Genomic DNA, 72,089 nt, shown 5'->3' on the forward strand with positions numbered 1-72,089 from the left:
CTGTACATAAGGACAGTCAGTTTTGGTTTGCTTTTACCAATAAGGCTACTTTCACACTAGCGTTCGATCGGATCCGTTCTGAACGGATCCGATCATAATAATGCAGACGGAGGCTCCGTTCAGAAGGGATCCGTCTGCATTATTTTAGCATATAACAGCTAAGTGTGAAAATAGCCTCGTACGGATCCGTCCAGACTTTCAATGTAAAGTCAATGGGGGACGGATCCGCCTGAAGATTGAGCCATATTGTGGCATCTTCAAACGGATCCGTCCCCATTGACTTACATTGTAAGTCTGGACGGATCTGCACGCCTCCGCCCGGCCAGGCGGACACCCGAACGCTGCAAGCAGCGTTCAGCTGTCCGCCTGTCCGTGCGGAGGCGAGCGGAGCGGAGGCTGAACGCCGCCAGACTGATGCAGTCTGAGCGGATCCGCTCCATTCAGACTGCATCAGGGCTGGACGGCTGCGTTCGGGTCCGCTCGTGAGCCCCTTCAAACGGAGCTCACGAGCGGACCGACGAACGCTAGTGTGAAAGTAGCCTAAGGGAAAAAAGTATACATTCACCAGGATACCTCAGGGGTACTGTGAGTCACCAACTATATTTTCTCAGACTATTAAAATAATAAAATGTATGTGGTGGCTCACCTGTCGTGATATCTGGATTAAGATGCTCTGTTATAAAAAGCTACACCCAAAAGCTGTAAAAATATATATTTATATGTGGTTAACAGGCACTCTAAACATTTGGAGCTGCATTGAAAACTAAATATTTTTAATTAAATGTAAACTTGGATGTAAACAATACCATTAATAAAATAATTCATCACCCCTGATAATTCATCAAAGATAGCATCAATCCTAATACATAATAAATAATATTAAAAAAGAGGAAAAGGAGAAGAATATAATATAAATGACAGTTCAGTTCCCTGATTAATATCTTTTCTGTTGTCCGATGATTTTGTCCAAATAGAAGCAAAAGTTCATAATTCACATGATTAATCCAACAATATAATTTGTTAGAACACAAACGGAAAGTCCAAAATGATAAAAAAAAGTGGTGTTAGCGATAAATAATAAAAATAAGAAAAAAATAGAAAAAAAAAAGATGAACAAAAAGTGACTTGATAAGTTGTGATTTCAATTCATCCTTAAAAATCCATCATTTATATGTCTGATCAATTGTGTTTATCTCATATAGTGTCCTTGTTGATATGTAAAACGTGCCAGTAAGTAACAATAGGTCCTTAGACTTTTGCTTAATAGTTGCGCCTCTTTGTTTAAATAAAATGTCCATTCAGACTTCAGAAATGAAATAGTATTTCTACTATGTCGACTGTAGCAGGAGCAGTTGGTATGGGAACTGCTTCTCCTATATCGAGTGCTGTAGCCGCAGGGGTTCTTCCTCGGACTTGGCGTCTGATGTGTTGTTGGTTACGCCTGTCTCTTGAGTTACCGAGTCGCTGCTGTATCTTAGGTCACTGATCTTTCACTTCAAACGAGTGTTATCGATGTTTTTTTTTATCTTTAGTTTAGCAGTCTCCTCTTTTGTGGCTATATATATATATGTGATCTCATAACTGACGCTTAATGCTTAATATAGCAATGTGGTAATAACCATCAGTGCCAGCGAGATGGTATAAGATGTATTCTATCTACATGACAGACTTCACATTGATGACACCTTCATCTATGATCAGTGATGGCCAGTTCGCAGTGTTCGCCTGCGAACATATGTGGGCTGCCATCTTGACTCACAAGTCCGGCGATGCACAGGTAAGACCTTACCCGTGCTGCGAGCCGGTCTGAAATCAAACGCGGTCAGCGGGAGCAGGCAGTTCTGAGAACAGCCGCTGGGGGCCTTTATCGGGCTGTTCTCGGAACTGCCTGCTCCCAGTGACCGCATTTGTTTCAGACCGGATCGCGGCACAGGTAAGGGCTTACCTGTGCAACGCCGGACGGGTGAGTCAAGATGGCAGCCCGCATGTGTTCGCAGGTGAACACTGCGAACTGACCATAACTGTCTATGATGTCTCCTTGCCGGCAAGTAAAAACGTCCTCAAATCCAGATGTCTCATATCCTGACTTGATAAAAGAAAAACTTCCATAACAGAAGCCGTCCGTGTTGTATCCATGTTTTTTCATGGACCCATAGACTATAATGGCCGTGAGGGATCAGTAAACACAGACAATAATAGGGCACGCTTCCGTGGTCTAGCACCGTACTGTGATAAATCACGGATGTGTGAATATACACATTAAAATCTATGAAACATGGAAAACACGGTCAGCACACGTCTGTGATTCAGCGTCACATGAATAAGACCTTACATTGATCGTGTCGCTTGCCGTTTGGAATTTGCAACCAAGAATCCGGCAGGTTTGGATTTTTCGCAATTGTCATGTCATGGTCACATGTAGCAAAGCAGCCACATTCACAGTCATTTCTCGCAATGTCACACAGCCAGTCACCATGCGGCTCTAGTCTATAGCTCATAATTTCTAAATGCACAAAACTTTAGTTTTTTTTTCAGTTATTTAGAAGAGAACCTGTGCAAATGGCTTTTCCTGCCCGAGACGCAATTGCTGGAGAAGACCATGCGAGGCATGTTAACAACATGGCCCATAGAAATTCACAAAATAGCGCGTAATTGTGAGGTACATGCAACCTATATAGTGCACATGTCAGTCAGGCACTGATGCAGACCATCGCACAGCACAACCCCTGTGCCTCTACTGTCACGGCCGATGATGAAATGGAAAGTGTCAGGAGTAAGTGTTGCCTGTTGTTTTCTGGGGGTGAGCAGCGCCACCTTGTGGTGAGGAGAAGTCATTTGGGGTCATTTATCATGCTTGTCTGTTTTTTAGAGTGGGATTTATAATGAGCCGCACCGCAGGTGTTAAATTAGGTGATGCATCTTTGTATTCGTCAGGGCGCAGGCCGATTGTGTGTAATTAGAATACTCGTTGGTCGCCTCACAAATTAGATGCAAAAGTGCAACGGAAAAGTCACATATTGGATAAAAAGTTGCATATTTCAAATAAAATGTTGCATATTAGATAGAAAAACCCTCAGCCATGAACATGTTTATGTTTGCGAAAAAGCACACGTCTACCAGAAGAGGCGACTTTTTAAATAAAATTGTCGAACAGCCTCACAGAAAGCTGACAAAGAAACTAAGCCACCCCTGGAGTGGTGTAAAAATTTGAATGTTTTTGTGCCTAATTCATGTGTAAAAAAGGCACACCTACATAAATGGGCCCCAAAAAACCTGGAAAATGTTAAATGAGGAGAAAATGCCTCCAAAATAGACCACTTTCATTAGTAAAGCTACTAAAAAATTTGTCTAAAATGGGAAAAATTTGACTAAGGCCTCATGCACACGACAGTATTTTTTCACGGTCCGCAAAACGGGGTTCCGTTGTTCCGTGATCCGTTTTTGTTTCCGTGTGTCTGCCTTGATTTTTGGAGGATCACCAGACATGAAGAAAAGTGAAAAAAAATCTAAGTCAAGTTTGCCTTGCAAATGATAGGAAAAAAAACGGACACGGATCACGGACGCAGATGACAATCTTGTGTGCATCTGTGTTTTTTCACGGACCCACTGACTTGAATGGGCCCGTGAACCGCTGTCTGTGAAAAAAATAGGACAGGTCGTATTTTTTTCACGGACTGGAAACACAGATCACGGACGCGGATGACAAACGGTGCATTTTCCGAATTTTCCACTGACCCATTGAAAGTCAATGGGTCAGCAGAAAATCACGGAAAACAGAACAACGGACACAACAACGGTCATGTGCATGAGGCCTAAAACAGGAGCAAAACACTATAATAAGTGCACACTAACGTGTGCGTCCTGTGCACAGGCCGCGAGCCCGCTGTTTGCGGATGCAGACCCATTCCCTTGAGTGGATCTGCAATCTGCACTGAAAAAAAATAGAACAGATTCTTTTTTCTTTTTTTTGCAGCGCGGAAGCACGGACCTAAGGCTTTGTTCACATCAGCGTTCAGCCTTTCCGTTCTCCTACTCCTTTATAGGGACAGGAAAAACGGAAAGGACGGTTTCGGCACATAACTGAGCCGAACGGAGCCTACGGACCCCATAGACTATAATGGGGTCCGTTAGGTTTACGCTCAGAGGATATTTTGGATCGGAGACAAAAGTAGTGCATGCAGGATTTTTATCTCCGCTTCAAAAATCTTCCTCTGAGCAAGTCTTCATGATTTTTGGGGCGTGTTGCCCTCCTTTCTTAACTGTTGATTACTTTCACTCGTAATAAACAAAGATTTGAAAGAAAAATCTTCCTCTGGAGCGGAAACCTAACGGACCCCATTATAGTCTATGGGGGTCTATAGGCTCCGTTCGGCTCAGTTATGTGCCGAATCCGTCCTTTCCGAAAGGCTGAACACTGATGTGAACGAAGCCTAAATGCCACGGAAGCACTCTATAGTGCTTCTGTGGGCTTCCGCTCCATATCTTGTGGATTGCAGACCCATTCAAGAGATATGGAGCGCAATGCCTGGTGCCTGTATATTGCAGACCGGCTGTTTGTGGGTATGGGCTACACAAGTTTGTGTGCATGAGGGCACACAGCCCGCATCCGTATTTTGCAGATCCACAATTTGCAGACTGCAAGACACGGTGCGGATGTGTGCCCCACCATTTTTAGAACCATTGCAGTCTATGGGGCTATTCACATGGACATTTTTTTTTTTTAAAGGTCAGTGAATAACGGCCGTCAAATAATAGGACATTTTCTATTTTTGGACGTTTTCACGACCAGACGGACCCTATTGAAATCAAAGGGACTCTTTTTAACGCCCACTTAGACAGGAGTGCACCCGTCTAACGGCAGTTAAAATTGGGCACACTAGAACAACATGGCCTTTTAAGGGTTACAAAAAATACCCCATCCACTGGCACACGCAGTGGCAGTCACTTATCACTTGATTGAAAAGGACCTTTTAAAGACCTGTGCTCAGCGTAATGTGTCATCACAGCAAGTGCAGGTCCTTCGAGAGGAGCGACGGCCTCTGCACGGGCAAGTGGATGAGGTGTGTATATTTATTATTTTTGCTAAAGCAAAACATTAGAGCTGGGGGCCACTATAATTGCAGGGGGCCACTATGGGGGACATTATTACAGCTGGGGGCCACTATGGGGAACATTAGGTGTACTGAGGGCACTGCAGGGGTTGGGATCTTTATAAAAAAAAAGAGTGTGTCTTTTTTTTAACAAAAAAAATGTTCCCACTGTAGTGTGCAGGTAGCATTAATAAACCAGCAAGTTTAAGTCTGACCTCTAGTGGTTGTTTTCTTGTAAGACAGATTCATATTCATTAAGACTTGGACACTGAAGAATACGGTCATGTGCATGAGGTCTTAAGGGTATAGCCAAATTGGAGCAGTTTTGGTGCAACTAGGATTTCTCCAAATATTTTGATTAGCTAAAAGGAGGTATGGCTTACTGGTAAGGGGCGGGCACTACAAGAAAGAGGACATGCCCTAAGATACAATGTTTTGCGGCAAAATAGCCACATAATTCTGGCATAAGATACTGGGGCACATTTATCAAACTCGTCTGTATGTATTAAAAGTCGCACAGCCATTGATTAATTAAACTCAGCGTATTTTTATTAGTCTGACCTCTGGTGGTTGGTTTTCAGTACTACAGGTTCAAATTCACTTAGTCTGGTCTAATTTACTTGCATATGAAAAAAGTCCCATCTCTGCGGAAAAAAGTTGCATGTCTGCAGGTAATGTGTGACTGGGCTCATGCACAAGACCATATGTATCCGCAAAAAAAACGGATCCGGAAAAAAATACAGATGATATCCGTGTGCATTCCGTATTTTGCGGAACGGAACAGCTGGCCCCTAATAGAACAGTCCTTACCTTGTCCATAATGCGGACAATAATAGGACATGTTCTATTTTTTTGTGGAACAAAAATACAGACATACGGAAATGGAATGCACACGGAGTACTTGGGGACCCATTAAAGTGAATGGTTCCGCATACGGTTTGCAAAAAAACGTAACGGACACGGAAATAAAATACGTTCGTATGCATGAGCCTTATAATGCAAAAAAAGTCGCACTTCACCACTAGAAACAGATGAAGAAAAGTACACCCTGGAGTGGAGTAGAAATAAGGCTACTTTGACATTAGCGTTCAGGGCTCCGCTTGTGAGTTCCGCTCTCACAAGCGGCCCCAAACGCATCCGTCCAGCCCTAATGTATTCTGAGTGGATGCGGATCCGCTCAGAGTGCATCAGTCTGGCAGTGTTTGGCCTCCGCTTAGCAGGCGTACACCTGAACCCTGCTTGCAGCGTTCGGGTGTCCGCCTGGCCGTGCGGAGGCAAACGGATCCGTCCAGACTTATAATGTAAGTCAATGGTGTAATGGTATAATGTAAGTCAATGGGGACGGATCCGTTTGAATTTGACACAATATGGCTCAATTTTCAAACTGATCCGTCTCCCATTGACTTTCAATGTAAAGTCTGGACGGATCCGTCTGAAGCTACTTTCACACTTAGAATTTTTTCTACAATATAATGCAGACGGATCCGTTTTGAACGGATCCATCGTCTGCATTATATGAGCGGATACGTCTGGGCAGACCCCAGACGGATCCGCTCTGAACGTAAGTGTGAAAGTAGCCTTAGACTGTTTTTGCAACAAATTCAGGAGCAAAAAAAGGCGCACCTAAATAGGTCAGAAAAAAAGTTGCAAAAAATAGACCACTCTTAAATTAGTTTAAATATTCAAAATAGTAAAATGAGGCACAAAAGCCTCACAAAACAGGTGCAATTTCAGTAGTAAATGTGACATAGCATTTTCACCTAAAAATAGGCGCAGACACTATAGTAAATGGGGTCATTTATTACGGCGTTTTGTACCCGTTTTAGACTAATATTTTTAGCCGCATTTACTAACGAAAAGTGTGTCTGTTATGGAGGCATTTGCGCCTCACTCGACAATTTTCCGTTTTAGACTAATTCTGGTGGCCTTTTTTTTCTTTGCACATTTTTTGGGCCCATTTATGTAGGTACGCCTTTTTTACGCACAAATTGGGTGCAAAAACATTCTAATTCTTCACCACTCCAGAGGTGGCTTAGTTTTTTCATCAGCTTTGTGTGGGGCTGTGCAACAATTGTATTTTAAAAAGTCGTGTCTTCTGGTAGACGTGTATGTTTGTGAAAAGGCACACATGTGTACGTCGCTGTGACTTTTTATACATAATATGCAAATTTTTACATCTAATATGCAGCTTTTTCACTGCACTTTTGCACCTAATTCGTGAACCGACCAACGAGTTGTCTACCTGCACTCTGATGAATACAAAGACGCATCGCCTCATTCATCACCTGCTGTGCGACTCCTTATAAATATTATGCAAAATACTGACAGGCTGATCCACTAAGGGTACCTTCACACTTGCGGCAGAGGATTCAGTCAGGCAGTTCCGCCACCGGAACTGCCTGCCGGATCCGGCAATCTGGACGCAAACGGATGCGGATCTGTCTCACAAATGCAATGCAATACCGGATCCGTCTTTCCGGTTGTCATCTGGAAAAATGGATCCGGTATTTTTTTTCCCCACAGATTTAATGATCGGCGCATGCGCGAACGGAAAGAACAGATCCGTTTTGCCGGAACACTTGGGGCTGGATCCGGCATTAATGCATTTCAATGGAAATTAATGCTGGATCCGGCATTCCGGCAAGTGTTCAGGATTTTTGGCCGGAGAGAAAACTGCAGCATGCTGCGGTATTTTCTCCGGCCAAATAATGTAAGAGGGACTGAACTGATGCATCCTGAACGGATTGCTCTCCATTCAGAATGCATTAGGATAAAACTGATCAGTTTTTTTCAGGTATTGAGCCCCTAGGACGGAACTCAGCGCCGGAAAAGAAAAACGCTAGTGTGAAAGTACCCTAAGCCGGTCTAATTGCACGCTACAAAACAGACGAGCGTGAGAAATGACCCCCAGAGACTGTACATGGAGCTCTGATGTATGGGCCTTCCTAGTGGCTGCCATGTGAATGGTAAATTTGCAGATATGCAGGTCTGCATTGTTTTCAAATTAACTGAACCCATTGGGGTTCATTTACCATCTAGGCCTTACCAGTTTTTGGGCATAAAAAAATGTTGCAAGACCTCATTTTGCAACTTTTTGACTTTGTGACTATATTTTGTTTTTCATTTTTGTGCCGTGCTTGCCACTTTGGAGTGACAAGGGCTGGGCTAGTGAAAAAATCCAGCAAACCGCCAATATGTTGCGAAATATTCTTCTTCTTTATTTCATATAACGCGTTTCGGCATATAGCCTTTATCAATGGATACATTTCACGTATCGATTGATAAAGGCTATATGCCGAAATGCGTTATATGAAATATTAACTAAAGAAAAATAATAATATTTCGCAACATATTGGCGGTTTGCTGTATTTTTTCACTGGTCCACATGGAGCGACGCTCCTTTCCGTTGCAACGCCAGGTAATACAGCGAGTGCCGGCTGGATTCGATTTAATCAAGGGCTGGGCTAGGACATCAGGCCCAATTTTTTTTTATCATCTTTTATGCCTGGAAACAGGCGTAAAAGTGGAGTGAAAAGTACTCCAGTCAGGGGCAGTAGATTGCCAGCGGTGAGCCTAATTTATGATGAGGCATTAGCTAAGGGCTTTCTCCGTCAATGTGGGGGGGGGGGGGGGGGAGAACAAAGGATGTCCGAAATCACTGGTCTTCGTAAATGACCTCCATTGCGAATGGAATGGCTGTGTGGTTTTGTAGGTTTAGCTTAGACCTTATTTGCACCTTAGTGTTTTGCATGTCTTCCGTGTTCGTGACGTTTTTGGACATGTCTCTGCTGCCCGTGGGACCGTGCCCTAACACATATTTATTGTTGCTTTGATTTCTGTGTGCAGCATATGATAAGTAGAATCTTGTTGACAAACTTTTGCTTCATATTGTGCATTTCTATTACAGGTGAGCAGTGATCCAGGGGGACTATATGCACCAGTAACCCTGGTGCAGCTCCATAGTCTAGAATACAGCTGCACCCTGTGGGGCACACTTACCAAGTGCGCGTGTAAAAATTAGACTGGCCTATTTCATTTGTCTGTCTTTCTTGCCGGGTATTTATCAAAATTTGCACAGCCGTTGATGAATTCGACTCGGGATATATAAGTTTGACCTCAGTATGACAGTTTCATATTCACTTAGACTGGTCTAACTTATTTACCCATGAAAAAGTCGCATCTGCGTGGAGAAAAGTAACATTTCTCCTAGAAAGTGCAAAAAAAAAGTCACACTTCACCATTAAAAACAGACGAAGAAAAGTACACTGTGGAGTGGAGTAGAAATTAGACTGTTTTTGCCACAAATTCAGGCAAAAAAAAAAAAAAAAACGCACCTACATAAAAATAGTTCAGAAAAAAAAGTGGAAAAAAGTTAGAAAACTTCTGAATTAGTCTAAAAATGAAAATAGGCGAACGAGGAGCAAATTCCTACAAAACAGGCGCAATTTCAATGTAAAGTAAATGCGACTGAAAAAAATAAGACTGTCTTATTTAGACTAAAAACAGGAGCAGAAAGTTTAGTAAATATGCCCCTGTGACTAGGGTTCAGCAAATTCTTTTAAAAACGATGTTAAGAACATGGAGGTCTTTTCGAAGTTTCAGCAAATATCGCGATACTCACTTTGGCTCGCCTCTAATCACGTGTCTTTGTTGATTTGCATAAATTACTGTATCAAAATATGAAGCTGAACTCTGCTTTGTATTTTGATACAATCATTTAGGGTCCATTCACACGTCCGTTTTTTCTTTCCTGATCTGTTCCGTTTTTTGCGGAACAGATCAGGACCAGATCTGGACCCATTCATTTTCAATGGGTCCTGGAAAAAAAATCGGACAGCACAATGTGTGCTGTCCGTTTCCGTTGTTCCCTTCCGCATGTCCGTTTAAATATAAAACATGTCCTATTATGTTCCGCAAAAATCGGATCCTGGTACAATGCAAAGTCAATGGATCCGCAAAAAACGGAAGACATTCGGATGTCATCCGTTTTTTGCGGATTCCGTTCCTGGAAACACATAACAAATTTTTATTTTTTTTTTCAATTTTTTTTCAATGAATTCCAAACAACTTTATTTGATTATTGAAATTTATACATGTTTCCATTTTTTGCGGATCCGCAAAAAACGGATGACATACGGAAACATTTTCAGGAACAACGGATCCGCAAAAAACGGACCGAAAATCGGGATATAGGAAAATACTGACGTGTGAATGTAGCCTAATGCGAATAGTAACACGTGATAGGGGCGAGACAAAGTGAGTATCGCGATATTTGCTGAAACTTCGGAAAGTCCTCCACGGAGCCCCTTCCTGTGACCTTATAATCCAATCATTAAAGGGGGTGGGGGTTGCTCTGAAAACAGCATTGTGTGAAGGAGCTGCTATGTAAGCAATGAGTAAAGGTGGGTGCTCCCTTCATGAGGTTTGGCATCAGCACATTGCTATCATGGAGCCTCCAGACCTTGTCCTGTCACCTGCAAATATTTACCTGGAAGAATCCCCCCATGAAAGAGACTCCTCTGCACCTACCTGGTCAAGGTCCTGCTGAGCCAAGCATTAACCCGTTATACCCCGAGAGTCCAACTTCTGTCTGCAGACGCTGACATCATTGCGGCTGATTACACAGCACAGTACAATGCATAGGAATTGGGTGGAAAAATGAACAGTCGCTCTTATCTGACCCCAGCGGTGACTTATCTCCTGTGAGAACAGAAGGATGGGCATTAAAATATGACTGATCATCCTCTCCCCTGACATCATCTGTTGGAGGCGAGTCAGGAGCTTCCCACACATGACATTGTCAACCGGTCCTGCCAAAAAAAAGCTGGGTTCATACAACAATATTGTAATGTGTATTGGGGCCTTGAAGGGAACAAAATGGGGGTCACTTATAATACTCCGGTCTCTATGGCAAGGGCTACACAGTCGTGGCCAGGATCGCTGAGCAGCGGTGATCCCATAGAAATGAATAGGATCACTGCGGCAGCTGCAAGACATCCAGCTGTGTTGGATTTCATGCAACTGCGGCAGCGATCGCATTAATTTCTATGGGATCACCGCTGCTCAGCGATCCTGTGTAGCCCTTGCCTAATATCCCTCGCACACTTCGTCATATATTAGGTGCACCTGCGGCAGTCTGTGCGCCAGGAGTGACAGCTACCCCAGCTCCTGACAGGAGTAGTTTTCACTCCTCTTTTACACCTTGCATTTGCTGGGGCCGATGTCCTAGCCCCGGCAGTCGCCACTCCCAAGTGCCGAGTATGATGTAAAAACGCAGTGCAACAAAATATTGTCGCACTGGCGTTTAAAAAGTTGCTTAAAGAAGTCTTGCAACTCCAAAAACAGAGATAGCGAGGTTTCTAAGGATCCATTCACATGTCAGCAAAATGGGTCCACATCCGTTCCGCAATTTTGTGGAATAGGTGCGGACCCATTCATTTTCAATGGGGCCGGAATGTGCTCCCGCATCCGCACTTCCGTTCCGCAAAAAAATAGAACATGTCCTATTCTTGTCCGCAAATTGAGAAAACAAGAAAAAGGCATTTTCTATGAGAGTGCCGGCGATGTGCGGTCTGCAAAATGCGGTATGCACATTGCAGGTGTCCGTTTTTTACGGATCCGCCAAACATATACGGACGCGTGAATGGACCCTAAATGACTCCCAATGTATTCACCGCTCTACAGTGAGCTTATCCCGGGGTAACCCACATGGCTTACATGCAGTTTTTCCACATGGATTTTCATGCAGATAAAAAAGCTGCATAAAATACATTACCGGCAAAGAGTTGCCAAATCTCATGCACATGGTGCGTATTTTCTTACATGCAGAAATTTTACAATCCACAGTATGTCAATTGTTTGTGCGATCCCGCACCTTATATATAGTGGGGGAGGTTTATCAAAACTGGTACAGAGGAAAACTGGCTTAGCTGCTTATAGCAACCAATCAGATTCCACCTTCCATTTTTCAGAGCTCCTTTGGAAAATGGAAGGAAGAATCTGATTAGTTGCTATGGGCAATCAAGCCAGTTTTCCTTTACACCAGTTTTGATAAATCTCCCCCAGTGATATTTCCTATAGACTTCAATGGGGTTGTTAAAGTCCATCTGTCAGCAGTTTTGTTCCTATGACACTGGCTGACCTGTTACATGTGCACTTGGCAGCTGAAGACATCTGTGTTGGTCCCATGTACATATGTGCCCGAATTGCTGAGAAAAACTATGTTTTAAAATATGCAAATAATGGGGGCGTTGCCATTACACTTAGAGGCTCTGGTCTCTCTGCAACTGCTGCACCCTCTGCACTTTGAATGACAGGGCCAGGCCATCACGCCTGGTCCTGTCAATAAAGTACAGAGGGTGCGGCAGTTGCAGAGAGAGCAGAGCCTCTAAGTGTAATGGTAACGCCCCCATTGCTCCTAAAGGCTCATTTGCTTATATTAAAACATCATTTTTCTCAGCAATGTGGGCACATAGGAACATGGGACCAACACAGATGCCTTCAGCTGCCAAGTGCACAAGTAACAGGTCAGCTGGTGTCATAGGTACAAAACTGCTGACAGATGGACTTTAACAGAAAATCAGCAACAAATAATACACCAAAACCACAATAAATATTTTGGATTTAAGTGCATTTTTTATGCGGTTTTGGTGCAGATATCATGTGGATTTTCTGCATACAACTCTGCATTATGTTGAGTTACCCTAAGGCTACCTGCAGACAATCAGATTAAAGCATGGTAAGGGCTCATGCACAAGACCGAATAGAACAGTCCTATCCTTGTCCGTAATGCGGACAATAATAGGACATGTTCTATTTTTTTGCTAAACGGAAATACGGACATACGGAAACGGAATGCAAATGCAGTACCTTCCGTTTTTTTTGTGGACCCGTTGAAATTAATAGTTACGCATACGGTTTGCAAAAAAAAAACAGAATGGACACAGTGCCAGCAAAGGGGGTCATTCATCAAGAGGCTTGCGACTATTTTAGTAGAAAAGATAGTCCCCTTTTTTGACCAACAGGCTGGTGTCAAAAAGTTTTTGACAGTTGGGTGGGACAAGGGTGGAGAGTGGGCATGTTGGGGGCCCCGGCAAATTTAACAACATGTGCATCTGGAAACAGTCGTACATGCTGGAGAAAAACTATGCCAGCCTCTGGCAGGCGAGCAGATTTTGATGTGTATTTGGATGTCGACTTGCTGCAGAATTGCAAAGAAGGCAAATCACCACGGCTGAGGACCTGGCAGAAGCACGTCAGGCAGTTTCAGTTGACCAGCTGGTGCCATATTTACAGCTGCCCATTCCGACAGCGAGAGCCTGCATTTGTCAGTGACGTGGGGGCCACTGGTCGGTGCCCCTCAGAGCAGTCTGGTCCTGCAGGGGTTAATGTCTGCCCCTTTGCACAGTGTTTATCAGTTGTCAGGACTGGGATTGACCTTTACTCTCACACAGCAGACAGGGAAGAGCTGCAGCTGTCCTTCCCATACCCAGGCTCACCATGGGGCTCCTGGACTATGTGGTCTCCTTCCTCCCCGGGGTGCCCTGGAACCTGTTGGGCAGTGTGGACTCCTTCCTACAAGGTGAGATGAACACAGAGGGATATTAACGCCATGTAACAGAGATCTCAGACCTGCGTGCTCTATCTGGGTGAGGTGTCCCTCTGTGTATAATACTTCACATAAGGTTGTTTCTTCCTGTTCCCACAGGTCTGGTCGGGGCCTGCGCTGTGTCCGTTCTGTACAACTTCATGAAGGTTCATCTGTACATCAGGTGTCTGAAGTAAGAGGGTCAACTAACCCGTAACTATACTGAGAGGTCACTAACTAGTACTTACTGCACTAATGGAGACTGCTAACTAGTACTCACTGCTAACTAGACTAATGGAAAGTGCTAACTAGTACTCACCGCTAACTAGACTAATGGAAAGTACTAACTAGTACTCACTGCTAACTAGACTAATGGAAAGTGCTAACTAGTACTCACTGCTAACTAGACTAATGGAAAGTGCTAGCTAGTACTCACTGCTAACTAGACTAATGGAAAGTACTAACTAGTACTCACTGCTAACTAGACTAATGGAAAGTGCTAACTAGTACTCCCTGCTAACTAGACTAATGGAAAGTGCTAACTAGTACTCACTGCTAACTAGACTAATGGAAAGTGCTAGCTAGTACTCACTGCTAACTAGACTAATGGAAAGTGCTAGCTAGTACTCACTGCTAACTAGACTAATGGAAAGTGCTAACTAGTACTCACTGCTAACTAGACTAATGGAAAGTGCTAGCTAGTACTCACTGCTAACTAGACTAATGGAAAGTGCTAGCTAGTACTCACTGCTAACTAACTAATGGAAAGTGCTATCTACAGCTAGTACTCACTGCTAACTAGACTAATGGAAAGTGCTAACTAGTACTCACTGCTAACTAGACTAATGGAAAGTGCTAGCTAGTACTCACTGCTAACTAGACTAATGGAAAGTGCTAGCTAGTACTCACTGCTAACTAGACTAATGGAAAGTGCTAGCTAGTACTCACTGCTAACTAGACTAATGGAAAGTGCTAACTAGTACTCACTGCTAACTAGACTAATGGAAAGTGCTAACTAGTACTCACTGCTAACTAGACTAATGGAAAGTGCGCTAGTACTCACTGCTAACTAGACTAATGGAAAGTGCTAACTAGTACTCACTGCTAACTACACAAATGGAAATAGCTAACTAGTACCCACTGCTAACTACATTGACAGACTTCTAACTAGTTCTCACCACTAACTAAATTGATGGAGACTACTAACTAGTACCTATTGCTAAGTACACTGATGGAGAATAACCACAGTAATGGAGACTGCTAACTAGTATTCACTACTTACTGATGAAAACTACTAACTAGTATATTGCTGACGGAGACTGATAACTCGTATGCACAGCTAATTACACTGAAGACTTCAGCAAATGGCATTTATCATGTAGACACAGTTAGTATAAGGCACTTACTAATGTATTGTGATTATCCATATTGCCTCTTTTGTTCGCTGGATTCATTTTTCCATCACATTATACACTTCTTGTTTCCAGGGATTACGACCACCACTGCAGAGCAGATATGAGGTGACAGAGAGGGAAGATGCTGCGCATGCGTGCCTAGATGCTCTCACAGTCCTGGCCACCAGGGTGTAGTGCCTTTTACAATCGTGTGCAAGCACGACCACCGCTGCTGGATTGCAGCGTGGTCCTAACCCCTGGAAACGAGCAGTTTACCTCATATACTCTTCATGTATTGAGGAATACCCCTAACTTTCTAGGAGAGAATCTCTGTACATAATACTAACCCTAATCTATATTACTGAGGCCTAATACTAACTGCTCTGACCACTAACCAGTACATACTACTAACTCTACTCACCACTGACTGGCACTCCCTACACTGTATAGTCACCCTCTTTTTCTCGCCCGCAGTGACCCCGAGAAACAGAAGAAGGCGACACAGCTCAGCTCCCCGGCTCGGTTTCGTGACCTCCTCCATCTCCTGCTCCTCACGTTCATTTACTCCCTGCTGGGGCCCCGGGTGGGGGCTCTGGTGGTTTTGGAGTTCTCCCTACGTGCAGTCTCCATGATATTGTCTCTACAGAAGGTTTGTTGATGTCGTCACATTCATCCATATTGCATGTGACATCACAGCTGGTGACTGAAACGATTCACTTTTTTAGGATATTTTTTGCTGTTTTTGTAACGCTGTAGATATACGGAAACACATGTGAACTATGCAAACACGGAAGATGCGTTTTTAAATTCAATCCATTGACTTCTATGGGATGGAAATGGTACCCATATGGATCCATTGGAACATGCGGCGCATTGATAAAAATGTTATGCGCGTAAAAACAATGTGCATATAAAAAATGGAATTCATCTGGATCCATAATCCATAAGTGTGAATTGCATCCATAAATTGCATGTGGAAAATCGGGGTGTGACAGAGGGGATATTCACACGTGGCAGATTTGTTGCAGAAATTTCTGCAAAAATTGGTTGTAGTCCTCTGAATGGGGTTGTTTTTTCTGCGAGCCCCATTCAGGCAAATCAGACAGGCCTAGAAATCTCTGCACCAAATCTGCAAATTCAATCTTAGGCCCCTTTCACACTAGCGAGTTTTCCGTACGGGTGCAATGCGTGAAATGAACGCATAGCACCCGCACTGAACTCTGACCCATTCATTTCAATGGGTCTTTGTACATGAGCGGTTTTTTTTTCACGCATTAGTTCTGCGTTGCGTGAAAAGTGCAGCAGGTTCTATAGTCAGCGTTTTTCACGCAGCCCTGGCCTCATAGAAGTGAATGGGGCTTCAGTGAAAAACACATTACATCCGGAAGTGCGGATGCAATTAGCTTTTCTCTGATGGTTGCTAGGAGATGTTGTTTGTAAACCTTCTGTTTTTTATCACGCGCGTGAAAAACGCATTGCACGCGCGCGGAAAAAAATGAACGCAATTGCAGACAAAACTGGCTGAACTTGCTTGCAAAATGGTGCGAGTTTCACTGAACGCACCCTGAACGCATCTGGACCTAATCCGTCACGCTCGTGTGAAAGGGGCCTTAGAGCTCATGCACACAAACGTATTTTATTTCCGTGTCCTTTCCGTTTTTTTTTGTGGACCGTATACGGAACCATTCATTTAAATGGGTCCGCAAAAAAAACAGAAGCTACTCCGTGTGCATTCCGTTTCCGTATTTCCGTTTTGCAAAAAAATAGAACATGTCCTATTATTGTCCGCATTACAGACAAGGATATGACTGTTGTATTAGGGGCCAGCTGTGCTGTTCCGTTCCGCAAAATATGGAATGCACACGGACGTCATCCGTATTTTTTGCGGATCAGTTTTTTGCGGACCGAAAAATACATACAGTCGTGTGCATGAGGCCTTAGGGTTCATGCAAACAACAGGTGTTTTGTGGTCCACAAAACTCGGATACCGGCCGTGTGCATTCCGCATTTTGCAGAACAGAACGTCTGGCCCATAACAGAACAGTCCTATCCTTGTCCATAATGTGGACAAGAATAAGACAGGTTCTATATTTTGCAGATGCAACGGAACGGACAAATGCATGCAGACAGTACACGGTGTGCTGTTTGCATCTTTTGCAGCCCTATTCAAGTGAATGGGTCCGCATCCAACCCGCAAAAAATGCGGATCGGATGCAAATAATAAATACGTTCGTGTGCATGAGTCCTTAGGCACCAAAAGCCACATTGAATCCACTCCCATTGCTTTCAGAGAAAAATCTGTGCCGTAGTTCACATGGTGCGATTTTTGCATGTGTAGAAAAAAAAAGTTCATTGTTGGTGCAGACTCTGTATAGAAATTATTCAAAATATGGTTTGAGACTGGCACTCCCACGTGTGAATGAAAACGTAATTATATCTAATATAATACACAATGGTTTATTTGGTAACACAAGATAAAACTGATCTTAAAATATAGCATACTAAAAATAAGAACCCAAGTAATAGCTGCAGCAAATGTCCTTAATATAAAATGACTGGTGGAAAAATATAAAAAATATTAACAAAAAAAAAAAATATAAAAAAAAGTGAAAAAAAGTCCAATGGTGATGTCAAAGGAGGGTAAAAAAAAGTGATAAAAATGGTAATAAAAATCCCCATACAAAGGGTTTATGAAAGGTTGGTAAAACACAGTTCTGGGCAGATCAACCCAATATATAGTACAGCATCTATAATTTGTGTATTTCTTACACCTGTCCCAGTCTCTTAACTGTATGTTTGGACTGGTTCCTTAGTATAAATCACAGGTACCTGTCCGATGTTATATTGTTGTGATGTGGCTGTAAGGAGAAAAGTCCAGTTTTACTGACGGTATACTTTCTCTGTCCGTGGCTTAATTTCTCGGCGTCTCACCTTACTCGTGCGCTGCCGCTGTCTCTCGATCAAAATGCCGAGATCTTGAGTTTGTCACGTGACCTTAGGTGGTGCTCGCGAGAGGTGGACTTGCGATGCCCGAGTTTAGGTAACCGGTATTGCGATCTTTGTTTTTTAGATCTCTATTCTTTTGGAGCGCTCCAATTCTTCTATTGGGATGTTGGCACATGGGCTTCCAGCCAGAATAACCGTTGGGAATAGGATTGTGAAAACCAAACGCGTTTTGGGGATCTCTTTCCCCTTCCTCAGTGGTCAATTCCCAACTAACGCTCCAAAAGAATAGAGATCTAAAAAACAAAGATCGCAATACCGGCTACCTAAACACGGGCTTTGCAAGTCCACCTCTCGCGAGCACCACCTAAGGTCACGTGACAAACTCAAGATCTCGGCATTTTGATCGAGAGACAGCGGCAGTAAGGTGAGACGCCGAGAAATTAAGCCACGGACGGAGAAAGTATACCGTGAGTAAAACCGGACTTTTCTCCTTACGGCCACATCACAACAATATAACATCGGACAGGTACCTGTGATTTATACTAAGTGAACCAGTCAAAACATACAGTTAAGGGACTGGGACAGGTGTAAGAAATACACAAATTATAGATGCTGTACTATATATTGGGTTGATCTGCACAGAACTGTGTTTTACCAACCTTTCATCAACCCTTTGTATGGGGATTTTTATTACCATTTTTATCACTTTTTCTTACCCTCCTTTGACATCACCATTGGACTTTTTTTATATTTTATTTGTTAATATTTTTTATATTTTTCCACCAGTCATTTTATATTAAGGACATTTGCTGCAGCTATTACATGGGTTCTTATTTTTAGTATGCTATATTTTAAGACCAGTTTTATCTTGTGTTACCAAATAAACCATTGTGTATTACATTAGATATAATTACGTTTTCATTCACACGTGGGAGTGCCAGTCTCAAACCATATTTTGAATAACTTCTTTGTTTGATAGAGTGAATCAGCTGAGACTAGAGCACCCATTCCAAATTTGTAGATGAGTGAGCTATTTGCCATTTATCTTTCTTTTTGTATAGAAATTTCCACTGAAATCAAATCAAAGGCAAGCCGAAAATCTGCACCAAAACCCACTGCAAACGGACCCGGACCCCCCCACCCCCCCCCCCCCCAAAAAAAATACATTGGAAAAAACTGTATATTTAATTTTCTTTTGTTTTTACTATAAATTCTGTGATCGGGAATAAAATAGGCGTGACAATGCTTAGGTGCACAGAGTGAAGCTCTTTGTTACGTATCTAGATGTTTTCTAGCTTCCTGGTCCCCCCAGTGTGTGGTCTGCAGTGAGCAGTACACATGTTCGGCTGCTTTGGTTTGGACTAGGGATGAGCAAATCGACTTCAGATGAAACATCCAAAGTCGATTTGCATAATACTTCGCATAATACCACTTGGAACTGAACCCAAGTTCCGAAAATGTTTATTTTTTTTATAGTAGAAATAGAAATCAATTTATGAAGTTATTACGTGAAGTCTCGCGAGACTTCTTGAAGTAATAACTTCCGCTCATAGGAGCCAAAGCATTCTGATACTGTACGGACCGCTCGCTTCGTACAGTATTCAAACAAAGTATTATGCGAATCGACTTTGGATGTTTCATTTGAAGTCGATTTGCTCATCCCTAGTCCAAACCAAAGCAGCCGAACATGTGTACTGCTCACTGCAGACCACACACTGGGGGGACCAGGAAGCTAGAAAACATCTAGCTACGTAACAAAGAGCTTAACTCTATGCACCCAAGCATTGTCAAGCCTATTTTATTCCCGATCACAGAATGTATAGTAAATCAACATCAAAATTTAATATACTGTATTTTCCAATGCATTTTTATTTTTTTGGGGTTTTCCGTTTGCCCATCCCTAGTTTGGACCTTAGGAATGTGGCCAGGTACCCGTTACCAATAACATACTACATTACAAGGAATCAAAGGGAAAGAACCACTAAAATAAACCTTGAAACACAGGTGTGGATTCCGTGTCTAAGAGAGCCTTCACACGCTGCAGAAATTTCCGCGAATGATCATCAGTTACATTCATTTAAATGGGGCGGCAAGCACATGGATTTCTGCAAGCCCCATTCATGTGAATGGAACTGATTTTCAGTCACGGAAATGTCTGCAATAAAATCTGCAGCGTGAGAAGGCGTCCTAAACATTCAATGGGCTAATACAACTGTGTGAACATACCATTAGTATGTCCACACAAGACATAACTGGCAGATTTTGCATTGCCAGGAGTAGACTGGGAACTTAAATTGGCCATGGAAAAAAAAATAAACGTGGCCCTGTTTTGTAGTGAGGCCCAATATGACAGAAGGCAGGAAGGCATATTGTGGCACATTATACCACCTCAGCAGAGCCAAATACCACAGTGCCCTGGAAGAACACAATACCTCCCCAAAACCTGCCCTTCTGTCCTGGCCAGTTCCAGCTGCCACGTTCTGTCCTCCTACTCCAGTTGCCTTAGGATGGCAATATAGTTAAATCTTACAGTAGGATTACGTATGCAGCTCTGGAGCTGACTGGAGTATGTCATACTGTAACTCAATGTTTTATCTGTCTCCGCAGGGCATCCACAGTTCCCAGCTGTTCCTCCTCTGCCAGTTCTCATTGGGATGCGGGGTTACTTGCAGCCTGGATTACCTGCATGAAGGGGCCCCTCACCGAACATGGAACCTTCTACTGGCGGTGGGCCTATCGGGGCTGATTGTGTGGCAGACAAGCAGGATGTGCCGACATGTGGCAGTTATGTACCAGCTGCACAGCAGCAAACGTTACTGTGGGGTTTGCCTGTCTTTGGTGGCCTGCTGGCACGACATCCCTACTGGGCTGTGCCGGGCACTGAAAGTGGCATTCTTCGTATCGGATCTGGCAGCAGTGGCCGTAATTAACCGGGATTTCCTCAGCACGGCAGAGGCTGTGAGATTTTGGACGCCACTGACCATCTGCTACACACTGCTGGTGATCTATATGCAAGGTAAGGGCTGCCATGATCGCACCCCAATCTGATGTCATAGGAGGGTTGCCAACCTCCCATAAATAATTGGACAGTCCCTAAAAATAGGAGCTGGGTGGCAAGCAATATGACTGTCATTACAGCTCCTATAGGGATTGTTTCACATCTTTCCTACTGTACTAAACAATAAATGTGATAAATGTCTCCTATCCCTGTAAGGCCTCATGCACACGGCCGTGTTATGCAGTCCAGAAATCACGAAGCCGCACGTGTGCATGCCGTCATTTATTTTTAAAATTCTGTAGAAATGTCCTATCCATGTTCGCAAAACGGACAAGAAAAGGACATGTTCTATCTTTTTTCGAGGGCCGCGGAATGGACATGTGGATGCAGACAGCACACGGTGTGCTGTCCGCATCCTAGGCGGCCCCATTGAAATGAATGGGCCCGCATCTGATCTGCAGAAATGCGTATTAAATGTGGACAGAAATTAGGGCTGTGTGCATGAGCCCTAATGCTGTATAACTCGGGTGAGTCTGGGAAAGCAGGGTGGATTCTTATGGGAAAATGCTTTTATCTGTGTTGGGTTCATACCTGTGCTGTGTTTGTCTGGCAGAGGAGCAGCACCAGAACCCCACGGAGCAGATGGCATATCAGACAGTGTTTGTTCGCATGGGAGGCCTCCTGATCCTGATGATGACGGTGGGGAGATGGTCAGACATTTTACACATCTTCATCTCGCTAGTCGGAGAGCTGTGGTGCCTGGTCCATGCCGGGGTCATGCTGGACATCTGCAGAGAGGAGGTGAGAGATCAATTATGGATGACTACGCCAGCTGATTAATTCCGCCTGCCAGGGCACTAATGGATGTCAGGGGCAGAGTTATACGCCCCATGTAAAATCTTTACATGGGACTACTGCCCTGCTGTGGTTCCCCTCTGCACCCCCTTATAGATGCACCATAGTGGACATCCAGTTAGCGTTAACGTCTCCTTTGATGAAGAGCAGTTTGCAGGCTCCTTCATGCATAATTTTGGTCCTTTTTTTTTTTTTTTTTAGCAGTTTTTGTTCCTATAGTGCGTTTTATAATAGTGTTTTTCATATGCCTAGTGTTTGAAACTATGTAGGCCTATATAATGTCACTTCTACGTTAGATCTCTATGGAGAAAAATCATTGGTAAAAAAACAAAACACCATGACACGAAAAATGCCAACACACATTACACATGCATGTGGATTTTTGTGCAGATTCTGCTGTTTTCACACCAAAACCCAGATGTATTACTTAAAGGGGTTATCCCATTACAGACAACATATAGTACATTACAATGCCTTCCTAACAAAGCTGGAACCAGCCCTGTACCTCACATGGATCCAGAGATCTGCCCATAGATTTATATCAAGCTGCCAGCTCGAGGGGAGTGCATTTTCTGTCTCAGCTCAGCGGACGGCACCATTCGGCTGCAGCTCTTTCCCTATCACAACTCAGGAGGAAAACGGAGCATGTACGACCATCTCAGTGAGCTGGGCAAAGAAATAAGAAAAAAAAAAAAAAACAGCAGGTGGCGCTATACAGATACATTTTATTGAATAACTCAGTGGCCATGCACCAGGTGCTGGTTTGAAAACTGTAGTATATTGTTTATGGGACAACTGCATTAAGGATTTTCTATGCGGATTTCAATGTGCTTTTACCCCAGATCCCACTGTTTGCATTGCAAAGGGTGAACTCTGCATTGCAAATCCGCCCGAACAATTGACATGCTGCAGATTTAAAAATCCACACCGCAGTTCGATTTCCTATGCGGAAAATCTCTGCACCGTGTGGAGGAGATTTTGAAACTCTCATCTGCTTAGCTATTATTATTATTATGCACTTATATAGCGCTGACATACGCAGCGCTTTACAGACATTATCATCACTCTGTCCCCAATGGGGCTCACAATCTAAGTTCCCTATCAGTGTGTGGGAGGAAACCGGAGAACCCGGAGGAAACCCAGGCAAACGTGAGGAGAACATACAAACTCCATACAGATGTTGTCCTTGATCTGATTCGAACGTAGGACCCCAGTGCTGCAAGGCACCAGTGCTAATCGCTGAGCCACCGTGCTGCCCACAATGGCTCCATACTACACTGTGGATTTTCCGCACAAAATGTGCACCTTGTGCCTAAACGCCACTACTACAAATAAAAATAGCACCAAAAACTGTAAAAGCTCTCTGTGTGAACCCGCCATACTGCTGTCATTACTTTGGTTGTAATTCCCTGTGCAGACCCTAGATGGCAGCACACAGCCACACACAATTTTTTATGTTCCCGTATTCTGTATTATTTTCCACCCCTTTATCTTCTGTCTAGGATTATTCAGCCAGAATTTCGACCTCCAGAAAGAGTCCAACGACTAGAAAACCTAAGACAGAGACCGCCCTGGAGGGATGAGACGGATCATATCCTGGAATTTCTTATAATGACTGTTTATGAAAGCACCATTACCGTGAAAGGCACTGACCCCGCAGCCCCATAGTGGATGGTGAAGGAACGCTGAGGGAGAATTCATACCCCCTGGATCATCTGCATTTATAGAGCAGGAACCCACGGACGGTGCATGTCTCTGAATCCAGATCACGGGTGCCTGCAGTGCAAAGATAAATCAACTACAAATCAGTGCATCATGAAAACTTCCTGATAGACTTAGTTCAATTTGTCACAGTTATTAAAATCTCTGCTTGCTCTCAGTGAATAGGAACATTGTGGTTTACATTCAAAGTCTGAAAACCTGTACAGACCTAACAGCTCTTACAGCTGAGGGTTTGTTACAGTTGCATCCAGACTAGTCAATCCTGTTCCCATTCACTGAACATGGTGAGGAAAGGAAGTGCAAAGGCTATCAGAAAGTTGTATTTCCAGAGGACTGGATGAGGTCTGGACCCAGGGCACTCACCCCGATAGTGTCCGGCATTTAGGAATGTTTATTTTTATTTTTTATTATTATTATTTTTAAGCGTATTTAGTGGAGATAGTTATTTGTCTATAGGATTTGGGATCGTGTTATGTGATATTACAAACACTGCAAATCCGTTCTGTGCAGTAACCTGTGCACATCTATAGGTGGCGCTCACACTTTGCTGCACTGTCATCACTAAGGTCAACTCTAACACGTATGTCACTCTGTAGGTAAAAAGCTACGGGTCTATATTAACTTACTTGTCCTATGACGCACTTCGTATACGATTTGATAAAAATGCATAGGCCATGTCAAGCCTACAGGTGCCGCTGCAAATTAGAGTAGGGACCCATTCAAAAAGGTCCACCTTGACGTGGTGACTGGGCCTATGCATTTTCATCAAAACTTATATGAAGTGCCTCCATGGAGACATTTATAAATGAAGCAGTAGATGAATGGCGGGTGGTGTGTGACCCATGCCTTTTCTTCTACAGACCGTCGACTCGAACAAGCCGTAGGTCACACCAGGAGAGTGAGCAATATGACAGCCCGTGTTGCATCCTGGCTCCAGCCTTCCCAGTTGTGCCAACCAAAAACACGTGTAAATAAATTGGCTGCTGTATCCAAGCTCCTGGTGTGTGATACTGTCTACTGAGTAGCTGCTGTATCTAAGCCCATCATGTGTGATACTGTCTACTGAGTAGCTGCTGTATCTAAGCCCATCATGTGTGACACTGTCTACTGAGTAGCTGCTGTAACTAAGCCCATCATGTGTGACACTGTCTACTGAGTAGCTGCTGTAACTAAGCCCATCATGTGTGATACTGTCTACTGAGTAGCTGCTGTAACTAAGCCCATCATGTGTGATACTGTCTACTGAGTAGCTGCTGTAACTAAGCCCATCATGTGTGATACTGTCTACTGAGTAGCTGCTGTAACTAAGCCCATCATGTGTGATACTGTCTACTGAGTAGCTGCTGTAACTAAGCCCATCATGTGTGATACTATCTGCTGAGCTGCTGTATCTAATCCCATCAGGTTAGATACTGTCTACTGAGCTGCTGTATCCGTACTGACCAACATGTAAAAAAAAAACAACTCAAAATCATTACATTAAACTGTCCTGGCAAAAACGGCGACTGTATGTGTATGTAATCCTATCCCTGAGATACTGGCTGCTGACCCGCTGTATCTAAGCCTATCGTGTGTGACCAGCTGGCTATATCCATTAGATGCATGTTGGCCAAACCGACCCATGTACAACAGACGGCAGATTAGTGGGATAAGGATCAAAGAGTGAGGATTCAACCTGCCTGATCCTTCTTCCACCACCAGAAGAGTCTGTCAGCAGCTTTCTCCATTCTCCCTATTGAGAACACATGCATGCTCGGCCGAGCTGGGGGAGTCAGCTGAAAAAGCTGTCGTAATGACCTGCATGCAGCCAACAGCTATCAAAAGTGTGCGCCTCTCATGTGTTATACAGTCCTGTGTCTAAACCACTCATGTGTGATACTGTATCTAAGCTTGACGTTATACAAATCTATAGTGTGGGCCAAACGCTTAGCAGACAGCTACTTCTCCTGATTCTCCCATACATATGCATGCTTGGCTTTGATGAGCATGCATATGTAGTGAATGGGGACGGGAGAGAAGCTGCTGCCAGACACCACTTATCTCCTAAGAGCAAAAGGATCGGGCAGTGACCGATTTGGTCACTGGCATCCATGACTGAGGGAGCCCCATACACATTAGATGCTCGGCTGAATCCATCAATATCTAATGCATATGGCTGGCTTCAGGCTCTAAGCTGCTACCTGGAGTCACATACACAAGAATCTCAGTATCTGACCTACAGGCGAGTCTCCTGGGGTAGTGGTTGTGGAGACGTTGATGGGAATAGTGGTGGGAGGTCAGACAATACATAACAGACGCTCTGAGATCCATAGATCTCCATACCTGGCACAGAACACACTAGGCGCGTGTGCCTGTGTAATGCACATGAAGCAGCTGCTGGACCTACATTCTCGCTATAAGTATTCCCATTCTCTAAAGATCCTGTTTCTCGTCTCACATCTGGGAACAAGAATTTTTTTTCCTTTTCAAGCAAAAAAAGAAAAGAAAAACAAGAGCTGGGGCTCAGTAATCAGCCAGGAATCCAGCAGAGGAAATGAGTGATTTGTTACATTAACCATTTCTGCGCCTCCTCTGCCCCTCATAATGCGCCGCCATCCTGAGTAACTACCTCAAGCTGAAGGGGTTAAGGGACCGTTACCAGAAACTGGATCCATCTCTGGGGAGAGGACGGCTGTGCGGCATGTCATGGCAGAGCCCGCAGGTTACGTCCCACCATAATGCTATATATACACACACACACACACACACACACACAACACAGGGGGTGACTGCCCCTCACACCGCGCTCCCTGCCTCTTTCCGGGCGCCAGACTTCATTTCTCCTGACGGGTATAACATCTGGCGCAAATTATCAACCTGCGAGGATTCTGACCTCACACCGCAGGAAATGGTGATGCAGCAAGAGGCCGACTGGATATACGACACCGCCGGGAGGGGGGAGACGGCGACAAAACACAGATGTGAGGCGAACAAAAAGCAACGCCATACAAACAAGAGGACTGGAGCGAGGACTCAGCTAGGGAATCAGCGCGCCGAGAGATCCTCACTGCGGTCACAAATACGTACAATGGACCCGACACATTGGGGAGTAGGATGCGAGAGAGACGACGCGCAAAGCGGTCACAATACGTCACCTCAACTTCTGCTAAATGAATTTACCAGAATACTTACCAGTTTTTCTGTCATGATTCTGCCTAGAATTTGGCTCGAAATGCGCTAACAGTTGTCTCAATGTGCCGTAGAATTATTTATGAACCAAATGCGACAAGAAGAAAAAATATGAGGACAGATATCCAGTTTATAGGGGGTAATGTATGAACGGCTCTGCGCCGGAAAAGTGCCGCAATGTTAGCTGCGTAGTAGGAAATGCTGCAATTTAAGAAGCGTTAGGGACATATTTTAATGCGTTTTGCTCTGTTCCCATCACTGTGTATTTATTAATGGGTGTAGAGATGCTTCCTGGGAGGAGTTACACCTTAAGCTACATTTATCACAGGCCACATTTTGAAATGTTGCAAAAAGAAATAAAAATTGGCAAGTCCGCTGTTAGCAGAAAAACTATACAGAAATGTTCACAAATATCACAGGTTAAAAAGCAGTGCTCCAAAATGAAGAGCCGGGGAGTAACATTTATTAAATTTGGTGCGGAAAAAAATGACACCGCCATCAGCAAACTCTGCAAAAAAATCTACAACATTCCAGACACTTAGCACTTGTTTAAAGGGGTTATCCCATGATTAAAGTAAAAAAATTCCTAATATTTTTGATAATCATATAGTCCACGACAATCTCTTTCTAACAAAGCTAGAACCAGCCCTGTACCTCACATGGATCCAGAGATCTCCACATTTGTTGCTCTGCAAGATTAACCCTTAGTGACCATGCAAATTCTTTCATAAATCGCCTTCCAAGAGCTATAACTTTATTAGTTTTTTCTTCAATTTACATGTATGAGGGCTTAATTTTTCATTTTTGCAGGACAAGTTATACCGGTAGTTTTTAATGCACCATTTTGGGTACATATAATCATTGATTAAAGCCAACTGTCTAAACTTAAACCCCCTTTGCTTACGCCAGTAAAAAGGCGTATTGGTGGTCACTAAGGGGTTACGATCAAGCTGGCAGCTCAGGGGTGTGTCCTTACTCAGGGGGAGCATCCTGTCTGTTGCAGGTCTCTCCATATCACAGATCGGGGGGGGAATTGGGGCGTGTCCTTTCTGCTGCAGCTTTCTCCCTATTGCATCTGAGAGTATGTGTCCTTCCTGATGCAGCTCTCTTCCTATTACAGCTCAGAGTATGTGTCCTTTCTGTTGCAGTTCTCTCCATATCACAGCTCAGAGCATGTGTCCTTTCTGCTGCAGCTCTCTCCCTATCGCAGCTGAGGATGTGTCATTTTTGCTGCAGCTCTTTCCTTGTCACAGCTGAGGGGGGGGGAGGGGGGGGGGCCTTCTGCTGCAGCTTTTTCCATATCACAGCTGAGGGGGTGCATCCTTCCTGCTGCAGCTCTCTCCCTATCACAGCTCTGGGTATGTGTCCTTTCTGCTGCAGCTTTCTCCCTTTTGCAGCTGAGCACGTGTCCTTTCTGCTGCAGCTTTCTCCCTTTTGCAGCTGAGCATGTGTCCTTTCTGCTGCAGCTCTCTCCCTTTTGCAGCTGAGCATGTGTCCTTTCTGCTGCAGCTCTTCCCCTATCACAGCTGGGTGGGTGTGTCCCTTCTGCCGCAGCTCTCGCCCTATCACAGCTGGGTGGGTGTGTCCCTTCTGCTGCAGCTCTTCCTCTACCATAGCTGGGTGGGTGTGTCCCTTCTGCTGCAGCTCTCTCCCTATCACAGCTGGGTGGATGTGTCCCTTCTGCTGCAGCTCTCTCCCTATTACATCTCAGGAGGCAGTTGAAGGATGGAACTGAGCATGTGCGACTACCTCAGCAATATGGAGAGAGAAGTAATAAAAAGAACAAACAGCAGGTAGCTCAGTGACGCTAATAAATGTTTAATTACAAGCATTTACAATAGAATTCAGATCCAGGTGCTGGTTTCAAAACTGCAGAATATTTTTTGTGGGATAGCCTCTTTCAGGGGCGGACTGGGAACTTAAAGTGGCCCTGGAAAAAATACTAAAAGTGGCCCCGTTTTGTAGTCGGGTCTAAATTGATGAAAGGCAGGACCAGCAATACCATATTGTGGCACATTATACCACCCCAACAGAGCCAAATACACAGTCCATCACAAAATACTGTCCCCATCAGCATAAGATCTGGGGTCCGAAGCAGGGAGATCTGTGTGGCCCATAAATGCTATCACACTCAGACACCTCCAGGCACATTATACCCTAATGGAAGGCTCAGCACTGACATATGGCAGTTATATATCAGTGAGGATGATGGGGGTATTACCTGCTATATACAGATAAGGATGATGGGGGTATTATTTATTACATATCAGTGATGGGGGTATTATGTCAAATAGGTGACAATGATGTAGTATTACGTTATATATCACTGAGGATGATGAGGGTATTTTATAATATATTCTGACAACAATGGGGTACTATCTGTTACATATCCATAAGGACGATGGGACTATACAGTATATTGGTGAGGATGATAGGGGTGAAGATAATATGTATATTATAGTTTGTTGACAATGATGGGGGTATTATCTTTCATAAACTGATGATGATGTGGATGTCATATGTTTCTAGCTGCCGATGGTGGAGTGTTCTAGATTGGTGAGAATGATTGGCCGTTAATGATTTATATACAGGTGAAGATGATGGGTTATTATGCATTGACAAGGATGATAGTGGTATTACTTATAGAGGATGGTTGGGCACTCGCCCTGGCGGTAAAATGCTGTATCAGACTCAAAAGGCGTTGGCAGGGAGGGCGCCCTCAGGCTGTTCCCGCGTCTCTGGAATGTTGTGTGGGAAATTCACCCGGACGGAGCTGAGTCAGGCGGATTTCTGAGCTGAGTAACTGAGGATCCTACGTGCTGCACATTTACTCCTCTACTCAGGACCTATGTGCAACGGTCTGCGCCTCTGAGGTATGAGGTCTAAACCTTCAAAACCTCACCAGGCCCTCAATACTTCACAGCTGGGTTCGGTCTTACCGTCAGGATTGCATTGCTCTTTGACGCTCTGAATTGTGCGGCGGTCTCCTTTACTGTATCTAGTAAAAAAAATATCAGAAACAGAGCGGATCCAATGTATAAACAGCCTCATAAAGGATCCGCCGTATCCATCCACAGAAGCTGAGATCACCCACAACTTCCCTGGATATAACCCCCTACATTTAACACTTTCACGGTCTTGATGCCAAGAGTGCACTTGTCCTCACTACGGAGAGGGGCGCGAGCTGCTGCTGGACACGTCCCTGAGAATAAAATCATTGGGCAAACTGAAATCCACTGCCAGACCCTACATTTCCTTAAGATCTGCTGCTGGGAAAAGTCAGGAGGCCTCATACACATAAGAAAGCCGCCTGGATCTGCAGAGAGACAAACTGAAGTAATTGGGGGCATTAATGAACACTTTACGCTAGTTTTTGGTGTAAAAAATAGTTGCAAAAATGCAACAATATTTTGTCGCAAGGGCATTCTTATTCCATCCTTGCCTCTGGCGGGGGCCAGGACCTCGGCTCCAACATATTTACTAACATTTATGCCTGGAAAAGTAAATGTTGGCAAAAAACTACTCCAGCCAGGTGCCGGAGTAGTTTTTACTTCTGGTGCACAGACTGCTGGTGGTGCGCCTAATTAAGGCGAGGCCCCATTCACGCAACCGTATTTTTGGTCCACATCTGAACTGCAATTTTTTGCGGATCCATTCCTTTCAATCTGTATGTTTGTTCCGTGGTTCCCGCAAAAAAAGGTAGAACATGTCCTATGCTTGTCTGTTCTGCGGACAAGAATAGGCATCGTTATAATGGGTCCACAAAAAAAAAATAAAAAATGCAACACGGACGTCATTCTTATTTTTTGCGGACCGCAAAACATATGTGGTCATGTGAATACATCCTAAATTAGACAAATCATCCGGCAGCTCAGGGGAGAAACAAAAAGTGGTGTAAAAAGCCAGTCTTTGTAAATGACCCCCATTAAGACGAATTTAAGCAATTGTGGCCTGGACAGCTTGCACATAACGGCTGGGGATGCTGCATCGTGCAGATCCATAGGTCTATGGATATAAACACACGGCGTGGTCACGTCGCAGTTGCGATGAGGCCACTCTGTGGTCAAGTACCACACAGCCGTAGGAGCTGCAGCGGGCTCTAATTAAACTAATTAGGACGGCACTGTTTAGTCGGCCTGCATTGTTAAAGGCGGCGCAGTATTGCAGGTGTTGTGCGGCCATTAACAATGCAGACCTACTGAACAGAACCCACTACAGCTCATACAACCGCACCGTACTGGACCGCAGCGCTGCCATGTCACAACTGTGCTGCCTGGTCATATCCTAAGGGCTCATGCACACGACCGGATGTATTTTGCTGTCCGCAAAACACAGATCCGCAAAAAATACACATGACCTCCATGTGCATTCTGTATTTTGCGGAACGTAACAGCTGGCCCCTAATAGTACAGTACTATCCTTCTCTGTAATGTGGACAATAATAGGACATGTTCTATTTTTTTGCGGAACGGAAATACGGAAACAGGATGCACACAGAGTCATTTCTGGGTTTTTTGTGGACACATTGAAGTGAATGGTGCCACATATGGGCTGCAGAAAAAAAAAACAGAACGAACACGGAAACAAAATACGTTCGTGGGCATGAACCCTAAGGCCCCTTTCACAGGAGTGAGTATTCAGTGCGGGTGCAATGCGTGATGCAAACCCATTGCGCCCGCAAGGAATCCGGACCCATTCATTTCAATGGGTCTGTGTACATGAGTTGGTTTTCACATATCACAAATTAGCGTAACTGCCACGTATTTCAGCAGCATTCAAGTAAAAATTATGCGTGTTTGTGACCGAAATGAGGCTCAGGGTGGTCATTTACAGATGATGTTATTGACTAGCAGCCTCATTGCGACCACAATAGACAAGTGGAATATATAGTAAAATCCAACAGTAATGAATCAAGTGATAATGCTTATAATTTTTAAAATGCAGTATAGATAATGAAAATATAAATAGTTGGATGCGACAAGTTGGAATCCCTCAGGTGTTGTAACCAACTTGGGGCGGCACGATAATGTTAGAATGATTGCAATATTCAAAGTTGCTCCGTCACTGACCCAGCGGCGTCCCGCTTTCAGTCAGAGATCGATCCAGCAGTAAAACGACAATCAGTTCAGGAACACTCTTACCAATGTTGGAGGGTTCTCCTGATTAGGAGAAACCTCAGCTGTCTATCGAAACCCTCTCTCGGTTTTTCTCTTTGCGGTTAGGTGGATCCAGCAGTGGTTAGTGTGCGTCACTTGTTGGCAGTGCGGTTGCTGCACGTGGTCCCGCTTGTTTGGATCCAAAAATACAAATTTTCCGGGTTAGGTTTCAGATCGGCTCCGTTGGATACACTGGTTTAGAGTAGTCCTTAAGTGAATTAGATGCGGTGCACTCGCATGAAGTTGGGGGGTCAGACCAGACGCGTTTCGGGGCTATAGTGTCCCCTTCCTCAGTTGCTAAGAGATGTTGCTTGTAAACATTAAGTTTTGTATCACACACGTGCAAAACGCATTAAATCGCATTGCACCCGCGCGATAAAAACTGAACGCGATCGCAGACAACAAAACTGAATGGACTTGCTTGCAAAATCACGCAGTTATCACTGAACGCATCCGCAACGCATCCGGACGCGCTCGTCTGCAAGGGGCCTAAGAGTCATTTTTCACACCCTGATGGCGGGCTAATGGCGAGCCCAATCTAAAAAGTACAAGGCCGACAACACTCACCTTTCGCACAGTCTGATTCAAAGTGAAAGGGGCCGGGCAATCGTTATTACAATCGTTTGTCCCCAATCCACTTTGAGTGTTTACATAGGGCGGTGTGCTGCCGACACATGAGGATTTTGGATGTCACATGAAAGATGCAATCACCTGTCAGGCAAGCATTTTGCTCAGTTGACAGGTGACTAGGGTGCGGCAGGCCATGTCCACCCCCAGAAAACAATGGCCACACGAGTTGCACCTTGGGGTCACACCCTAAGGTCTCCTGCACACGACTGTATCCGTTTTTGCAGACTGCAAAACACAGATAACAGCCGTTGGAATCCCGCGTTTTCCCTTCTGCAGGTCCCACTGTATATTTCCAATGGCTATTCTTATCCGCAAAACAGACAAGAAAAGGACGTGTTCTATTTTTTTTGCGGAGCCGCAGAACGGACATGGTGTGCTGTCCGCATCTTTTGCAACCTCATTGAGATGAATGGGTCCACATAGGGATCGAAACTACGGTTGTGTGCATGAGGCCTCAGCGTGCTGCATTTTGGGTGCAGCAGAAACCTGCATAAAAAACTGCATGCAGTTTTTTCAACAGCAAGAAGAACATTTATCAATCTCGCCTCTTTTTGGCCATAAAATGAAACTGGCGTATGTCATTCGGCTGCCTTTGTTTTGTCGAGTATTTATTAAAAGTCGTATAGCAGTTGATGCATTAGACTCGGCGTATTGTTATCAGTCTCATCTATGGTGGTTGTTTTTCAGTACGACATGTTCATATTCATTTAGACTGGTCGGATCTTTGCGGAGAAAAGTCGCATGTCTCGTACTTTAGGAAAGTGCGACTTTTAATGCAAAAAATGCACTTCAATACTCAAAACAGAGGAAGAAAAGTATGCCAGCCCTGGAGTGGAGTAGAAATTAGACTGTTTTTGCAACAAATTCAGGCGCGAAAAAGGGGCACCTACATAAATAGGTTGGGAAAAAACTGGCGCAATTTCAGTAGTAAATGCGACTGAAAAATTAGAAAGTCTAAAACAGCATTTTTTAGACTAAAAACAGGCACAAACACTTTAGTAAATGTGGCCCCATATCTGCATTCATACTGCAATTCCTTCCAGCAAAGGAAAAAACTAAAAAATAAATCAAACACTATAAAACTGAATTACATTAATCACAAAATTAGGTTACATTACAGTAATTTAAGTTTGTTTCCCTTGCTGGAAGAAAATTAGGGATAAACACAGGTATGTTACAAAAACCCTTGTTTTTCTTTTTTGCCGCACCCAAACGACATGTGGCAGCACCCTTTCATGGGTAATTATCGGGCAAGAGCATTCATATGGTTTCACTGGCGCTTATAAAATGGTCCTTACCCCAAATCTCTTCCTTCAAATGGTCCCCAGCCTAAGGGCTCATGCACACGACCGTTAGTGTTTTGCAGTCGGCAAATTGCGTATCCGCAAAACACGGATACTGACCATGTTCATTCTGCATTTCGCGAAACAGAACAGCCAGCCCCTAATAGAACAGTCCTATCCTTGTCTGTAATGCGGACAATAATAGGACATGTTCTATTTTTTTTGTGGAAAGGCCATGTGGACATATGGATAGTGTCGAGCGAACTTGTGTTTTAAGTTCGGTGTCTAAAGTTCGGGTTATCGAAGATTCGTGTTAGACAGGTGTTTTACGCCGATCTTTGTCTCCCACCTGCGCTGGTGTAGTATTCGCCTTGTCATAAATTAGGAGCACCCCTGGCAGTCCGTGCGACTAGAGTAAGAACTACTCCAGCCCCGACTAGAGTAGTTCTCACTCCACTTTTCTGGCCCCCGCTATTCCCTCACCACTCCCATACGGCGAACGCGGTGTAAAAATATTGTAGCATGTGCATATAAAAAGTTGCAAAACGGGGTCTTGTGACTTTTTTTTTTTTAACACCAAAAACTGGAGCAGCGCCCATCGTAAATGACCCCCAATACTTTGTACTCACCAGATCTTGAAATGGCTGGTAACAGGGAACAATAGGTGATGATGGCTGCTCTGCTGATTGTCCAGCACTGTGGATATAAGAAGAGTACAATACATTAGTAGATGTGATAATGCACTGAACACATAACATGGGGAGGGGGTCAGCCATTGTACACAGCCCCCGCATACACCCTCAGGCTCAGCAGGGATTGGAGCCAGGACGTGTGCGGTGTTATTTGCATACAGACACCCAATACACAGTACACACTGATATGCAATTATAATGTCCCTGACTGCAGGCAGGTACAGGGCGAGCCCACCCCATTCTGCCTCCACCTACTAGGGGACAGACAGGGATGGGGGGGCAGGGTTATCAGGACTGGGGAAGGACTGGGAGTGCAGGGGGCAGGATTGGGAGGAGTGGGACTGGGGAGTGATGTCAGTAGGAGGCTCTGCCTCAGTCACTGACCCCTGTACAATACTCTGCAGATCTGAGAGGCAGACACCGGGCGCCTATTGTTCTGAGGAGAGGGGCACTCACCCACCAAACACCCCGCAGCGGCCAGGTAGGATATTTACCCTTATTCCTGGGGGGATGGGGATAAGAAGGGAAAATTTATTTTATCATGTGCTTAACTTTTTCTGTGGACAAATGAATTGTCAGCTCTTTGGGTCAATGTGGGTATATCTCCTGGGATGAACTTGCTGTTTGGCCACTGTTCTGTTTCCTGCTATATGTGCCCATGTGTATAATGTGCAGAGTCTCTAGTAGCTGGGGAACTACAAGCCTCAGCATGCACTGCCATCCAGTCCGCCTCTGCTTACTGGAGATCATTAACCTGTGTCTATCCATCCATGACCGCCGTCCAGGAATGTTTAACTGGACAGCTGCAGGGGGTCTGAGCTCAGCTAATCCCAGCCCCTAATTAGAGGAGACCCCAGGCCATAATACAAATGTCTGTATACTGGGCGTGTAAAGATGAGGGGAGACAGAGGTATATGTGGTATCATACACTGACCCTCAGCCAAGGAGAATGACATGATGGGGAATATAGTGCTGGGGGGCTCCAGATCCGCCTGACCTCTATTCCTCCGGACACCCCCATATACATGCATGCCCAGCAGCTGCCACAGGAACAAAGGATGCAACATTAAAATCCAGCTGCACCGTCCTTCTTCCTCCAGACATCTGCTATCAGGGGGCATGTTAAATAGCCAATATTCATCTAATGTGCATGGGCACCTTTAGATACAGCATCTCAGCAGGCAGTATCACACATGATAGAATTAGATACAGCAGCTAAACAGGCAGTATCACACATGATAGAATTAGATACAGCAGCTAAACAGGCAGTATCACACATGATAGAATTAGATTTAAAATACTGTATCACACATTATAAGATTAGATACAGCAGCTCAACAGACAGTATCACACATGATAGGATTAGATATAGCAGCTCTGCAGACAGTATCACATATGATAGGCTTAGATACAGCAGCTCAGCAGACAGTATCACACATGATAGGGTTAGATACAGCAGCTCAGCAGACAGTATCACACATGATGGGCTTAGATACAGCAGGTCAGCAGACAGTATCTCACATAGGATTAGATACAGCATCTCAGCAGACAGTATCACACATAGGATTAGATACAGCATCTCAGTAGACAGTATGACACGATAGGCCAAGATTCAGCAGACAGTATCACATATGATAGGCTTAGATACAGCAGCTCAGCAGACAGTATCACATATGATAGGATTAGATATAGCAGCTCAGCAGACAGTATCACACATGATAGGCTTAGATACAGCAGCTCTGCACAGTATCACACATGAGATACAGCAGCTCTGCAGACAGTATCTGGCACTGTCCCTGAAGATCCCAGTAATATAGGGGTACAGTGCAGTTTACATTACATTCAGGGTGTGTGAATATTTACACCTGGGTAATTTGTATATTTTCCTTGGGATGAGATCATTTTCATTGTTCTGGATGTGGGGGCAGATAATTAGCCGGGCCGGGGCTGTAGGGAACCAGACGGTAATGAGTTTCCTTCCTGACACTTTGATGACTGTTTGGCATATCTGGACGCCAGTGATTGTTTCCAGTCCACGAGGCGCTGATTTATACAGAACCCACATGTAGATTACGTACGTTATTTGTGTAGCGCCATCGTCTTCCATGGTGCTGAAAAGTGAGGGATGACAATGCGGTAGCGATATCAAAATGTCCTTCTATAACCTTATACAGTATAAATACACTATGTGCTGGGTGACGCTACTGAAAGAGATATACACTACCAGTGGTGCTCGGGCAATGATCGCATAACCAAGGTGGTGCCCCCTTTATTTTGGGTTCTGCAGCAGGGTGTACAATGAGGTCACATTAATACTGGGTGGCATCTCCCCTTGCTGCGATACAGGCGGCCACTCTGGCATGGTGTGGTCATACAGATGCTGGATATCCTCCTGTGGTCATTCCAAGCTCTTTCATCTTGGTGCCAAAGTGGTTGTTGGCTGCTGTACATGGAAATTCATCCCCCTATCCAGTCCCAGTCATTCTTGATGGGGGAGAGATCTGACGATTGAGCTGCTGCAGACACTGAAGATCATGTTGTGTAGCACAGGCAATGAGTGGCGGCATTATCTTGTTGGAACACCTCATCAAAAAGTCAGTGGGACTGGCTCCACCATGTCCTGGACATACTGAAGGCTGGTTGGTATTCCCTCCATGGATATGATAGCTAATGGCGCACACCATGACACCTGGTGTCAGTCTTGTGTGTCTATGCACTATGCATGATGGCAATCGGCCCTCCTGCAAATTCTTATGCGGTCATCATTAGTACCAAAGCAGAACCTACTTTCATCACTGAACACTACTGTTTGCCATTCAGGCCTCCAGTGGGTTCTCTCTCAGCTCCAGTCTTGGAGATGACGAAAGGTCAGTGGCAGACGAGCTAGTGGAGTGTGTGAATGCAGTCCTGCTTCAAGTAGACGGTTTCTTATGGTTCGGGAGCAGTAATGGCCAGTTCGCAGTGTTCGCCAGCGAACACATGCGGGCTGCCATCTTGACTCACAAGTCCGGCGATGCACAGGTAAGCCCTTACCTGTGCCGGGAGTCGGTCTGAAACAAATGCGGTCACCGGAAGCAGGCAGTTCCGAGAACAGCCCGATGAAGGCCCCCCGGCGGCTGTTCTCGGAACTGCCTGCTCCCGGTGACCGCATTTTATTTCAGACCGACTCACGGCACAGGTAAGGGCTTACCTGTGCATCGCCGGACTTGTGAGTCAAGATGGCAGCTCGCATGTGTTCGCTGGCGAACACTGCGAACTGGCCATCACTGTTCGGGAGGTCACTGCAGGAGCTACTGCAGAACCAATTTGTGATGCCGTGGCTCTCCTTTAAGATCTTGGCGTGCGTCTGTCGGTCTTGACCGTCCAGAGTCCTCTCTATGTGTGTAACCACGTCGTTGACACCACCGACGCACTACAGAAACTTCTCGCCCAACGCTTTGCAAGATTTGAAGGACGGACCATCCAGCTTCTTGAAGTTCACTATTCGGCCCTTTTCAAAATCTGTTTAATTGCACAAATTGTGCAATAGTGAACAATTCATCAACACCTAACGAACAGTGCTGTAAGAGAGAAGATGAAAAACAGTGATGCCAGCCCAAAAAATGTCTGTGGAGCATCTGTATGTAAAGCGAGGATCTTAGAATTTTGATCACTACATGTAACCCTTTAGCATCGCCATATTGTAAAATAGGCTTTTTCTCTTCATTCCCTTAAAGATGTCCCTTTTTTTTTTTTTTTTTACTTTTCAGTAGTTTTAATAGAGGGGTGGGATGGAGCCAGGAGTCGTGGACACCAATACAGACATAGGCCTGATTGCACACGGCCGTTTCAAAATTGCAGTCCCCAATGCATGGGCAACATCCATGCAGCTGCCGCAGACGGATCCAGACCCATTCAACTTAAATGAGTCTGTGATCCGTCTACACCGCAAAAAAATTCTATTTTTTTTTTGCGGTGCGGAGGCACGGAGAGAAACCCCACGTTCTGCACCGTACCTTCAAGCTAATAGGTCCGCATCAGTGATGCTGGGTGCACACGGCCAGGGCCCGTATATTGCGAAGCCCGCTGTTTGCGAGCTGCAATACGGGCACAGCCGAGCAATGGCCATGTTCAAGAGGCTATATACTGTACTTAGGTGGACAACCTCCCCTCTATTGAGAACTGCACGTGTTGAGGGGTACAGGGTGATGAGAAATGGGGACTATATAGGGGGACTATAAGGCTACTTTCACACTTTCGTTTTTGCTGGATCCGGCAGGGTTCAGCAAAAACGTTTCCGTTACTGATACGACAACCGTCTGCATCCGTTATGAACGGATCCTGTTGTATTATCTGTAACATAGCCAAGACGGATCTGTCATGAACTGCATTGAAAGTCAATGGGGGACGGATCAGTTTTCTATTGTATCAGACGGATCCGTTTTGCTGCAGTTTGCTCTCCGGTATGAGAACGGAACGGAATGCATTTTGGAGCGCTCCCTTCTGTTCAGTTACGTTTTGTACCCATTTGACGATGAATGGGGACGTGCTATGACTGATCTCAATACCGCAAAATATTAACGCTAGTGTGAAAGTAGCCTAATAAAAACATAAGGGACCCTAAGGGGACAGTTTAATGAATGACTGTCCATTTGATAGCCACCATCCAGAACGGGGTAGGCAACCTCCGGCACTCCAGCTGTTGTGAAACTACAACTCCCAGCATGCATACTTGCTGTGTTCTTCTCAGAACTCCCTTACAAATGAATGGAGCATGCTGGGAATTGTAGTTTCACAACAGCTGGAGTGACGAGGGTTGCTGACCTCTGATCTAGAACTTTAGGGTGGTGGGGTGCCTTCTGTAAGCCCTGCCTTGGGTGCCTATCCATTAATTGTGTCATGTCAGCTGATCAAAATCAAATAAATTATTTAAATGGCAGTTCCTCAATACTACATATCCGGAGCTGCCCCCCCCCCCCCCCCTTTCTGTAAATGCACCATTCTGACACCAGTATGTATGACATTTTCTAACGACCAGTCCATTTCCAGTCAGTCCTGATAAAGTTGTAGCAGACTATAGCGGTTTTCTTTCCAGTAAAGTGTGCGGGCGAGAGGAGACACTTTGGACTCTGGACTTTCGCTCAACCTCTTAAGAACAAGATTTGGGAACTTCCTTAATCTCCTCAGAAATCCCCTGCAGACTCCCTCCATATACAATGTGTGCAAGCAAGGACTGGGATGGGCTACACAGGGGCCACTCAGACACTTCAGGGGCCCAGTATATATTGTACATTTATATAAACCAAGTGTCACAAAGCAAAGGTCATAACGTGTTTATGCGGTGACGAGCGGGGACGTCGTTTACACCCACAGTAAACACACACACGCCCGGGCACACCCATCAGCCCGCAGCACTGACATCACAGCCAGGAACACCTAGCGTGCACACAGGTGTCTATAGGTGTACGTGTCTATCATATACAAACCCAACGCTGTGTATAGGCCCTCAAAAAGGGGGGGGGGGGGGTATACAAAAGTATTAGGCTAGTAAATCTTATTCAGTTGCAAATAATCAATTCGGCAACATTCTAATATTTTTTTCATTTGAATTCCTCGACATTTTCAAGATCTGTGCTTGCTGTCAGTAAATGGGAATACATCTTGATACAGGTGTGTGACGGATCAGTGCAGCCATTCCCGCTCATCAGAGGGTTTGCTACAAAGTATCAGACAGCTCACAGATCACTGTGTAAGGCTACTTTCACACTAGCGTTCGGGCGGATCCGTTCTGAACGGATCCGCTCATATTAATGCAGACGGAGGCTCCGTTCAGTACGGATCCGTCTGCATTAATAACTTTAAAAAAATTCGCAAGTGCGCAAGTGCGAAAGTAGCCTGCGCGGATCCGTTCAGACTTTCAATGTAAAGTCAATGGGGGACGGATCCGCTTGAAGATTGAGCCACATTGTGGCATCTTCAAACGGATCCGTCCCCATTGACTTAGGCTACTTTCACACTAGCGTTCGGGCGGATCCGTTCTGAACGGATCCGCTCATATTAATGCAGACGGAGGCTCCGTTCAGTACGGATCCGTCTGCATTAATAACTTTAAAAAAATTCGCAAGTGCGCAAGTGCGAAAGTAGCCTGCGCGGATCCGTTCAGACTTTCAATGTAAAGTCAATGGGGGACGGATCCGCTTGAAGATTGAGCCACATTGTGGCATCTTCAAACGGATCCGTCCCCATTGACTTACATTGAAAGTCTGGACGGATCCGCACGGATCCGCACGCCTCCGAACGGCCAGGCGGACACCCGAACGCTGCAAGCAGCGTTCACCTGTCCGTGCGGAGGCGAGCGGAGCGGAGGCTGAACGCCGCCAGACTGATGCAGTCTGAGCGGATCCGCCTCCATTCAGACTGCATCAGGGCTGGACGGCTGCGTTCGGGTCCGCTCGTGAGCTCCTTCAAACGGAGCTCACGAACGGAAACCCGAACGCTAGTGTGAAAGTAGCCTAACATTGAAAGTCTGGACGGATCCGCACGGATCCGCACGCCTCCGAACGGCCAGGCGGACACCCGAACGCTGCAAGCAGCGTTCAGCTGTCCGCCTGTCCGTGCGGAGGCGAGCGGAGCGGAGGCTGAACGCCGCCAGACTGATGCAGTCTGAGCGGATCCGCCTCCATTCAGACTGCATCAGGGCTGGACGGCTGCGTTCGGGTCCGCTCGTGAGCTCCTTCAAACGGAGCTCACGAACGGAAACCCGAACGCTAGTGTGAAAGTAGCCTAAGGCTACATGCACACGAGCGTGTGCCCCCTGTGGCCATATTGTGGCCCGCATACAGCGGGTCCGCAATACACGGGCACTGGCCATGTACATTCCGCATCACGGATTGCGGACCTTCACTTGAATGGGTCTGCAATCACGTTGATGTGGAACGGAGGCACGGATCGGAACCCCACGGAAGCACCACGGAGTGCTTCCATGGTGTTTGTGGCTGTGCCTCCACACCGCAAAAAAGTAGCGCATGCACTACTTTTTTGCGGTGCGGACCGTCGGATGCAGACTTCATTCAAGTGAATGGGTCTGCGATCTGCATGCACCTGCCCCACGGTCTGTGCACGGGCACGGAGCCCATACGTTTGTGTGCATGTAGCCTAAAACTTTATACAAATGTAACAATTTTATTAGGATACTTTCACACTAGCGTTAGAAGAATCGAGCAGGCAGTTCCGTTACCGGAACCGCCTGCCGGACCCCGAAATCCGTATGCAAACGGATATCATTTGTTTCTGGATCTGTCTGCCAAATGTATTGAAATAGCGGATCCGTCTCTCTGGTGTCATCCGGAAAAATGTATCTGGTATTTTTTTTTCTTCACAATTTTAAAGGTCTGCACATGCGCAGACCGGAAAACCGGATCCGTCAATGCGGTAAATTCATGAATACATTTCAATGGAATCGGCAAACCGGCAAGTGTTCTGGAATATTGGCCGGAGAAAATACAGCAGCATGCTGCGGTATTTTCTCCAGCCAAATACCGCAAAAGGGACGGAACAGAAGACCTGATGCATACTGAACGGATTGCTTTCTATTCAGAATGCATTGGGACAAAACTGATGCATTTTTTCCCCGGTATTGAGCCCCTATGACGGAACTCAATATCGAAAAACTTTAACGCTAGTGTGAAAGTAGCTTTAGAAACTTTCAGGACGCTTTGTTATACAGTCATTATAACGGTATTATAACCTGTGACTGTTGTTTCCCGGCAGGAGATGTCTAGCAAACGCATGGTGTCGACCGTTCAGATCACCTTGTCTGCTCCGAAGAGAGCAGAACTTTCACGGAGGAGCCAATCCCCGCAGAATACAGAACCGAAGCAGGTGAGGTCGGATCCTCCTCCTGATGTTGTATCCAGCCTCAAACATCGTCATAATGACTCCTGGATGGACCAGAAGGATCTCCAGAATGGAGGTAAGGTATGGACATTGGCCGATCTTCCCGCCTGTACATTATGGGGGGTCAGTTATTTTACACCACCGTTGCTGCCGGAAAACATGCTTAATTTATGACAGGGTGTGCGCCTCGTCATAAATTAGGCGCATCTTTGGTAATCCTTGTGCCTGCTGGAAAATTAACACCAGCCCCCTTTCAGCAGCTTATATGCCTTTTTCCTGGCTTAAAATTAGTCAATTTGCAGAGCCCCCGCTTGGTGCTCGTCAGAGGCGTAGCTACAGGGGGTGCAGGAGTAGCAGTCGCTACCGGGACCAGGAGCCTGAGGGGCCCAAAGACCCTTGTGCTGCATAAGAAGACACTGGTATTATAGAAAGTGCATACTGGTCAAGTTACACCTCTGGCTGGAGGGAAGGGGTTAGGTCAAGAATTTGGCATGGCCTCAGGCAGCAGGAAGGCAGTGAGGTACGGGGGGCCCAAGCTGAACTCTTGCACTAGGGCCCATGAGCCTTTAGCTATACCCCTGGTGGTCGTATGTGTCAAATAAAGCATAAAAATGCTGTGTAGTTAAAAAGTCATAAAAAAAGGAGTCATGCGAGAATTTTACACCAAAGAGAGGCGTAAAACTGTTTGTAAATGACCCCCTATATCTGTAGAAGTGCAGCGCTCCTGAACTATCAATGTACTATGATGATATTGGCACCTGATGAATGCTCACAGGGCTTGTGTCCAGGGAGAAGGGGTCTGAAGAGGTTTGTATTTCTTTATGGCCGGATTGGGGGTATATGATACTTTCTCCCCCTTTATGATCCACTCCTGATTTTTGCTTAAAATAATGCCATAGGAAACCTGAACAAATGAGTGTATCTCCACATTTTTGTGCTGCAGTCTGCTTCTCTCACTATTTGCAGCCTAAGGCCCCTTTCACACAAGCGAGTATTCTGCTTGGATGCGATGCCTTAGTTGAACGCATTGCACCCGCACTGAATCCCGACCCATTCATTTCTATGGGGCTGTTCACATGAGCGGTGATTTTCATGCATCACTTATGCGTTGCGTGAAAATCGCAGCATGCTCTATTTTGTGCGCAAGCAATTGCGGATGGGGTGCGATTTTCACGCACGGCTGCTAGGAGACGATCGGGATGGAGACCCAATCATTATTATTTTCCCTTATAATATGGTTATAAGGGAAAATAATAGCATTCTGAATACAGAATGCATAGTACAATAGCAATAGATATATAATAAAAAAAAATAAAAAAAATTTAACTCACCTTAATCCACCTGATTGCGCAGCCGGCATCTCTTCTGTCTGTCTTCTGTGCTGTGTGCAGTAACAGGACCTGTGGTGACATCACTCCGGTCATCACATGATCCATCACCATGGTAAAAGATCATGTGATGACCGGGGTGACGTCACCACAGGTCCTGTTCCTCCACACAGCTAAGATGAAGACAGAAGGAGATGCCGGCTTCGCGATCAAGTGGACTAAGGTGAGTTAAAAAAAATATATTTAACCCCTCCAGTGCTATTTTACAATCTACAGAACACCGATCCCAAGCCCGAACTTCTGTGAAAAAGTTCGGGTTTGGGTACCAAACATGCGCGATTTTTCTCACGCGAGTGCAAAACGCATTACAATGTTTTGCACTCGCGCGGAAAAATCGTGCGTGTTCCCGCAACGCACCCGCACATTTTCCCTCAACGCCCGTGTGAAAGAGGCCTAAGGGCTCATGTCCAAGAGCGTAAGCCCTAAGTGGCTTGGGCACGACCGTGGGGCAACCGCATGCGGATCGCAGACCCAGTCACTTAAATGGGATCCGCGATCCGCATCCGACGGTCCGCACCGCAAAAAAGTAGTGCATGCACTACTTTTTTGCGGAACAGAAACACTCCGTAGTGCTTCCGTTTTGCACCGCATCTACGGATTTGCGGACCTGTTCAAGTGAATGGGTCCGCATTTGTGATGCGGAATGCGCACGGCTGGTGCCCCGTGTATTGTGAACCCGCCGTATGCGGCATGTGGGCAACGGCCGTGGGCATGAGCCCTAACAGAACACAATTTACTATTCCCGGTTATCAGCCAGGGCTAGGGAGAGCGTGATTGTAATGCCTCGTTTATACTGCCCTGTTTCAGTGCAGATTATCGGGAACAAACGCTCCGTCTAAAGGCAAACCACCCAACAAAAGAGCGAAATTCTTCATCATCAGGTGAAATGCGGACACCTCAATCATCGATGCCGGGCAGTAGATCGTCTAAACAGTGATCTGCAGCCCAAAAACAATGCAGCTGTATGAGGACGAGCGATAGCAGTAGTGACCGCTCGTCCTCATACTGTGGAGGTGATTGCTGCATGTAAATGCAACGCTTCACCTCCACTAAGGAGCAAGCAGTGTAAATAAGACAGGTGACTGCAACCTACGGTTCTCTGTTATCAGCCATTTCAGGCTGTGATGAGAGACAGGAAGTGAAGAAACCTCCCTGCCCCTATGATCACAACTTATGTCACAGGGCTGATATCATCTGTTCCTCTCAGGCTGCATTCACACAGTCAGTGTTTAGTCAGTGATTTCCATCAGTGATTGTGACAAAACCAGGATTGGAGAGAGCCGCACCTGGTTTTGACTCATAATCACTGAACGAACGCTGACTGTATTGTATATATTGTATATAATATTAATATTCATGGCCACCCCTGATTTGTGACCTGAATGATGGCCCCGCTGCCCCAGGACTTTTTAGTAACTTTATCTCATACAGAGGTCACCACCAAGAAATATTTAGTCCCTGCTGGGCTTTACGCTCAGTCCTGCATCTGACATGGTTGGGGGACAAATGTTTGGATGAATGTTCCTTCGCCTAATCCTTGGCCTGTCTAAACAACCCGAAAATGAGCAACTGCTGGCCGATCAGATCTTTTATGTCAGCAAAATCTGCCCGTGTGAACAAGGATGCACGGCCAACATACTGTAAAGTGTAGGGGGTACAAGAGATTGTAGAAATGGCCATTAGTTCCCTTAAGAGGCTGAATAAAGGAACGCTGAACGGCACTTTCAGCCCCGCATCGGGATATGTAAAAGGACCCTTTAGAAGCACTAATCTAACACATCGGTGTTTATGGGGCGGTCTGGTGGGGGAGTCATTTATCTTGTTTGCGAGGACATCTGAAGGACAATCAATGGCCATCACTGTTCAGCATTCACTAGACATTTGTATTGTATCTGCCCCTCGTAGTTATTCCAGGAATTTACCCCCCTCGTCCCTGGGCTGCCTGGATCGTCAACAGTTTATAATGTGGGGGAGCCCAAGGAGAATCTGTACAAGGCACCAGTCAATGAGCAGATCAATATCATCTCCCCAGCGGCTCCACCAGTAATATAGCCGGAAGGTGTTTGCCCTAATTGTCCTGAATAGAATGGTCGTTAAATATATCAACCCCCATCGCTTGTCAGAAAAAGAAGGCATGGCCTCCAAGTCATCCGACCTAACACTTTTAAACATAACAGGGGTCATTTACTAAATACCGGTGTTTCACATGTCCGTGTTAGTAAAAACCCTTCAGGAGTAAGATCCCACCAATTTATAAACGGGCGCCAAAACCGAAATCTACTGCAGACAGGAGCTGGAGTAGATTTCTGATGTAATGTGCGCCAATTTACTGGCACGTATATTGGGCAGTAAAGGTCCCGGCCTCCTTAAGCCCCCTTTTTAGGATAATGGCGAGTGTTAGAAAAAACTAAAAAGTTGCCAAGTTGCAACAAAACTTGAGACTTTTCTACGGCAGAATACTGATGTAGAGCTATAATAAATGACCCCCAACGAGTGGTGCGACCTGGCATAACGCCATAGCGGCTGACTATTGCTCATTCTGTGCATATGACAATATAATTCCATCCTGGTCCCAGTGTATCCAGATACACAGGAGCTTCTGGGGTAAACACTACACACTATGGGCAACATTATAGGAGTGGCTGGTTAACTGCGCCCTCTAGGGGCCTGTGGCTGAATCTTCCTTTTGAAAGCGTTGCTAACTTGAAAAAACTTTTTATATGTCATAGAGACATATCAAAAGTTTTGATTGGTGCGGATCTGGGTGCTGAGACCCCCACCGATCTCTAACCCTAAGTTCACACCTGAGCGTTTTACAGCGCGTTCACACGCGCTGTAAAACGCTCAACACGTGAAAACCAATGCTTCCCTATGGCCCTGGTTCACACTTGAGCGTTTTACAGCGCGTTTGAACGCACTGTAAAACGCCCGACGCATAAACAAGTTCTTGAGCTTTTGTCGTGCGTTTTGGCCATAGACTCATTGGACAACACTGCAGTCAATCACACAAACGCGTGTCAAACGCGCGTTTACTATTGCAAAAACCGTGCATAAAAACGTGCGACTAAAACGCGCGTTTCAGAAACGCTCAGGTGTGAACCCAGGGTAAAACAAGGGGAGAGATGTGCATGCATATTGCGCTCTTTCCTCCATGCTGAATACATGTGCTATATTATGGAATATCAAAAGTTAGAGACTAGTGTTGAGCGAAATTCTGTTTTCAAGTTCGGCGTACGAAGTTCGGGTTATCTAAGAATTACGTTATGGATTCCGCTACCACGGACCATAAGTTATAACCCGAACCTTGTACGCCAAACTTGAAAACAGAAGTTCGTTCATCCCTATTAGGCCTCATGCACGCAGCCGTATTGCGACCCGCAAACGGCGGGTCGGCAATCCACGGCCGCCGGCTATGTGCACCACGCATTATGAATGTGGACCCATTCACTTAAATGGGTCTGTAATTACGGAGATGTGGAACGGAGTCACGGAACGGAACACCGGAAGCACTACAGAGTGCTTCCGTGGTGTTTCTTTCAGTTTTTCCGCACCGCAAATAAATGACGTCATATTTTCTTGCGGTGCGGACAGACCAAGGACCCATTCAAGTTGAATGGGTTGGGCCCGCTGCACGGCCGTGTGCATGAGGCCTTAGTGACGATTTATGGCAGTGCTAACTAAACTTAGGTAATTTACCCAAAACTGGGTAAGGTTTCCATCAAACACACTTTTTTTTTCCTGGCTTGTAAAAAATGCCATAAATTTCATGTGTGTGTTTTTCTTTTTTTGTGTTTTTTATGCAGACATTTTTGTCATCTACTTTTCAGATGCTTTTTTTTCCTATAGAGAAGCCTATGGAAAAACACCAGAAAAAAAAATCACAATACCTACCATATGCTGATTTTGTGAAATGTACCAAAAGTGAGGAAAACCCCACAAGAAATGTACAGTTTGTATTGTATTTCATATGTCTATTGAATTCCTGCTAAAACTTGGCCATGGCATTTACAGAAGCGGTGTCAAATATCCAGCAGGAAATACTGTATTACTAAAATCATGTGTGACCCCTTTAATGGGGTTGTGCCGCTGCATAACATTTTCTAACCCCTACCCCCACCCCACGGGACCTATTGCTCCTTGGGTCCACCACTGTCTCCTCCAGACTTCCCGGCGAGGGAGGGGGGGGGGGGGGTTAAAAACTGATGACGAGCTGGACAACCCCTTTAAAGATTGCAACATGTACTAAAATATATTGGAACATATCACAAAGTATTCCTTTAAGACGACGATTGATTAAATTATCAAAGGCAAATTGTGGAAATGACATGAAGATCATTCAGTAATATTTTTATAACATCATGAGGGGCCTGATGATTATGATGAGAAGAACAGACTTTGGGTTAAAACTCCATTCAGACAGAATAGAAAAGCTTGCGCAGATCCGAAGGCCTGCTGCAGGGGAGAGCACATTTTGATGTAAGGTTATGAGGCGGTGAACGCACAGGAGTTACCCGTATTGCCCTACCTCGCAGATCAGGACCCTGTGAGCAGGAGATGGACGGCGATATTACATCACACATTCCTCATATTTGATAAGATCTCAGTACAAACAATTCTAGAGAAATTCCAGTAACTAGAAGACAGTTCCCTCCGCCCCCGCCCAGATCCTTAAGGCCCCCGTGCACGCCAGCGTATTGTTGGGTGAACCCACCGAGAACATCAGGTTTGGGCCATAGTCTAATGCAGGGATCAGCCACCTCCGGCACTCCAGCTGTTGTGAAATTACAACTCCCAGCAAGCTCCATTCACTTCTATGGGAGTTCTGAGAACAGCCAAGCAAGTGTGCATGCTGGGAGTTGTAGTTTCACCACACCTGGAGTGCCGGAGGTTGCTGATCCCTGGTCTAATGCGTATGAGGAGCTTCTGATTCTACCGCGACAGATGATGTCAAGGGAGAGAAGGAGCAGGAAAAGTGAATATTGTTGCTTTGGGCTACTTTCACAGTAGCGTTTCTTTTTTCCGGTATTGAGATCCGTCATAGGGTCTCAATACCGGAATAAAAATGCTTCTGTTTTTGTCCCCATTTATTGTCAATGGGGACAAAATGGAACCGAACAGAACGGAATGCTTTAAAATGCATTCCGTTCCGTTTGGTTGCGTTCTCATACCGGAGAGCAAACCACAGCATGCTCTGGTTTCCTCTCCGCCATGGGATGCGGACCAAGACGGATCTGATATGACCCACAATGCAAGTCAATGGGGAAGGATCCGTTTAACTCTGACACAATAGAAAACTGATCCGTCCCCCATTGACTTTCAATGGAGTTCATGACGGATCCGTCTCGGCTATGTTAAAGATAATACAACCGGATCCGGCGCATGCAGATGGTTGTATTATCCGTCTAGCCCTGCCGGATCCAGCAAAAACGCTAGTGGGAAAGTAGCCTTATCCTTTTGTTCTCCTAGGAAGTGTCTGGCGTCGGCTTTCTCCCCTTTCCCTCTTGACAAAACAATACACGATCAGCCGAACTAAGCATTTATGTGTATGAGAGAGTAAGGAAAGATGGCTGTCGGACGAACGATCATTCCTCCAACAGCATTTGACTCTTTACTGTCATCTGGTGCCGCTGTTATTGGGATGGGACTGCAGCAGGGTGTTTCTATACGTAGGGATGCTTGCTGTCTGTCATAACAACTCATCCATCTCTTCCCAGATCTCCCAATATTTCCCCCTGACACATTCCTGGATGAGATCCCAGAAGACTGCCTCGGCCCAGACCTCCCGCCTCCACCCCCACCACCTCCAGTTATGCCGCTGTCCCCTAAACGTGTCCCCCTAGAACCTTCCCCGGCTCCTATCCCAGACTCTTTAAGTCTTGAGTTACAGAAGCTGGAGCTCACCCTGCCTCCACCTTCCCAGGTAAGTGCATGACCTATTCATAAATAAATGCAGGAAACGCGTATGGAGCTGCATTCACAATTCTGCTGGTTGCTGCTGCCACTGCCGCAGTCCAACACCTGAGCTTCACCAAACTCTCTAAATGATCATATGTCTGGTGTGGACACTACATCTCCCGCAATGCAACACAGCAGAACATGCTCTGGCCAGACACTGATTATTATTAATTATTATTAATTATTTAAGCGCCATTCATTCCATAGCGCTGTACATATGATAAGCGGTGCACATACATAACAGACAATTGTACTAATCATAAACAAGATGAGTTACAAACTGGTACAGAAGGAGAGAGGGCCCTGCCCGTGAGGGCTTACAATCTACATGGTATGGGAGAAGGACACAGTAGGTGCGGGTTGGGTTGGTCATGGCGGTATAGAGGCAGCAGGGTCATTGGTTGTAGGCTTGTCTGAAGAGGTGGGTTTTCAGGTTTCTTTTGTAGGATTCCACTGTAGGTGAGAGTCTGATGTGTTGGGGTAGCGAGTTCCAGAGTATGGGGGATGCACGGGAGAAATCTTGGAGTCGATTGTGGGAAGAGGCGATAAGAGGAGAGGAGAGGAGGAGGTCTTGTGAGGATCGGAGAGTGCGTGTGGGGATGTATCGGGAAAGTAGCTCAGAGATGTAGGGAGGGGACAGGTTATGGACGGCCTTGTATGTGTTTGTCAGTACTTTGAAGTGGATTCGTTGGGCAATGGGGAGCCAGTGAAGGGATTGGCAGAGGGGAGAGGCAGAGGAGTAATAAGGTGAGAGGTGGATTAGTCGGGCAGCAGAGTTGAGGATAGATTGGAGGGGTGCGAGGGTGCTAGATGGAAGGCCACAGAGGAGAATGTTGCAGTAGTCTAGGCGGGAGATAATGAGGGCATGTACGAGCATTTTCGCAGATTCAAAGTTAAGGAAAGCACGGATGCGGGAGATGTTTTTGAGTTGGAGGCGGCAGGTGGTGGAAAGGGCTTGGATGTGCGGTCGGAAGGAAAGGGCAGAATCTAAGGTCACTCCAAGGCAGCGGGCTTTTTTGACTGGGGATAATGTGCAGCCATTGATCGTGATAGATAGGTCTGTTGGGGGGGTTGAACAAGATGGGGGAAAGATTATGAATTCTGTCTTATCCATGTTAAGTTTAAGAAAGCGAGAGGCGAAGAAGGATGATATAGAAGATAGACATTGTGGGATTCTTGATAGTAAGGTGGTGATGTCTGGACCAGAAAGGTAGATTTGTGTGTCATCAGCATAGGAGTGATACTGAAAGCCATGGGACTCTATGAGCTGTCCCAGGCCAAAAGTGTAGATTGAGAAGAGCAGGGGTCCTAGGACAGAGCCTTGCGGGACACCAACAGAGAGGGCATGAGACGAGGAGGTGGTGCGGGAGTGGGAGACGCTAAACGTCCGGTCTGTGAGGTATGATGTGATCCAGGAGAGAGCCAGGTCAGTGATGCCAAGAGATGAGAGAGTTTGCAACAGAAGGGTGTGGTCAACAGTGTCGAAGGCAGAGGACAGGTCAAGGAGAAGGAGGACAGAGTATTGTTTCTTGGTTTTGGCTGTCAGTAGGTCATTGGTGACTTTGGTAAGGGCAGTCTCGGTCGAGTGGTGGGTTCGGAAGCCGGATTGTAGGCGGTCAAAGAGGGAGCAAGAGGAGAGGTGGGAGGACAGTTCAGAATGGACATGTTGTTCAAGTAGCTTTGAGGCATACGGAAGAAGTGATATGGGGCGATAACTGGACAAGGAAGATGGGTCAAGTGAAGGCTTTTTGAGGATGGGTGTAATGGTAGCATGTTTAAAAGCAGAGGGGAAGACACCAGAGTTTAGTGATAGATTGAAGAGATGAGTTAGGGCTGGGATAAACACTGGGGTGAGGTTAGGGATGAGGTGGGATGGGATCGGGTCAAGTGCACAGGTGGTGAGATGTGATCTGGAGAGTAGAGTGGAGAGTTTTTCTTCTGTAATGGTGGAGAAGCGGGTTTTAGGGGGAGAGGACCGAGCAGATGTGTAGAGGGTCTGTGGGGACTGTGTAGTAAAGCTTTCTCTGATGTGGACTATCTTTTGTTTGAAATATTTGGCAAAGTCCTCAGCTGAGAAGAGAGGAGAGTGTGGGGGCGCTGGGGGGCGGAGAAGGGAGTTAAAAGTGCTAAAAAGTTGTTTAGGGCTGTGTGACAGGGAAGATATGAGAGATGAGAAGTAGGCCTGTTTTGCATCAGCGAGTGAGGATTTGAATATGAGAAGGGATTGCTTGTATGCAGTGAGAAGATCTATAGAAGGGGATTTTTTCCATCGTCGCTCAGCAGCCCTGGAAGCTTGTCTGAGTTTCTTGGTCAGATTGGTGTGCCAGGGTTGTCTGTTGATTTTCCGGATTTTGTTATGTGTGAGGGGGGCAACAGTGTCCAGAGCTGTACTTATTGTGGTGTTGTATAGGGTGGTAGCAGCTTCTGGGTCTTGGAGGCAACAGATGGTAGAGAGTGGGAGAAGAGAGTCAGAAAGCAAGCGAAGGTCGAGATGTTTAAGGTTCCTGCGGGGGTGTGCTGGTGTGTGGACCGGTGGGGCTACAGAAGAGACCAGTGAAGAGAAGGTGAGTAGGTTGTGGTCGGATAGAGGGAGAGGCGAGTTAGAAAGGTTAGATAGGGAGCAAAAGCGGGTAAAGATCAGATCCAGAGTGTGACCATCTCTGTGGGTGGGAGCTGAGGACCACTGTGATAGGCCGAAGGAGGAAGAGAGCGACAGGAGTTTAGAGGCGGCCGAGTGGCAGGTGTCAATAGGGATGTTGAAGTCACCCATGATGATAGTGGGGATGTCGGCAGAAAGAAAGTGTAGCAGCCAGGTGTTGAAGTGGTCAAGAAAGATGGTTGCTGGGCCTGGAGGGCGGTAAATGACAGCTACTTGAAGGTTGGAGGGAGAGTAGATGCGAACAGAGTGTACTTCAAATGAGGTGAGCGTAATGGAGGGTGGCAGTGGAGTTGGGCTGTAGGAGCAGGTGTCTGATAGGAGAAGACCAACTCCTCCACCATGTTTGCAGCCGGGGCGGGGGGTGTGAGTGAATTGAAATCCACTATAAGAGAGTGCAGCAGGGGAGGAGGTGTCTGAGGGTGTCAGCCATGTTTCTGTGAGACCCAGAAAGGAAAGGTTTTGAGAGATAAACAGTTCGTGAATGTACGACAGTTTGTTACGGACAGAGCGCGCGTTCCATAATGCTCCTGCAAGAGGAGCCAAAGGGGCAGGGGTCAGAGGAATGGTAATTAGGTTTAAGGGGTTGCAGGAATTTGTAGAAAGAGATTTGTAGTGGTACATGGAGGTGAAGGTGGGGATTTGCTGAGGGGGTCCTGGATTTGGAGAGATATCACCAGCAGTAAGGAGAAGCAGAGAAAGTGTTAATAGGTGAGAATAAGAGAGGGCATGAGGTGTCTGTGTGTGTTTGGGAAGGAAGTGTTTTATGTTTGCAAACAGGTTTGTGCAAGCTATCAGATGAGAAGGTAAGATGGAAGAAGAGATGAATAGTTCCTTGCTGGGTGAATGGATGTGGGGGTATTTCAGGAGGTTGTGGAAAGGTAGGAGGAGTAAGAGGAAAAATGTAAACATTGTTTGCATTGACTATGCCTAATTACCTGAGGTCCCCTTCTGGTCCAATTCTGGTATAATTCAGACTGTGCACTTAAGGAGTTGCACTTGAGAGATGTTGCAGGTGAAAGAGTTACCGTAGATGAAAGGTCTCGTGGCGTGACAGGAACAGGAAACCAGCGGCAATGTGAATGCAGCTCTGGATGTGACTGGAGGAGAACACACAATGTAACTGGTACAAGTAAAAAAAAAAAAAAAAGTGTTAATGAATATTGCCAGTCTCTGTGCCCCTCTACATTTAAGACTGTCCTCCAAATATGAGCAGTCAATATGGTTGCTAGAAATCACTGACTCTTCAATCCATTCTATACAGAAACCGTTGACGTCTCCATCACCAAAGCCTGTGAAACCGCCGTCCGTGCCCAATAACCAGCACAGAAGAGAGGAGGTCGCTCCAGGGAAGCAGAGTGTGAACGGCTACAAAGGGAAGCAGGAAGGCTCAGGTACGTGAGATCTATCAGCGCATTCCTAGCCCATAATGCAACCTCCTCGACGTAGCCTGCGAATGCAGGGAGTGCCAGGCGGGACAAGCCGAGGCAGCTGTCTCTGGCGGCGTGGTTTGGAGGGCAACGTGATGCAAGAAAGTCATAACCTGAGAACAGCAGCAGGAGACAAGGGCATGAAATCCTTGGTAATCCGCCATCTCGATCGCAGTTTGGTTGCAGTTACAGGTATTTCCCTGTTACCAGCTATCGCTCCATATATTAGGTGCATTCACACAACCGTATGTATTATACGGTCTGCAAAAAATACAGATGATGTTCGCATTGCACATTGTTTTTTTGTGGATCCATTGTAACCATGCCTATTCTTGTTCACAAAACGGACAAGACTAGGACATGCTCTATCTAATTTGTGGGGCTGCGGAACGGACAGCACACCATGAGTTGTCTGTATTTTTTTGCAGCCCCTCTAAAATGCAGATCAGATGCGGAGCAAAAATAAGGTTGCGTGAATGGGGCCTTTAGTGTGTATAACGGCGCAGATCCTGATCATTAACTGTCGGGGGTGGAGGTTTGTGGCCGCTGATCATCCAGTACATGACATTAGTGCAGGACGCGCTGACCTCATGGTTACCGGAGATGCGTTAGATACCGAATATTCTACAGGATGCAATAATTACAAACTGATTTTTTTCTTTATTTTCTACTTCAGACATTTGTGCCTTCTGCCATAAAACCATCCTCTCCAACACCGCCACCATCGAGGCCATGAAGAAGCAGTACCATGCCAGCTGCTTCACCTGCCGAAAGTGTCACCGACTCCTGGCCGGTCAGATGTACTACCAGAAAGATGGACAGCCGATCTGTGACCACTGCTATAAGGTACAGGGTCCAATGGACGGGATACATGGCAGACAGTATCACACATGATAGGATTAGATACACCAGCATAGCAGACAGTATCACACATGATAGGATTAGATACACCAGCATAGCAGACAGCATCACACATGATGGGATTAGATACAGCAGCTCAGCAGACAGTATCACACATGATAGGATTAGATACAGCAGCTCAGCAGACAGCATCACACATGATAGGATTAGATACAGCAGCTGAGCAGACAGTATTATAGATGAGCGAATTTCATGTTATGAAATTTGTTCACGCTTCGTTTGGTGGTAAAAGCAGAATTGCGTTATGGATTCCGTTACCACGGACCAAAACGCAATTCTATTCCATGTGGAGGACCTTGAATAAATGCATTAGATGAGATGAGGTTAGACCAATAAAGACAGTAGCAAGGTGCAGAAGTGGTAACGCCACTCTGGGGTGTTACAGAGGTCCTGCCGATCCCCATATTCTCCTCTTCCAATTAAAAATTGTGATACTTGAAAATGGGCAGCTCCATAATACAAAAATACTGATGATCCTGAGGTGGTGACAGAGTCCTGAACCTGCAGCAGATGAGTGATGTGACCGGTTACTGCAGTATATTATACCTGCACCATTACATTACTTTGGGGAGATTTTGCTGGAATGGGGTACAATACAAATGACTAGGCACAAGTTCAACTTAACAGGTTTTTTCCGTGTTTTTCTTTTTTTAGGACACATTGGAGAAGTGCGCCAAATGTAAGACCCTGATTCTGCAGCACATTGTCCGTGCACTGGGCAACTGCTACCACCCAGAATGCTTCACGTGTGTGGTGTGTAACCGGACCATCGCGGACGAGAGTTTTGCTGTGGATGAGCACAACGATGTTCACTGCGCAGAGGATTATTACAGGTTGGGACTGCAGATTATATTATACATTAGTGTGCCAGGGTAGAGGAATAGTATATAAGATATATGGTGTGCCAGGGTAGAGGGATAGTATATATGACACATTATATGGTGTGCCAGGGTAGAGCGACAGTATATATGACATTATATGGTGTGCCAGGGTAGAGAGAGAGTATATATGACACATTATATGGTGTGCCAGGGTAGAGCGATAGTATATATGACATTATATGGTGTGCCAGGGTAGAGGGATAGTATATATGACACATTATATGGTGTGCCAGGGTAGAGGGATAGTATATAACATATATGGTGTGCCAGGGTAGATAGATAGTATATGTGACACATTATATGGTGTGCCAGGGTAGAGCGATAGTATGTATGACATTATATGGTGTGCCAGGGTAGAGGGATAGTATAAATGACATTATATGGTGCCAGGGTAGAGGGATAGTATATATGACACATTATATGGTGTGCCAGGGTAGAGAGAGTGTATATATGACACATTATATAGTGTGCCAGGGTAGAGAGAGTGTATATATGACACATTATATAATGTGCCAGGGTAGAGAGATAGTATATAACATATATGGTGTGCCAGGGTAGATAGATAGTATATGTGACACATTATATGGTGTGCCAGGGTAAAGGGATATAGTATATAGGACACATTATATGGTGTGCCAGGGTAGAGGGATAGTATATAGGACACATTATATGGTGTGCCAGGGTAAAGGGATATAGTATATATGACACATTATATGGTGTGCCAGGGTAGAGAGATAGTATATATGACACATTATATAGTGTGCCAGGGTAGAGAGATAGTATATAACATATATGGTGTGCCAGGGTAGAGGGATAGTATATATGGCAGGGGTCAACAACCTCCGGCACTCCAGCGTTTGTGTGAGTCTGCATGCTGGGAGTTGTAGTTTTACAATGGCTGGAGCGCAGAGGCTGTTGACCCCCTGTTATATGGTGGGACAGTGTATATCTTATACCCCCTTCACACATGAAGTCTTTTTAGTTTGCAAATGGCCGCTGGAGATTTACAAGCCGCTTGTCTTGTCGTATTACAGGAAATATGCACCTATTTGCAATTCTTGCCACGATCCCATATTGCCTAAAAATGGACAAGATTCCTATAAAATTGAATGTATGGGACACAACTACCATGAGAACTGCTATCGCTGTGAGGTGGGTATGGTCAGCATGTGATGTCGCGCTCACGTTCTTTGGGGTTAGCACGGTCCCTCAGGACTTTCTCATCTGCATTTTCTTCCAGAAATGTCAAGTGCTTCTGTCCCTGGATCCAACAGACAGCGGCTGCTTCCCCCTGAAAGGCCATTTACTGTGCAAGCCCTGTCACCTGTCATGGAACAATGAGGCGTCCTAACCATCGGGGCCGAGCCGAGACCAAAAGCAGAATTCACCCCACATCCTGATGTCCTACAGGTTGTCACAGGCGTCCTAATATCACATCTAAGAGTGAAATCTGACAACTCACAACAGAAAAAGCGAGATTCACCCAGTGCTCCAGATGGTAGTCACGTGGGGAGGAGGGGGCTCAATGTGGCACATTTCCAGACCCCTATCTCCGGACAAAACACTTCATGGTATTTGGATGCCATCCACTTGCACCTTAATATACACTGTGCTGATTGTATAGAGCGTCGCCTCCGCACGTATCACATGTGTCTGCACGTTCTGTACTCGCCAGTGATAAATACAATCACAACATGATACGACTCCTCTATTATTATAACAGCCTGAGCTATCACACATGGGGGGGCAGTGTACCGCCCTGGTGTCAGTATGATAACCCACGGCGCCAAACATTCCTGACTGCTGCCAGAGATGATAATAATACCGCCATATGACCTCATTCATGCTTAGCATTTACCACAGATATTGGAGGACTATGAAGGAATTTTTGCAAAATGTAGCATGTCAATAATATTTGTATGTAACATATAATCATCATCAGTAACACACAAGGTGACATCACAGACCTGTAGTAACACAGGGTGACATCACTGAGCAGTTGTAACACATGGGATGACATCACAGAGCGGCAGAAACACACAGGATGACATCACAGGGCAGTGGTAACACACAGGATGACATCACAGGGCAGTGGTAACACACAAGGTGACATCACAGACCTGTAGTAACACAGGGTGACATCACAGAGCGGCAGAAACACACAGGATGACATCACAGGGAAGTGTTAACACACAGGATGACATCACTGAGCAGTTGTAACACACAGGATGACATCACAGGGCAGTGGTAACACACAAGGTGACCTCACAGACCTGTAGTAACACAGGGTGAAATCACTGAGCAGTTGTAACACACGGAATGACATCACAGGGCAGTGGTAACACACAGGATGACATCACTGAGCAGTTGTAACACATTGGATGACATCACAGGGCAGTGGTAACACACAGGATGACATCACTGAGCAGTTGTAACACACGGGATGACATCACAGGGCAGTGGTAACACACAAGGTGACATCACAGACCTGTAGTAACACAGGGTGACATCACAGAGCAGCAGAAACGCACAGGATGACATCACAGGGCAGTGGTAACACACAGGATGACATCACTGAGCAGTAGTAACACACGGGATTACATCACAGGGTAGTGGTAACACACAAGGTGACATCACCTGTAGTAACACAGGATGACATCACAAAGCAGCGGTAACACACACACAGGATGACATCACAGGGTAGTGGTAACACACAAGGTGACATCACCTGTAGTAACACAGGATGACATCACAAAGCAGCGGTAACACACACACACAGGATGACATTACAGGACAGTGGTAACACACAGGATGATATCACAGGCAGAGGTCGCGCTACATTTTTTCTGGAAGAGTAAAAATACTCCTTGGACCATTTTTGAGGAGTATTTTTAGTCGAGGAGGAGTACGTAATTTGCAGTAATTCATATATATAATACACAGGCCTAAATAATGTTAAGATGTTGCTATCTCGGCAAGGAAACTATTACCAGTCTCCTCTATAATGTCTTCCATGCAGAAATAGCAAATTTGGCCTTTTTAAATTTATCTCTTTTAGAAGACTGAATCCCTACCTTTCTTGAAGCACCAAATCTGTCACGTAGAGATCGGAGCGGTAGACTGTGCAAAACACAATGCAATAAGAATTGAACAGGGACGCCTGGTGTTTGTGGCAGGGAGCAGTGGGTGGCGGTCTGGGACGAATGCACAGGAGTCAGTTATAGGACAGTCTTATACACGGTATATTGGACTATTGCCCAGTATAGTGTACTTGGTGTCTCTGTACTTTACATCTATGAGCACTGTGGCTTTCAGTATAAGGTCTGAAGCACACGACTGTATCCATTTTGCGGTACGCAAATCACGGATGCGGTCCGCGTGCAATCCGCATTTTTTTGCGGACCCATTGATTTAAGTGGGTCCGCCAGAACAGGAGATGCTCTATCTTTTGCAGCATGGAGATGTGGATAGAACACGGATGTCCATATTTTGTGGATCTGCGATTTGCAGACCTCAAAATGGATACAGTCGTGTAACTGAGACCTAATGGAGGCAAAATGGCGGCCCTTATATCTGTGACAATCTATTGCCTATTTACCAGCCCTCCTTGGTTTTCCTGGAGTCACCCTCTTAGATCCCAGCAGGACACATATAACATTGCACCAATCACATAGTGTGCCATCTAATTATGAGAAATTCATTTAATGTGCTCACCAATCATAAGTCTTCCACTGGTCACATTCACTTCATGTTCTGGACGGTCGGGCTGCGGGTCACTTTCTCCATGTGCTCACAGCGTCCTCTCCAGTAAAGAACGTGCGCCCAAACTCATAGCCCACCCCAATGCATCACTATCAGCCCCCCCCCAGTCTCCATGTCAACATGCGCTGCCCCCGACTGGCCTAGCACGGACCCGATCATTTTATTCATCCGACCAGGGAAAGCATGCTCAGGCATATAGTGCCCTGGGAGAGTTTATTGGTATCTAGTTGCTATGGAGTTTGGGCGCACATTCTTCACTGGAGAGGACGCCGTAAGCACATGGAGGAAGTGACCCACAGCCAGCCCAAGACCGCTTACCCCGCCAGGCGCCACCCGGTGAGAATCTCGCGCCGCTGCAGGACTTCACAGCGGTGTGCAGAATGGTCCGGCTGCCCGCTCAAACCGACCAATAACAAAGCTCCTTGCTGTAAAGAGCTTTGTTATTGGTTATTTGAGGCACAGGCAGCAACGCTGCGCTGCCTGTGCCGCTCACAGCGCTCCCTGCGCTGATGAAAGGCAGGGAAAGTCTAAGGCGTATTGGTACGCCTTAGACTTTTTTTAAGGAGTAAAATCGCCTGAAGACGCGTCTATGACGCTTGTACAGGCGTTATTGCGACCTCTGATCACAGGGTAGTGGTAACACACAAGGTGACATCACAGACCTGTAGTAACACAGGATGACATCACAAAGCAGCAGTGGTAACACACAGGATGACATCACAGGACAGTGGTAACACACAGGATGACATCACAGGGCAGTGGTAACACGCAAGGTGACATCACAGACCTGTAGTAACACAGGGTGACATCACAGAGCGGCAGAAACACACAGGATGATATCACAGGCAGTGGTAACACACAGGATGACATCACAGGACAGTGGTAACACACAGGATGACATCACAGGACAGTGGTAACACACAGGATGACATCACAGGGCAGTGGTAACATACAGGATGACATCACAGGGCAGTGGTAACATGCAAGGTGACATCACAAACCTGTAGTAACACAGGGTGACATCACAGAGCAGCAGAAACACACAGGATGACATCACAGGGCAGTGGTAACACACAGGATGACATCACAGACCTGTAGTAACACAGGGTGACATCACAGAGCGGCAGAAACACACAGGATGATATCACAGGCAGTGGTAACACACAGGATGACATCACTGAGCAGTAGTAACACACAGGATGACATCAGAGGGCAGTGGTAACACACAAGGTGACATCACAGACCTGTAGTAACACAGGGTGACATCACAGGGTGGCAGAAACACACAGGATGATATCACAGGCAGTGGTAACACACAGGATGACATCACTGAGCAGTAGTAACACATGGGATGACATCACAAAGCAGCAGTAACACACACACAGGATGACATCACAGGACAGTGGTTACACAAAGGATGATATCACAGGGCAGTGGTAACACACAAGTTGACATCACAGACCTGTAGTAACACAGGATGACATCACAAAGCAGCAGTAACACACAGGATGACATCACAGGGCAGTGGTAACACACAGGATGACATCACAGGACAGTGGTAACACACAGTATTACATCACAGGGCAGCGGTAACATACAGGATGCCATCACTGAGCAGCACAAAATAAACTCGAATCCATCCGGCACTTGCTGTGTTACCTGGCGTTGCAACAGAAAGGTGCGTCGCTCCACGTGGACCAGTGAAAACATTCCAGCAAACCGCCAATATGTTGCGAAATGTTATTCTTCTTTATTTCATGACTCAATTGATTGTTTCATATATATATTTATATGAAACAATCAATTGAGTCATGAACTAAAGAAGAATAACATTTCGCAACATATTGGCGGTTTGCTGGAATTTTATCACTGAGCAGCAGTCACACACGGTGGAGCCACGTTGCAAAATGCAACATATCAGCAAGAGGTGCACAGAGAAGAATTGGAAGTCTGTATGTAAGGCGTGATTACAGTACAATAGACCCCAAGTCAGGCAGGAACTCACAGCATCATAAATTATTATGGTTTTATAAGTTCAGGTCAGAGACGCAGTGTAAAGTTTTGGAAATGTGGCCATCACACAGATCGTATTTTGCGGACTGAACATGCTTGTGTGAAGTGGGTTTACATGTGCAGATTTTCTGATGGTGGTTTTTTAAGTCAAAACCAGGTGTGGATCATAAAGGGAGAGTTAGTATACATACTGCTTAGGGCTCATGCACACCAACGTATTTTATTTCCGTGTCCGTTCGTGTGTTTTTTTTGCGGACCATATGCAGAACCATTCATTTCAATAGGTCTGCAAAAAACAGAAGTTACTCCGTGTGCATTCCGTTTCCCTATGTCCTCTCCGCAAAAAAAAAAATGTCCTATTATTGTCCACATTACAGACAAGGATAGGACTGTTCTATTAGGGGCCAGCTGTTACGCAAAATACGGAATGTACGCGGCCAGTATTTTTGTGGATCCGTTTTTGCAGACGGCAAAATACATACGGTCTTAACTTTTTTTTTTATTCACTCCTGGTTTTGGCACCAAAAACTGTACGAGAAACCTGAAAACTGGTACGTGTAAATCCAGCCTCAGGGGTGTTTTGAGTAATTAGAATATAGGTGAAGACTAATAAATTGCATTCATCCAGACCAGAACGTTATAGCCAACCCTGCAGAATAATAACGTACATGCTGAGCTACACGCCATGAGGGATTCAGCATCCATATCTGGAATATGCAGCTCAGTTCTGGACAACGGAGGCTCTGGACATGGAAAACGTAATAAAATGAAAAAGGAGCTGGGAGGACCTGAGTAATGAGCACAGCAAGCAATAAGACTGGTCGAACATATACCGGTAGTTTTTTTGGGCAGATTTTGGTGTGATTTTAGGCAAAAACCCAGGTCGGAACTGCATTAGGCTCTGTGTCTGTCATTTTTGTTTTTGTTTTGCATGGTATTTTTTGTGACAATAAGGCCCCTTTCACACGAGCAAGAATTCCGCATGGGTGCAATGCGTGATGCAAACGCATTGCGCCCGCACGGAATCCGGACCCATTCATTTAAATGGGTCTGTGTACATGAGCGGTGGTTTTCACGCACCACTTTTGCGTTGCTTGAAAATCACAGCATGTTCTATATTCTGCAATTTTCACGCAACGCAGGCCCCATAGAAGTGAATGGGGCTGGGTGAAAAGCGCATCCGCAAGCAAGTGCAGATGCAATGCGATTTTCACGGATGGTTGCTAAGAGATGTTGTTTGTAAACATTCCCTTTTTTTTATCACGCGCGTGCAAAACGCAGTAAATCGCATTGCACCCGCGCAATAAAAACTGAACAACTGAACGCGATCGCAAACAAAACTGAATGAAATGTTTGCAAAATCGCACAGTTTTCACTGAATGCATTCAGACACGCAAGTCTGCAAGGGGCCTAAGGGCTCATGCAACGACGTTGTTTTGCGGTCCACAAAGCACGGAAACCGGCTGTGTGCATTCTGCCTTTTGTGGAACGGTCGGCCCCTAATAGAACAGTCCTATCCTTGTCCGTAATGTGTAAAACCACATACGGGCCGCAAAAAAAATTAAATGTAACAGGCACAGAAAAAAATACTTTAGTGTGCATGAGCCCTAAGGCTGTCTTCCAGAAATTCCGCAACATTTCCAGAAAAAATGCATTTGTTCCTTTACGGTTTTGCTGCAGATCTCGCCATAAAGGGCCGTTTACAAGGGCTGATATTCAGCCAGATGACCGCTAACAAGTGTTCATAGGAATGCTTGTTAGCGATTATCTGGTGGTGTAAAACAAAACTTGCACGGGATGTGTTTAGGCACAAAAGTACCTGCTCCCCACAGATTTGTGAATTTTTTCTTAATTTTTTATATATTGAAACAGGTGTAATCCGCACAAAAGAACCACACAAAGAATTGACATGCTGCAGATTCAAAATGAGCGCAGCAGATCAATTTCAGCACGGAACAAAAAACATGTACCGAAATTGACCTGCCGTGCTGATTTTAAAATCTGCAGTATGTCAATTGTTTCTGCAGATTTTTGGTGCAGATTCCACCCTTTTATAATGCAAAGTGTAAGATCGGGGAGAACCACATCAAAATTTGAAACAGAATACGCAAGTAATGTGAAAAGGAAGAGAAATCTGCATGGAAAATTGCTTGTAAACCTGCAGCGCATGTGCAGGTATCCTTAAAGGGGTTGCATCATCTGGGACTTTGGTGTCATATTGCTAAGATATGGCATCAAAGAGATAAGTGCAGGTGCCACCTTATCACCAAAACAGGCCCACCTTATCACCAAAACAGGCCCCCGAAAGTGACGGAGAAAGCACCATGCATGCTCAGCGTGCACTCCTACACTGAAGTCCAATAAAAATGAATGCACAGCTGCTCTCTGCTCACTTCGGGGGTCCTGTTCTGGAGATAGGATATCACCTCTGGGACCCACACCTAACGAAATGCTACTCAGATGAGACAACCCCTTTATCTGCTTAAGCACAGTACATGTACGGCCCTCTGATCGAGTGGGAAAGTTTTTTTATTTTGCACCATCCTCTTTGTCAAAATGCTGACTCCACCCCTTGATATATAACTTGAGGGGTGTAATTTCCAAAATGGTGTCACTGATTGGGATTTTCACTGTATGAGCACTAATGTGATGCAGTGCCTAAATACCTAAAAGCCAAATGCGCTCCTTCCCTTCTGAGCCCTACTCTGTGCCCATACAGCAGTTAACATCCACATTTATGACATTTCTATATCTACCAGAACCTGCCTATTAATTCAAGTAGTGTGGTGTAAGTCTCAAATGACACATGCTGGGCGCAACATATTAGGCAGTGCAAAAAAATAGCAATTTTCATTTCACACGGTCCGCTGTGTATTAATTCTTACAAAATAAATGTGGCGCCAAAATGCTCACTCCACCCCTTAATAAATACCTTGAGTGGTGTAGTTTACAAAACAGGATCACTTTCCAGGAGTTCCATTTATTATTTCACCCCAGAACCTCTACAGTTCAGCACAGGATGATAACTGTCCTGCGTACCGCAATTTGGGGATTTGGTCCTGTGCATGAGGCCTTAGTGCCACATTTCACGCATGTAATTACATTTGCGACAAACTGCAATCTCCACAGCATGCCCTAAATTCTGCACTGATATTTTTAGTTTTTAGCTTTCTTGGATATGAAGAAAATTAGGAATGCCCCATTTCTTTGCATATAGTACCCTTCTGGTGAAGATTTTTAGGGTGGAATCTATAAAAAGTATATAAAAATAGTATGAGCAGCTGCCAAAACACAAGCAGTCCTGGAAGTCATCTCGCACTTGTTTTAGTACTGCAGACCAAGACGATCAGGATGAGATGATTTCTTAAGCAAAATAGCCTAAAGCCTTATGTAAAAGTGTAAAAAAATAAAAACTGTCCGTCGATCCAGTCTGCCTGCCACGTGGAGTCAGAAGATTGTTTTCCCTGCACACCAAAATTCTGGTTTCAAAAAGTTGAAAGTAGGGGCATTGCAACTTTTTGGAGTCACAAACACTTTGCCTTCCAGCACTATCAACAGATTTGGAGTGAAAATTTGAACACTATTTCAAAGTAGATATTTATGAAGTCACAGAAAATTTGCAACTCCATGCCAGGCATCCCCCAGATGTATTTTACGGATACATGATAAATTCCCCCCATTGCAGCTAGTTTTTTTTTCTTTGGATCAACAAGGGCAAAACTAAAATTAAATGTTTTCCATTCCTAGAGCCCCTACTTAAACACACACCCAGGTCACCTTTCCTTTTCAAGCTGCAGTTCTATGATGAACAAGAAATAATAATTCATAGTACTGAGAAAAGTTGTGCTCAATAATAAACTTAGGGTACTTTCACACTTGCAGCAGAGGATTTAGGCAGGCAGTTCCGTCTCCGGAACTGCCTGTCGGATCCGTCAAAACGCATGCAAACTGATGGCATTTGTCAGATGGATCAGGATCCTGATCCATATGACAAATGCATTGAAATGCCGGATTTGTCTCTCCGGTGTCATCCGGAAAAACGCATCCAGCATTTTTTTCCCCAATTTTTTTGTGGTCTGAGCATGCGCATACAGCAATGCCGGATCCATTTTGCTGAAACACTCGGATCCGGCATTAATGCATTTCAATGGGAAAAAATGCCGGATCCGGCATTCCGGCAAGTGTTCTGGAATTTTGGATGGAGATAAAATCGCAGCATGCTGCAGTATTATCTCTGTCCTGAAAAGGCAAAAAGACTGAACTGAAGACGTCCTGATGCGTCCTGAACGGAATGCTCTCCATTCAGAATGCAGGGAGATATAACTGATCAGTTCTTTTCCGGTATTGAGCCCCTAGGACGGAACTCAATGCACGAAAAAAAAAAAACGATAGTGTGAAAGTACCCTAAGCCATATTACAAGGGTGGTGTCATTTGTTGCAACACACACTTCTGACCACCAGATGGCGACAAGCGCTCTACTACATGACACTATGTACTGCACCCGATAGGTGCTTAGTTAGCAAATATTCTGACAATCATAGAAAACTAGAGAAAGTCACTTGTCAGGGTAGATACTGTAGGAGCGCTAGACCATATGGATCAAGCGGACTTATGGACGGCACAAGGCACAATATCACAACCAGGTATCAAAATGGATTTCAGTTTATTCAAAGACAACGTGTTTCGGGGCACAAGACCCCTTTATCAAGTTTAAAAAAAACGGTAACAATGTGAAATGGTATAAAAGAGAATTAATAAATATTGGGAAAAATGATACAAAGAATGCCTTAAAGGGCTTCTGTCACCCCCCAAACACCAATATTCATTTTTTGACTTAATATATTTGCTAATGTTTACAGATTTGATATATACCCCTCTGACCTCAGGCTGTGGTGTAATTTCAGTAAAAATCTGACTTTATTGATATGTAAATTTCTTCACTACCAGCAAGTTGGGCGGACTTGCTGGTAGCCGCCGCATCCTCTGTTTGAAAAAACACCCCCTCCTCCACTTGATTGACAGGGCCAGCGAGCGCTCTCCTCCTCTCGCTGGCCCTGCCTGCAGCCTTAAATCCAGTACCTGTCATCATTCAGCGCAGGCGCTCTGAGAAGGACGCTTGCTTGGCTGCTCCTTCCTCAGTGCGCCTGCGCCGATGACGTCAGCCCTACACCCAGAAGGAGGAGAGCGCTCGCTGGCCCTGTCAATCAAGAGGAGGAGGGGGCATTTTTTTCAAACAGAGGATGCGGCGGCTACCAGCAAGTCCGCCCAACTTGCTGGTAGTGAAGAAATAAAGTCTGATTTTTACTGAAATTACACCACAGCCTGTGGTAAGAGGGGTATATATCGAATCTGTAAACATTAGCAAATATATTAAGTCAAAAAATGAAAATTGGTATTTGGGGGGGGTGACAGAAGCCCTTTAAGACATATACTATCTTATAAATGTATATACATGGGGGAACCACCCCCAAAAAACAATGTGATGAACATGAATCACCGGGTGTACAAATGGGGGGGGGGGGGGACCCCCATGTAACCAGAGCTATTTTAAGATTATATTTGCATGTGTATATATATATATATGTATACATAGGGTACTGTGAAGTCAGGTTGTCTCTGGCTCGATTAGCCGGTGCATAAAGAATTTTCTATGCATCAAAGAGACATAACCTAAATGTCGGTAAGGGCTATGAGTGGTAAGTAATAAAAAATGAATATTAAAAGATAGATATCAATGAAACAACTAGATGGTGAATATCAATATAAGTATAAACTTAAGTACATGCTGTGAACCAGTATAAAAGATGAGGGAATATAAATTGTGGTGCCACAACTCTAGGTATGCTTATTATAAGATACACTCACTTAGCAGTCACATAGAAACAATACCTGGACGGTCACAGCAGAGGCAGGGACGCAGCCGCTGCTTGTCAGCACGTGGAGCGTCGCTACGAGAGGTAAAAGAGGATGGGGTGGATGAATGACGCCGTTCCGATTGGAGGAGTGCTTGATAACTAAGGATAAATTTAAAGAAATAGAGGGCACTAAAAAATTGAATCCTCATTTGTTACCACACACAATCCCAACCATGAGGCCCTGAGGAGTATTCTAAGAAGACATTGGCATATAATAAAAAACGACCCCTACCTTAAGGAAACGATTCCATCCAAACCACTCATCACCTTCAGGAGAGCAAGGACCCTGAAGAATATATTAGCACTGAGTAAATTGAAAAAAAAGAGGAAAGCGCTAACGGCATCAGCCATTGCCAGCTGTTACCCGGATCGTGTGGGCAGCTATAGGTGTGGTCGAAACCCTCTGCAAATGCTGTAACAGTATCTCCAACCGAACAAGGACCTTTAAGGCCTCTTTCAGACGGGCGTCCCGGATTTGCTCCGAATGCATTGCGGGAAACCCGCGCGAGTGCGCAAACAATTTCAGTCAGTTTTGACTGCGATTGTGTTGCTCAGTTTTCATCGCGCAGGCGCAATGCGTTTTCCACGCATGTGATAAATAACTGAATGTAGTACCCAGACCCGAACTTCTTCACTGAAGTTCGGGTTTGGGTTCGGTGTTGTGTAGATGTTATTATTTTCCCTTACAACATGGTTATAAGGGAAAATAATAGCATTCTGAATACAGAATGCATAGTAAAATGTTGCTTGAGGGGTTAAAAAAATAAATAAAATTAACTCACCTCATCCACTTGATTGCTCAGGCGGCATCGTCTTCTTTCTTTTTCTTTGGGTACTTGCAAAAGGACCTTTGATGACGTAAGCATTCTGTTTTAAGAGGTTATAAGGGAAAATAATACAGTAAATTGACTTTAATCAATTTACTAACATCATCTCCTAGCAACCATGCGTGAAAATCGCATTGCATCCGCACTTGCTTGCGATTTTCATGCAGCCCCATTCACTTCTATGGGGAATGCGTTGTGTGAAAAACACAGAATATAGAACATGCTGCAATTTTCACGCAACGCACAAGTGATGCGCGAAAATCAGCACTCATCTGAACAGCCCCATTGAAGTGAATGGGCCCGGATTAAGTGCGGGTACAATGCGTTCGCCCGCGCGGAATTCTCGCCCGTGTGAAAGAGGCCTAAGAGTAACATAACGGGCAAAGAATTTCCATTAAAAAGCTTTATGAATTGTTCCTCCGCATACGTTGTTTATCTTTTAGAATGTGAATGTGGCCTGCAGTATGTGGGCCGTACTATCCAATCCCTGAGAGAACGTCTGAACAAACATCAGTGGAACATCACACGGGGATTTTTTGAAACATAGTGGATCACGCCATTTTTTCTCTACCCACAGTAAGGATCCCTCCAAGTCATTATTACACCCATTGAACATATTGCTGACGACTGTTCTGATAGATTCAGAACGCTCCAAAGGAGGGAGATGTTTTTGATCTTTAGGTTATAAACCCTTGAACCATATGGCCTAAATTAAAGTCTAGAGAACCATTGTTACTAATATGCCTTTGGTTTGATGAACCCCCCCCCCTCCCCACACCTATTATTGGGAATTGACCTTGGTTTCTTTTTATCCATGACCGGGATTATTTCTTATATCCCGCTGTTACCTTTATACATAATTTATAAATTTTTCATTCATTTTGTCCGACTAGGGACCTGACCCTAATCCCTTTAATTCGTGTTAGAATTTCCTACTACCTCCCGGTGTCACCACTATACACATTTCACTGCATGTTAATTAATTCCCAATTAATTATATATTCTTTTTCCCCTTTTTTTTTTCTCAAGTCATTCACTACCCAATCCTCATTCACACCTCTTAATCTCTTGATGCATAAATACAGTTTATTTATTCATCATTTTTTTATTCACTTTTTACATATTCATCATCACTCAATTCTATTATCTGAGAGTAGCCTGACCGCCAACCCTCGCCGTTCTGGCACTCAGGATATGTTGCAAATACAGACAACAGTCTATCTCAGCATATACTTTTTTATTTATTTATTTATTTATTATTTATCCATTATTATTCATTTTTTAACACAATTCTTTATTATTACTTACCACTCATAGCCCTTACCAACATTTAGGTTATGTCTCTTTGATGCATAGAAAATTATTTATGAACCGGCTAATCAAGCCAGAGACAACCTGACTTCAGAGTACCCTATGTATATATATATATATATATATATATACAGCACAGACCAAAGGTTTGGACACACCTTCTCATTCAAAGAGTTTTCTTTATTTTCACGACTATGAAAATTGTAGATTCACACTGAAGGCATCAAAACTATGAATCAACACATGTGGAATTATATACATAACAAAAAAGTGTGAAACAACTGAAAATATGTCATATTCTAGGTTCTTCAAAGTAGCCACCTTTTGTTTTGATTACTGCTTTGCACACTCTTGGCATTCTCTTGATGAGCTTCAAGAGGTAGTCACCTGAAATGGTTTTCACTTCACAGGTGTGCCCTGTCAGGTTTAATAAGTGGGATTTCTTGCCTTATAAATGGGGTTGGGACCATCAGTTGCATTGTGGAGAAGTCAGGTGGATACACAGCTGATAGTCCTACTGAATAGACTGTTAGAATTTGTATTATGGCAAGAAAAAAGCAGCTAGGTAAAGAAAAACGAGTGGCCATCATTACTTTAAGAAATGAAGGTCAGTCAGTCCAAAAAATTGGGAAAACTTTGAAAGTGTCCCCAAGTGCAGTCACAAAAACCATCAAGCGCTACAAAGAAACTGTCTCACATGCGGACAGCCTCAGGAAAGGAAGACCAAGAGTCATCTCTGCTGCGGAGGATAAGTTCATCCGAGTCACCAGCCTCAGAAATCGCAGGTAACAGCAGCTCAGATTAGAGACCAGGTCAATGCCACACAGAGTTTTAGCAGCAGACACATCTCTAGAACAACTGTTAAGAGGAGACTGTGTGAATCATGCCTTCATGGTAGAATATCTGCTAGGAAACCACTGCTAAGGACAGGCAACAAGCAGAAGAGACTTGTTTGGGCTAAAGAACACAAGGAATGGACATTAGACCAGTGGAAATCTGTGCTTTGGTCTGATGAGTCTAAATTTGAGATCTTTGGTTCCAACCACCGTGTCTTTGTGCGATGCAGAAAAGGTGAACGGATGGACTCTACATGCCTGGTTCCCACCGTGAAGCATGGAGGAGGAGGTGTGACGGTGTGGGGGTGCTTTGCTGGTGACACTGTTGGGGATTTATTCAAAATTGAAGGCATACTGAACCAGCATGGCTACCACAGCATCTTGCAGCGGCATGCTATTCCATCCGGTTTGCGTTTAGTTGGACCATCATTTATTTTTCAACAGGACAATGACTCCAAACACACCTCCAGGCTGTGTAAGGGCTATTTGACCATGAAGGAGAGTGATGGGGTGCTGCGCCAGATGACCTGGCCTCCACAGTCACCAGACCTGAACCCAATCGAGATGGTTTGGGGTGAGCTGGACCGCAGAGTGAAGGCAAAAGGGCCAACAAGTGCTAAGCATCTCTGGGAACTCCTTCAAGACTGTTGGAAGACCATTTCAGGTGACTACCTCTTGAAGCTCATCAAGAGAATGCCAAGAGTGTGCAAAGCAGTAATCAAAGCAAAAGGTGGCTACTTTGAAGAACCTAGAATATGACATATTTTCAGTTGTTTCACACTTTTTTGTTATGTATATAATTCCACATGTGTTAATTCATAGTTTTGATGCCTTCAGTGTGAATCTACAATTTTCATAGTCATGAAAATAAAGAAAACTCTTTGAATGAGAAAGTGTGTCCAAACTTTTGGTCTGTACTGTATATATATGTACACATGCAAATATAATCTTAAAATAGCTCTGGTTACATGGGTGTTCTCCCCCCCCCATTTGTACACCCGGTGATTCATGTTCATCACATTGTTTTTTATGTCATATAGACAGATTTTAATGTTTCTTTGTATCATTTTTCCCAATATTTATTCATTCTCTTTTTATAACATTTCACATTGTTACCTTCTTTTAGACTTGATAAAGGGGTCTTGTGCCCCGAAACGCGTTGTCTTTGAATAAACTAAAATCCATTTTGATACCTGGTTGTGATATTGCGCCTTGTGCCGTCCATAAGTGCGCTTGATCCCTATGGTCTAGCGCTCCTACAGTAGGAGTGTGTCCACCTGAGTGGCGTTCTTGGCTCCCGCCTAAGGTTTTTGGACAAGTCCGGCTGCACCAACCAACGATGATCTTCATCCAGGCCCTCATTGTGGTTGCACCCAATCTGATGCAACCTAAATAAGGTGAGCAAAACCACCTCTCCTGTGTGAAGGCAACATTACCTAACTTATTTACCCTATGAGCGTCTTTCTCTTCTTTTTGCCACCATTTGTTGTCAGGGTAGAGGAACAGAGGAATTTTGTGAAATTCTAAATTATATTTTTTGCTCTGCAGCAATAAAAATAAATTAAATTGGTTTAATAAATTGTTTTAAAATGTGTTAAAAAAATCAAATCATATATGGTATTGCTGCAATTGGAATGACCTGTATAATAAAGATAACATGACATTTAAACCTCAGAGCGAACGACATAAAAAAACTAAATTTTTTCCACAAAAAAAATAAAGTTAATAAGTAATTAATTTTTTACCCCAAAATGGTTTAATTAAATAAATAAATAAATAAATAAATAAATAAAATCC

At 45.0% G+C, this 72,089-nt stretch overlaps 2 protein-coding genes and 1 long non-coding RNA gene across 3 annotated transcripts; 2 read left to right on the top strand and 1 right to left on the bottom strand.

The window, feature by feature from the left end:
* Nucleotides 1-13,149: 13,149 nt before the first annotated feature.
* On the top strand, nucleotides 13,150-23,509 carry TMEM82 (transmembrane protein 82). Its single transcript, XM_044282479.1, has 6 exons — nucleotides 13,150-13,671; nucleotides 13,798-13,870; nucleotides 15,546-15,720; nucleotides 20,625-21,033; nucleotides 21,629-21,816; nucleotides 23,373-23,509. The coding sequence occupies exons 1-6, from the start codon at nucleotides 13,590-13,592 to the stop codon at nucleotides 23,451-23,453; spliced, it is 1,008 nt and encodes a 335-aa protein (XP_044138414.1). The 5' UTR covers nucleotides 13,150-13,589; the 3' UTR covers nucleotides 23,454-23,509.
* An 11-nt stretch (nucleotides 23,510-23,520) lies between these two features.
* On the bottom strand, nucleotides 23,521-53,652 carry LOC122929042. The gene is made up of 3 exons (XR_006387951.1): nucleotides 53,334-53,652; nucleotides 34,459-34,525; nucleotides 23,521-23,646 (listed from the first exon to the last, which is right to left on the bottom strand). It is a non-coding gene; the product is annotated as an uncharacterized LOC122929042 (long non-coding RNA).
* On the top strand, nucleotides 34,847-57,325 carry FBLIM1 (filamin binding LIM protein 1). Its single transcript, XM_044282478.1, has 8 exons — nucleotides 34,847-35,002; nucleotides 42,271-42,472; nucleotides 49,499-49,704; nucleotides 53,660-53,789; nucleotides 54,502-54,671; nucleotides 55,401-55,579; nucleotides 56,662-56,779; nucleotides 56,868-57,325. The coding sequence occupies exons 2-8, from the start codon at nucleotides 42,274-42,276 to the stop codon at nucleotides 56,976-56,978; spliced, it is 1,113 nt and encodes a 370-aa protein (XP_044138413.1). The 5' UTR covers nucleotides 34,847-35,002; nucleotides 42,271-42,273; the 3' UTR covers nucleotides 56,979-57,325.
* The last annotated feature ends 14,764 nt before the right edge of the window (nucleotides 57,326-72,089 follow it).

Source organism: Bufo gargarizans, chromosome 2 (assembly GCF_014858855.1).
Source record: "Bufo gargarizans isolate SCDJY-AF-19 chromosome 2, ASM1485885v1, whole genome shotgun sequence".
Lineage (NCBI taxonomy): Eukaryota > Metazoa > Chordata > Amphibia > Anura > Bufonidae > Bufo > Bufo gargarizans.

What these genes read in the sequence shown, in the direction of transcription:
- TMEM82 (XM_044282479.1), top strand. Translation starts at nt 13,590, where the DNA reads ATGGGGCTCCTGGACTATGTGGTCTCCTTCCTCCCCGGGGTGCCCTGG. An exon ending in CTGTACATCAGGTGTCTGAA is followed by an intron (nt 13,871 to 15,545) that starts GTAAGAGGGTCA and finishes TCTCGCCCGCAG; the next exon opens with TGACCCCGAGAAACAGAAGA. An exon ending in TGATATTGTCTCTACAGAAG is followed by an intron (nt 15,721 to 20,624) that starts GTTTGTTGATGT and finishes CTGTCTCCGCAG; the next exon opens with GGCATCCACAGTTCCCAGCT.
- FBLIM1 (XM_044282478.1), top strand. Translation starts at nt 42,274, where the DNA reads ATGTCTAGCAAACGCATGGTGTCGACCGTTCAGATCACCTTGTCTGCT. An exon ending in GAAGGATCTCCAGAATGGAG is followed by an intron (nt 42,473 to 49,498) that starts GTAAGGTATGGA and finishes ATCTCTTCCCAG; the next exon opens with ATCTCCCAATATTTCCCCCT. An exon ending in TCTGTGACCACTGCTATAAG is followed by an intron (nt 54,672 to 55,400) that starts GTACAGGGTCCA and finishes TTCTTTTTTTAG; the next exon opens with GACACATTGGAGAAGTGCGC.